This window comes from Lygodium microphyllum, chromosome 1, assembly GCF_053477565.2.
Source record: "Lygodium microphyllum isolate KBCC chromosome 1, Lygodium_microphyllum_v1.1.10, whole genome shotgun sequence".
Lineage (NCBI taxonomy): Eukaryota > Viridiplantae > Streptophyta > Polypodiopsida > Schizaeales > Lygodiaceae > Lygodium > Lygodium microphyllum.
Window position 1 is genome coordinate 154629678 of NC_141135.1, and position 72089 is coordinate 154701766.

General features: G+C 39.0%; 1 protein-coding gene across 2 annotated transcripts; it reads right to left on the minus strand.

Moving 5' to 3' along the window:
• Positions 1–9452: 9452 nt before the first annotated feature.
• Positions 9453–50058, minus strand: LOC148041856 (uncharacterized). 2 transcript variants are annotated; one of them, XM_087683348.1, is made up of 11 exons: positions 49403–50056; positions 46769–49264; positions 39600–39717; positions 39389–39477; positions 39049–39287; positions 38875–38961; positions 38672–38771; positions 38119–38585; positions 23944–24037; positions 10298–10978; positions 9453–10109 (listed from the first exon to the last, which is right to left on the minus strand). In XM_087683348.1, the coding sequence occupies exons 1-11, from the start codon at positions 49454–49456 to the stop codon at positions 10092–10094; spliced, it is 4443 nt and encodes a 1480-aa protein (XP_087539474.1). In that variant the 5' UTR covers positions 49457–50056; the 3' UTR covers positions 9453–10091. The 2 variants fall into 2 exon arrangements, 1 of the variants encoding a protein (XP_087539474.1); XR_015691658.1 differs by lacking the exon at positions 9453–10109 and adding an exon at positions 22559–23044 and having other exon boundaries at positions 10842–10978; positions 49403–50058.
• Positions 50059–72089: the final 22031 nt, after the last annotated feature.

Sequence of the window (72089 nt, forward strand, 5' to 3'; positions counted from 1 at the left end):
TCTTTTTCTCACAAAAAACAAAATAGTTCTAGTTTGGACAACAAACAATAAATTCCATAATTCATGTTTGATGCTTCGAGGATGCTATTTTGGTACCCGAATGGTATGGTTATGATTTTGGGATTGACTTGAGTTTGAAATAACTCAAATTTCACAGTCATTTTATGGTTGTAATAACAAGGCACCAAGCTTTTATCAATGAAAAGCTTATGCCTAATACTCATTGATGCTTTATGGAATACTTTAATGGACGTACCGCTACTTCAATTGTTATGTATACTTCTCGATATATTATAGCATGCTTTTGGTCTGATATTTGGGCTCCATTAAATTAATATTGGTTGTGGTTACATACCTTGGTTACTTCAATAGCTTACGCAATTACAAGCTTGAAGAATCTACTGGGTTTTATGCTCCCGGCTTATGCTTCATGTAACCTAGCACTTATGTCTATCAATATGTTGTTATTGATATTTATATGCTTATGGGCTACGTATTGAGCTTTACTCAGTGGGTTATGCATTTGGCAGTTATCTCCTCTTTACTATAAGATCTTGTATATGCATGACATCTATGCCTACCACATATATAGTATTGACACACTACAATTGCGACAGCTTTCAGTGTTGGTTGTTCTTGGTCTTTCTTTCTTGGTTGCTCACAGTTGGTTGTTGGCATACTATTGTAGTTTATTATTGTAGCCTTTCATTTTTGCTTTATACATTCTATCTAAGGGGAGTGATTTGGTTTTGAAAGTTACTATATTATAATTTGTGGCCACAACTCACAATTTTGGCAATTTCTCTTGCTTAGCATTTGATTTGGTTATGATTTTAGGATTGTTTTGCTATCATTTATAGTAGCTTGTTTATCTTGGATTGTGCTTTCATCTCTTACATTATGGCTGGTGGATCGAATGACAATGCTATCTTTAACATTGAGAAGTTGAATGGCACAAATTACAGCTATTGGAAGGCATAAATCTAGTAGGTTCTAGTGTGGAAATTGCAAAATTAAGCCATTGATACATGAGGGTGTAAATCCCAAATGCTTTGATGTAGAGGATTGAGCTTAATTGAGTGAGTTATGTAAATCTACAATCAATTTGTCACTCTCTAAGCAAGTCTACTATAATGTTGTCTCTCATGAAAAGACTCCGTGGAAGTTATGGAACAAGATTGGCAATGTCTATGATAAGCAAAGCCCTGCCTCTCAATTATATTGGTTGAAGCAACTCATGGACCTTCATATGATGAAGGGGACTTTTATGTCCATCTAGTTAAATGAGTCTCATTTTATTTTCAACCACTTGTCTTTGTAGGAAATTGAATTTAAGAACAATCTCCCTTCCTTCTTCTTGCTAGTTACATTACTTGAGTCATAGGACACATTCCGTATGGTTATGTGCGCAAATATGTCTACTAATGGGCTAAAATTGCAAGATATAGACAGTATACTCTTGAATCAAGAGGTTTATAGAAAGAATGACAATGCTTCTTGCACTTCTCATGCTTTGACAATAAGAGGTAATAATGATAGGATCAGTAATGACCATCGTGGGAGAGACTCTTAGAAGTCGTGTTCTTAGTCGCATGGACAACCTCGCAATAAGTCTTGTGGCCATAAGTCAGTATTGACTTGTCACTATTGTGGGAAGCATGGCCATATTAGGCCACAAAGCCATAAAATGCATGATGACAAGTGCAAAGAAAAGAAAAAGTATAAAGTGTAAAAAACTGATGATTGCAGTATTGTCCCTAGCCAGTCCAATGTCAAGATTGAAGAGATTAATGTCATGTAGACTAATTCTGATAAGGATTATATAGTTGTAGCTTCTTCTCTTCATAGTTGACTAATTCATTGTCTACCTATGCTCAATGTTGGTTGGTTGATTCGGGGCTTCATTTCATGTCACCGCTCATCAATATCGCAACATGATAGGATTTGTCACGTTGGCCTTAGATGTTGTTTGTATTGGAGATGTCAAGCTGCAACTTCCTTCAGGTAGTATGTTTACTTTGCATGATATATGCCATGTTTCAACTTTGGCCAAAATCCTAATTTCGACTAGACTATTAGATTATACAAGTTATGGTGTATCTTTTAGTGATTTCCCATGGAAGTTTACCCATGGAAATCGTCTTGGCATGAGTTGCCAAGTCCGATACTCTTTATCCCTTACTTGTATCTAGGTGTATTAACCATCTTTTGGAAATGGCTATTGTACTACACGTATCGTTATAGCATCGTCACCTTGGGCATGTGTCATTAAAGGGAGTAAAAATGTTTATCCATTTGTAGCATATTTCGCCCCTTTGCTATAAGTGTTTTGATTCTTGTGATCATTCTCTTTATGGCATGCAGACTCATAACTTGCATAAAAAGTCTAGCTTTACGCATATGTGTGAGCCTCTGGCTCTTGTTCATTCTAATGTTTGTGGACCTATTTCATCCAAGTGGTTAGGTGGTGCAAAGTATTTTCTTACTTTCATTGATGATTACTTACATAAAGTCTAGGCATACCTCATAAGACAAAAATCGAAGGTCTTGGCTACTTTTCAGTGTTGGCTTGCTTTTGTTGAGAGCCAATCTAGATACATGTTGAAATGCCTATCATGTAACAATGGTGAGTATGTATGTAAATCTTTTGAGCAGTTTTGTGATGAGAGGGGTATTAAGTATGAGTTGAATGCCTCGTACACCCCATCCCAGAATGGTATGGCTAAGTGCATAAATAGGACAATTTAGGAGTGAGTTCTTAGTATGCTTAGCCAAGCAAGCTTACCACAACACTTTTGGGCTGAGACAGTTACTACTTCCATACATTTCATTAATCGACATCCATACACTACTCTTGACTATCAAGTTGCAAAGGAGATACGGTCTAGAAAACCTCCATCGTATGCTCATTTGTATGTCCTTCCTTATGAGGCATTATGCCATATGCCCAAGAATAAGTGCAATAAGCTAGATCCTAAGTCTATAAAACGCATCTTTCTTGGTTATAGGGATACACATGAGATGGGCTATCACCTATGGTATCAATAGGCTCGAAAAGTCATTTACAGCCATGATATTGTTTTCCATGAGGAGAAAATGCATAAGCAACTAGAGCAAGTCGTTGAGGTACGCAAGGTGAAATTTTAGGAGGAGCCTCATGTTACTATACAGCTAACTAAACAACCTACAACAAGCGATGCTCAAGTGGCCCAGGACCATGATGTTACACAGGAGGTACATGCCCCATAGCCTATTTTGTAGCGGTCTACTATAGATAAACGTTTGCATTCTCTATGGTTTATGTTATGCTAACAGATAGTGATGATTTGCTTACCTATTATGAGACCATGCACAGAGGTGATAGTCACTCTTGGGAGAGGGCCATTCACTCAAAGTACGCCTCACTATTAAAAAATTATACGTGGAATTTGGTTCCTTTGCCTACTAAAAAATATGATTTGCCATGCAAGTGGATATATAACTTGAAAATTACACATGGATACTCCAAGCTAGTCTATAAGGCCAAATTGGTTGCTAAGAGTTTTAAGTAGAAGCATAATATTAACTTCAATGAAGTCTTCTCTCGTATCATCAAGATAACTACCCTACGCTTGGTTTTTGCATTGGTTACGCAGCTAGATCTAGACCTCTGTCATATGGATGTCAAGATGGCTTTCTCACATTATCATGAATTTAATACTTTAATATTATTTATATTAAATATCTAATCAAATGCACAAGGTAGGAAATCCATCTCTGGTTATATCTTCACCTTTGATAGAGGTGGTGTTTCTTGGATGTCTAGGATGTAAAAATGCCCTGCAGTATCCACTACAGAGACAAAGTATGTTGCAACCACTAAGGCTTACAAGGAGGCTCTATGGTTGGGTCATCTAGTAGTAGACCTTGGTACTAATGATACGGTCTCTACACTACACTTGGATTTTATGAGTGCTATTCAGTTGGCCAATAATTCGGTCTTCCATATGAAGACAAAGCATATTGAGGTGTGTTACCACTTTATCCAAGAGGCCGTTGTTTGAGAACAAGTCCATTGATCTTGTAAAGAACTCAATTGACCAAAATCCTACAGATATGCTCACTAAAAGTCTCTCAACGAAACATTTTTCTTTCCTTAGAAAGCTAATGGGTATTGGATGAGATGACATCTTTCCTCATCATATTGTTCTTTATATACAGTTGTCCTTTGTCACTTTTTACTTGTTCTATCCTCACTAGGGATACATTCTCCTTTAAGTGGGAGATTGTTGGGGATAAAGGCCACATGTGCCTAACTGATATGTATTCATTGACAATACCCACATACATGTACACTGCAGGTGGTGGGTGCCCATCACTGTTACTTTATTCTTCATTCTTTCAGTGACATTCGAATAAGGGAAGGCCGATCATACATTGTGATTATTGGAGTTCTCATATACAGTGTCTCTCTCTCGCTCTCTTGCTCTCTTACTCCATCCGCCATAGCTCTTGCTTTGTTCTTACTTCCGCTTGTGTGATTCCACTCAACCTCCACCTTTTACAAAGCTGTAAATTTTAATTTCAAATAAGAGAGAGAATAGAATTGTATTTTTACCATGTTATCTAATTTTGCATGTGATCTTGTTGGTTTCATAAAAATAACCAAAAAATATTCCTAAAAATAAACTATATTTTTTAAAAATAGCAAAGTATTAAATTTACGATAATATAAATAAAAAATATTTATGAAATACTTTAATATTATTTATATTAAAGAGCTAATCAAATGCAAACAGTAAAAAGTCCATCTCTGGCTATGTCTTCACCTTTAATGGAGATATTTCGTGGATGTCTAGGGTGCAAAAATGCATTGCCCTATCCACTATAGGGATAGAGTATGTTGCAGCCACTAAGGCTTGCAAGAAGACTCTCTAGTTAGGCCGTTTAGTAGCAAACCTTGGTATTACTAATGTAGTCTCTACACTGCACTCAGATTCTATAAGTGCTACGCAATGATATTCCATATAAAGATAGCATATTGAGATGTATTACCACATTATCTGAGAGGTCATTGAGAACAAGTCCATTGAGCTTGGTCAAGATCTCAACTGATCAAAATCTTAGATATCTGCTCACTAAAAGTCTCTTAGCGGAGCGTTTTCCTTTCCTTAGAAAGCTAATGGGTATTGAATGAGATGACATATTTCCTCATCCTATTATACTTTATATACAATTATCCTTTGTCACTTTTTGCTTGTTCTATCCTCATTAGAGACGCATTCACCTTTAAGTTTGAGGTTGTTGGAGATAAACACGTATATGCCTAACCATTGTGTATTCAAACAATATTCGCATACATGTACACTACAAGTGGCGCAGGTAGCGAATGCCCATCACTGTCACTTACTTCTTTATTATTTCAATGTGACATCCAAATAAGGAAAGACTAATTACACATTGTGATTGTTGGAGTTCTCACATACGATCTCTCTCTCTCTGTCTTGCTTTCTTGCTCCATCCGCCATAGCTCTTACTTTAGTCTTGCTTTCCTTATGTACTTCCACTCAACCTCTACCTTTCACAAAGCTCTTAATTCTAATTTCAAATAAGAGAGAGAGAAATTATATGTTTGCCATATATCTCTAGTTTTGCATGTGATCTTGTTGGTTTCATAAGAATAACTAAAAACACTTTCTAAAATGAACTACATTTTTAAAAAATAACAAAGCATTTCATAAACCTTTTTTATTTTAAAAAATTATCATAAATTTAATACTTTAATATTATTTATATTGAAGAGCTAATCAAATGCATACAATAGAAAGTTCATCTTTGGCTATGTCTTCACCTTTGATGAAGGTGGTATTTCTCGGATGTCTAGGATGCAAAAATGGATTGCTATATCTACTACAAGGAGAGTATGTTACAACCACTGAGGCTTGCAAGGAGGCTCTCTAGTTAGACCGTTTGGTGGCAAACCTTGGTATTATTGATATGATCCCTACATTGTACTCGGATTCTACGAGTGCTACTCAATAATCTTTCATGTGAAGACAGTATATTAGGATGCATTACCACTTTATTTGAGAGGTTGTTGAGGTTAAGTTCATTGAGCTTGTTAAGATCTCAACTGACCAAAATCCTACAAATTTTCACACTAAAAATCTCTTAACAAAGCATTTTTTCTTTCTTAGGAAGCCAATGGGTGTTGAATGAGATTATGTCTCTTCTCATCCTATTGTGGTTTATGTAGAGTTGTCATTTGCTACTTTTTGCTTATTCTATCCTCACTAAGAACACATTCGCCTTTAAGTGGAAGGTGGTTGGAAGTAAAGGCGTATATGCCTAACCGCCCATGTAATCATTACACTAACAATACCCACATACTTGTACACTGCAAGTAACAGATGCCCATCACTATCACTTCATTCTTTATTCTTTCAATGACAGTTGAATAAGGAAAGATCGATCACACATTGTGATTGTTGGAGTTCCCACATACGATCTCTCTCTTGCTCCATCCACCATAGTTTTTGCTTCCGCTTATGTTCTTCCACTCAAGCTCCATCTTTCATAGAGCTCTACATTCTAATTTCAAATAAGAGAGGAAATAGAAATATATTTCTACCATGTTCTCTAGTTTTGCATGTAATCTTGTTGGTTTCATCAAAATAACTAAGAAAGCTTTCCAAAAACAAACTACATTTTAGAAAAATAATAGACCATTTCGTAAACCTTTTTTATTTAAAAAATATTCTCATAAATTTAATACTTTAGTATTATTTATATTAAAAATCTAATTTAATCAATTAATAAGATCAATTATATAATAACTCTAAATAAGATTAAACTTATAATACACAATAAGCTAACAGTTCTTAATAGTACTCATCTATGATAATATCGTTTATATGCATAGTATTGTAACACATCACTTTACAATCACCTAGAGATTATTTGTGCTCTTAAGATTCTTTAACTCAAAATACTAAAAATAGATGCCTAGGGATATGCAAGAGAATTTTCCAACTAGACGTATCTCTGATCACATTAGTTGCTTAAGCTAACAGTTCTTAATAGTACTCATCTATGATAATATCGTTTATATGCATAGTATTGTAACACATCACTTTACAATCACCTAGAGATTATTTGTGCTCTTAAGATTCTTTAACTCAAAATACTAAAAATAGATGCCTAGGGATATGCAAGAGAATTTTCCAACTAGACGTATCTCTGATCACATTAGTTGCTTAGCCACCAGTTCCTTTTATCCATATACTTGATCAATACTCACTATGGAACTTAAGCTAAGGATTTTGTTCATTTTTCTAGAGTCGTGCAAATGGCAGCTTGAAGAGATTATAAGTCATGAAAGTGACACATCAAGTGGGAATCGAGTGGGAAAATAGACAACAGAAGCCGAGAACGTCATGTCAAAAAAGTAAAGCCATATGAAAGAGCACAAAAACCCAAGGAAGACTCATGCCAATGGAAAATCAAGGATTATGGAGTCCATGATCTTGACGTAAAAATGAGTAGGAAAATGCATTATGGCAGCAAAAAAGGTCAACGGTTATGAATATTTCAGGGTCATGAATGTGAAAAGCCAAAGTAGGAAAATGAGACTAGTTCAAGAGGCCATTACAAGAAGGTAAAGAATCACGAGACAGCACAAGCAGCCCTATAAAAGGACTCTAAACAGATGAACATCAAAATAGAAAACATTAGATCTAAACCAGGAGATTCTGTATTCCTTTGTGCACAAAAAGTTACATGAAACTCATTGTGAGCCAATTCATAAATCATTGTTTTATTTTCTTGTTTAAAGAACGTGGAAGGCTGCATCAAAATATAACAAATAGTGGAAAGACATCATGTTTACATATGATAAGTATTGTTCTGTAAAATGCCCAGCAATGCAGAACAATGTGTCAGATGTAATTATTAGAGCTGAGAGACTAACTTCTACTTTGCATCTAATATATTATTATGGCCACGACTCCACCATATAAACATCTAGTTTACAAGACATTTACGAAAATTCTGATATCACGATTTTTTATTTGTATTTTTTTGCTTTATTGGAAAAGAGCTTACAATCATACCATTCAGATCTAACCACTATCCTCATTACTGCACAACAAAAAATGTATATCATAGCTCTCTTAGCACCTAAGCCATCTAATCAAATTCTAGTTACACCCTAATCAGCATTATAACTATGACTCCACAGTCATCAGGATGATGACTAATTTGATATCCTTTTTTTGGTCAAGAGTCCATAATAATGCTCTTCTATATATATCCCCTTCTCTCTTCAGAGTCGTCCCTTTGTAATGCAATACACTAATGGAGTAACGGTGGGTAAAGATGATAAAAGAGCAGAAACAACCCAGGCTCCAAATAACATATTTAAAAAAGAGACCAATGCAGAAGTTTTACTCATACTACCAACACATAAGAGAGAATTCATAGATCCTTAACCTTAGGTATTATATGATGCATACCATTGACACCAATTAGCAAAAACAACAGTTCACGACTCCTATACTACCTAAAAGTTAATAACTTGACTAACTTCCATGTATAAATTCAACTAAGGGATGTGGACAATAAGGCTCACAAAGCAAGGAATGGACAAAGCTGTCTGAGACTTAAAAGGACAACTCTCCAACAAGCCCAAATGGAAACCACCAAAAAAGGACTACTTAAAACTGAAGACTCGGACAATGAGATTCTTGCACAACCTAAGGATTTAAAAATGCATATCCACTTACGAATTTTCATTCAGAAATACATTCAAGCATTCTCAGATAGGCCTCCAGAACAAACCATTCGGGGATTCTCAGACAGGCCTCCAGAACCAAACATTCAAGATCTGAAAATCAGTAGGCGAAGTATCATACTGGTACATGCATGCTATAACGCAATTGAGTATCTCCTGCCCAAATTGGCATTAACAGTTGATGGTTTGATAAAAAATATATATCAACATATTGCAACCTCTAAAAGCCTCCCAACTGAATCTGTTAAACTTTTAGTTTGATCTTTCCTTTAAAAGCCTCAATCTTTTATCACCAATTCTCCATATTTGAGTAATTCATCAAAACTTAAACCCAGTTGTTGTCGCCAATTCAGTTCATCTGGGGTAGAAAAATATAGCTATAGCAAGGGATGTCTTCCAGTAGGGATACATTACAAAGGAAACCAATTACAACTTTAGGGTATGAATATTGGAATCAGCATATAAATACGCCATGGAACATTAGATTCATCTTACAAAATATACACTTATCACCAAAATTTCAAGCAATGATGGCAAATGAACCATCTGTTGCAGGCAGATTGAAAGCTGAACTGCTAAGAATACAACAATATCCTGTAGAGACTCGAAATGAGTAGAAAAGCTGCCTGCCTGTCATGAAGTGCAAGACTTTGACAGCTCCCCATTTTCAATAGTAGAACATTGTAAACTTCTTTTGCTCTTCGCAAGGTTTGACAAATGCCGATGTAACAGTCCATAGTAGAGAATAGAAAACCAAACACTTGAAAATCATGTGTTGTGTACATGAGAGAAAGAACATGATGGGCAGTAAAAAATCAAGGGGACATAGAATTTGTATCAGGCTCCCAAAATCTAAATGATGATTTTCATAAGAGCTCCTTCAAGAGCTTTGTGTCAATCTACAGATCTGGAAATATTTGTCCTCACTGGAATACTCTTGCTGTCCTGCCCCCCAAAACTTGTCCATCCATTATTTCGTAGGAGGCATCCTTCAGATCAAAATAAAGAATGCCTTGAAACTTTGGTTCTTGATGCTGAGGAAAAGGTCTTATAATACCAATCTCTGAAAGCTCTTCAGTGAAGAGCTATTTTTACCAATGGCACATCCTGCCAACTGAAAAGGTGGTTTATGTGGGCACAGACCTTGCAAGCTAACTTTGATGCCATTGCACAAACCGGAAACACCTTAGCAACCCATGAAAGTTCACATGAAGATCCAAGAAGGATGCGCCATTTGGCATATCACCTGCATTGGAATGTTTAAAACAATTTACCCCTTATAACTGGGGCTACAGAGAAATATGCACTCATCAATGGATTCCTATGTCAAGCATTGCCCCTGTAGAAAAAACCAATAAAGAATTTACTCCAAGCCTAAGTTTGTCAGAAGCTGTTGCTAAAACCAACAAAAAACTTTTAAAGAATATATCATGACAAAATGCACTAGATATTAACACATGAAAAATGCACAAATTACCCATGTAAGTTAATTAGTTTGATCGCCCAGCACGAGGAAAGAAGGAATACCTCATCATCGATCTCAGGCATCAAGCTCGGAGCAACAGGGTAGGATCCATAGTTATTTCCACACTCATCTGTTCTTGATCCAAAAGTCTGTTCAGCTAACAGACTGGACTCAGGTAAAGCCTGTACTGCTTTTTCAAGCGTTGAAACTCGCCACTTTCTTCTACTGTAGAATATGGTACCACCCATTGGCTCAGGCTTCATAGACGCAACCATCAAATCACCATCCCCCTTTGTTTCAGAGGTACCGCCTTTACTTGTGTTAAAAGGCCAATAATCTAAAACAGAACTGTCACTAACATGACTTGAAGATGCACCATTCTCAATACTACTTTTAATTGTGGTGAACCTGCTTTTGTCAGTAAGCAATGTGTTTTCTACTTCTTGATTGGGATGGGACACATCTGATGTTGAAGTATGTTCACTTGTCCAAAGCTCATGCAATAATTTTGTAGTATTGTTGTTAGCAGCCACTATTGCATCAACTTTCCGTCGGGTTCTGACATAAACATTTTTAATAACTTGGCTACTCCCATGGCCACCATTGGTTTGTTTAAACCTTCCTGGTGTGTCAAGTTGATCCGTCTTATCTAGACACTCTTCTGCACCAGGGACACGCCGTGAATGGCTAGCATCCTTCATGAGTTCTTTAAGACCATCGGCAACCCATCTAGATGACCTCACCTGCATATAGAGAGAGATATGGAAATGCCACTAATGGTGCAAAACTAAAGTAGGACACAATCAGCATCAGAAAACCATTCAAACTTTATCCAGGATACAACCAACATCAGAATGCCATCCAAAATCTTAATTCCATCACAAGAATCCTAAACTGAACAGGTTAATCTCTTTTTCCTGCTAACAAACAGCCTACACAGGCCACAATTTGTACACACAAAACCTGTTGAAATGATTCCCTTATAGTAGCCCGCTTTTAGAAAGCAGAAAGATAGTGCCTTTCCATCGACAAACTTTTAAGATAGAGTGATTCATATGAAAAACCTGATTAGGATTGAAATCATGTCTCACACATCATTTTACATTTCAGGGGAAAAAGCAGCAAAAGTTTGTGTATTTGACTATGGAAGTCCAGAAAGGCTTTGAGTTTGACACACGTAAGGTAGCTGATCAGAAAATACATCAGCTGCACCAACACCAGGGCTTGCATCGTATCTTGTCCTTATTTATAGGCATAAGATATTATCATCATCCATATCTATAAGCAGGAAGATAATAATGTACAAACCAGCTGACTATTAACTATGACCTTGAAGATTCAAATTCTTGGGAAGAAAGTAAAATGAATAGTCTTGTGTCACAGCAAAGAAGGATCAATGATCGTTTGAATTCTGGACTACAATGAAGGAAATAAATTACAGGGTGGGGTGGGGTGTGGTTGTGCTTGTTGTGTAAGTTATATGAAAATATACAGAAGGCCAAAATGGCCTATGAGACATGAACGTAGTACAATGGAAGATGATGTCTCAACATAGGTACAATCAAAATATGAGTAAAAAGTCAATAGTGTATGGCATATGCTCATCACAATATCCCTCATGGGGGTGTTGCAGCAAGTTATAGCCAGTAATACATGCTTATCCCAATATCGGGTGTTGCAGCAAGTTATAGTGAGGCTAAGGTATCTCGACAAGCATCTCTTGCGGCAAGTGCTGGTAGCTCTGACCTGTCAACAACAAGAAGTAGTGGTTGTGGTTGTCTCACCCGACACCATGCTACAACTCTATCCAAGGAAACTCCTCCAAATGATGACCTATTATGTGATGGACCTACTACGAGATGAGTCCGTACAAAGAGGGTGCTGCAAAGATTGGAGGGTCCATCAAACTGCCAAAAGAAGTGGATCTCTACCTAGGTGGGTCTAGCTATGCTACTCTCTCAGCTTCTCAGCAGTGTCTCCATGTATCACCTAAGCTCAGGTAAGACGAGACCCAAATACTTCTGATCCTCAAACTCCATGAGACAGGATAGAGGTCCAGAGCCTTATTTGGAAAAGGCAATCGTATCTCCTACAGATCTCATATATACCATGCAACTGCCAACGGCATATTCAATTCTCCTTTGGCTCAACCTCCTAAGAGCAAAACATACACACGTGATCCTCTAGGGCTATCCCCTCATATCTGCTCCTCTTCTTACAGCATCACTATCAAGAACATTCAAACCCTGGATTTGACTCTAAATCCATAAAGGGATGTTTTTCACAATAAGCAGGACTTTGCTCCTAGTTGGATCTCACAGTGGGAGGAAACACTAGCAAGATAGTTGGAGGCTGTGAATCTGTGACGATACACTAAGGTTTCCAAAGAAAACATTAAGAGTGAAGGTCTTGAGAGTCCCGAAGGAACACGTGTAAAATAGGGGTCAAGCCCCCCAGAGGGTAGACAAAATTAAGTCCAATGGGAGATGAAGTCCCATATGTCTGATGAACATCTACTCAAGGGAATGCTAGCACAAGGGGCTAAAGGTGGGGCATTGTATACACACTAACTAAACTCACTAACCATCCATGAGACTAGCAGTGCGCAAGTACAAGAATCAAAAGTCCATGACTTCAAGTGCCTGCAGCCATGTACTAACTCTGATTATAAAAAATCCGCATCACAAGACTCCCAAAACCACTTGACAATAGCTAAGGCCTAGAGGCTAGCACAATGGTGGAAATCCTACAATTGGAACACCCGGTAGTGGACCATAAGTCACATCCACAGAGGCTGAGGGTCCACCTGATGAAACCCTAGAAACCTAGCTCCCAATCATGCCCAAGAAACCAAATGACCACAAGAGGCAAAGTTGGGGACATGGCTAGGGGCAACGTGTTCACAAAATCGAAGTCCCTCTGTATGAGACCAATAGTCTCAATAGGGTATTCCAAGATAACGGGATGGAACTGACGGGTAGAAAGATTCATGTATATGTGCACACAAGCATTTGTGGATACTAGATAGGATACATTATTCAGCAAAGAATCACTGGAAGTAGTAGTTTGTAAATCAAGATAAATATATGTTCTATGACAAGCACCTGCCCCTGGAAGTAGTAGCTTGTAAATCAAGATAAATATATGTTCTATGACAAGCACCTCCCCTGTCGTGGTTCACATAGTTTTGTGCCTCAAAATTTTCATGGTACCTTATATTCGCTTGCACATTAGTTGAATCAAGATGAAAGAGATTATCTATAAAAGAATCATGCAAGCTTGAATCGACTGAAGTGGTAATAGGGCCTCTCTCTCGATCCAAGATGGGGAGATTTTTGGATTATCAAACTGAGACTCAGAGTTAGTGAAGTTCGCTCTTGCAACCCTTGGTCTCCCAATAGCTCTAGTATCATGTGAGGAGAATACCTTGCAGTTTGCAAAGAAAACACCAAAGCACGTACAACCTCAACCTCAACTACAATAATTGAACTCAAATAGGGACTCCAGAAAACCAAAACACTTTTTGGATTATCAAATTGAGACACCAAAAGTTAGTGAAGTTCATTGTTGCAACCCTTAGTCTCACAATAGCTCTAATACCATGTGAGGAGAATACCTTAGGGTTTGCAAAAAACACCAAAGCTTGTACAAACTCAATTGAAATCGGAGAGGGACTCCAAAAACCCAAAATACAAAAGCATAGAGTGAAGGAATAACTCAATAAGCTAAATAAAGTAATATACCTCCAAAAAGTGAAGAAAACTCAAACCACTCTCTAGAAGTGGGCTGAGTGGAGGGAGTCAATAGAGATAGCCTCCAGATGGTCTCTAAACAACACACCACCAAAGCTCAGACTTTGAAGGATGCCACTGCAGCTTATGAAGAAGAAAATTCAGTTGTAGCACTCCCAAAGATGTGGGCAATAACAAACAAAACCTCTAGAGGAGAAAGTGCAGCCTTCCAGATGATCCAGAAAGCAAGCAGCAGCATGAACAAGTGAAAGCACAGCAAGCAAATTGTCCCAAGACAATGTCATCCAGGTCAGTTAGAACAGCAGCAAAACATGGTCATTTCAATGCTGGAAATGCTGGACAGCAACTCCAAAAAGGTCGCCAACAACCAATAGAAGTTGCAACAGCAGGTGGCATGCAAGAGACCAAGTGCAGGCTGCAGCTGATCTGGGGCCAGCAACAGATTTGGTAGCAGATGTAGTGGCCTGCCAGAAAGCATGCACAGCTGATCTAGGGGCGACAGCAGGTGGACAAAAAGGGTGAGGGTGCAACTAATGGATGGGGGAATATGCAGAGTGGCTGGAAATATCCTTATTTATATAGTCTAGTCACATGAGCCAACCAACTATCACAGGTGGCATGCAAGCACTCTCAAGTGGCGCCTGGACTCTTTTGGGACATTTAATGTGGACCCCTGAACACTCTTGGGACATTTAATACTTGAATTTTGGGGATGTTTTCATGAGCTGAAAAGGGGGGTTTAAGTTAGTTAACATTTTGTAGCTTCACATGGGGATCTTTTAAGGTCCTTTTGGATAGAGAGTGCATTGTTGTAGCTTTTGATGGCATTGATCTTGCATGATGTTGCAGAAGCATGGCTAAAGTGACATTTACACAAGGACATCCATGTAACATGTGTAGGAGAGAGAGAGAGAGAGAGAGAGAGAGTGTGTGTGTGTGTTGGGCGATAGTCGAATGATAAGAGGCCCACAGAAGTGTATTCATTGATGAGATGCCGTTTCTGTAGATATACATATGCTTGCAACTTGAACTAAAACCCTAATTTGCTGTGTAGTAACCAATAACCCCCATTCTCCCTAACGAAATGCAAAACCTCAAAACACATGAAACATTTCATTTCACAAAATGGGTTCATTGAATGTTTTTTTTTTCATAAAGAAAAAATTTTGTTGTAAGGGTTTCTTATAAAAGAAAACACGAGCATTGTTTCTCTTTTTCAGCTCAAGTTCTTTCCATACCCCTCCCTATGCATGTCATCACCTTCTCCTCCTTGTGCATCTCCTCCTCCTCTACCTTCACCTCTTCTTCTTCTTCTTCTTCTTCTTCTTCATCTTCTTCTCCATACATTCCACTGCCTCTCCCATACACCTCCTCCTCTTCTACATTGGGCCTCCCACCTTTTCGAGTCACGAATGCCTCCTTGCAAGGATTCCCACAAGGATTCCACTCATGACATTGTTATTTGTGAATTGTGAATGCTAATTTCTAAATGAGTAGGTGAAAGGGATGGTTTTGTTTTAAGCTTTAGGCTTTGGACTCTAGGATCTAGGTAGAATGAAAATTTTCATTTTTAATACTATAGTTATATAGTAAATGTGAGTTATCGTAAATAATATTAATGAATGCTTCTTGCTTGCATCATTACTTATTACTTTTAATTTGCATGTCCAGATGCATTTTCTCTAGTGTTAGCCATATTGGAGATTATTCACATATATTGAGACTAAGTTGGGTAGTTGGGCTTTCACTCTACTCCCAATCCCTTATTAAGAATGCAACCTAGGTTGGACACCACCAATATAGAATATAACAAATCTACCACTACACATTGATACAAGAGTGGTTATACATTTGAGACCTTGAGCTCCCTCCCACATAGGAGGGGCATGTAACTTAGTCCTATAAGTATTAACATTTTCCATTCTCTTTGGAGTATCGGTACCCTACAGCTAGCATATTGGACTACAAAAGCACTCAGTACACATTACAATAAGCAAACATAAACATTGCTTAAAGAAGTTATTATTGACTCTATTTTTCAATATGCACCCATCAAGGCAAGTAGCAGGTTCCTTTTCATCCTGTAATGTGTTCCTTCATTATTGATCGAAATCGGCATGCATGGTAATTTAGAATGCATGCTTAAACAACTTTTGTTCATTATCAATACCATCATAAATAGAATGCTGAGATTTTGATACTATTCAATATCCTTAATAAGCAAATAGTGCATATCATTGAGGGTCAAGTACTCCCTTAATATGCACCAGTCAATAACATAAGTAGGAATTCCCATGTTGAATTCGTTAAATTTGCATTCCTAGATAGAATTAAGGGGATGATGCAAGAGCGAAGTCCATTACCCATATATGGATCTCTATCAAGTATCTTGCCAGCATTTTGTATTAGATGGATAGGCTGCTACACTCGGCAAGTACATGGCCCTAAAAATGACAACTAGCATTTGAGCCCAATTCCATGGAGCATTTGCTTTGATAGTTATTTTGGATAGTCTCCATGCAATTCAATATTGTTGCTCTCACAAAGAGAGAAATTCATTGCAAGAAAATCATTTTCTTCAAGACAAAGTTGTCCAAAAAGTGCACTAGGCTCGAAACGTTAAGAGGAAAAGAGAAGATCTTGGCCCATTGTGTTGTAATAACTTGTTTTGATGAAATTGTAATTTAAAAATTATATCTTTTAATAATGAAGTCATGGAGCTATCTAATTGGTTTCCCAAGAAAATAGGACAAGAAATATTGATGCTCTCCAAACTCCACATATGATGTACTTGTATTCTCCATAGCCGAGAGAGAAACAGGGAGAGAAAATGAGCTGCCAAGAACAAAAAAGCAAAGATAAAAGAGAAAACACATACCTTGTTAAATGCATTAATGCCCCACAAAGCCATGAGTTGCATTGATGACAAAGGAGCTGCTTGTTTAAATCACAAGGGACCTACTTGGCATTTGACACAACTTCAATCAAGTGCAAACTTTCAATCTAATGAAAGTTTCACATTGCATATTGTTCTTTTTGCCCTACCCTTGTACCACATATTCTTGTCCACTGCATTGCCCAATGTCCATCATTCATGGTCAATGCAATGCTCACCATACCGAGAGCTAAGGGTATCAAAATTAAAGTTCTTTCTAATGAAAAGTCCATGTGAATTTTGATTAAATCATTAAGCTCAATTCTCACTCTAGTAACAATGTCCATAGTACGTTTCTGCTGCTGCAGGTCTGTGATCACCACTTTCCGCTGTTGATATGTTCTTCCGCAATTGATGTGACCTATCTTCAGCCTGGGTGATCACCTGTCCTTAGACTTTCAGTCATTTTCTGCCCTGATCTGTGTATTTTTCAGTACAGCAGTCTGCATTTCAGGTTTTCTGCTTTATTTTAGGGTTCTTGTGTATCCATTTTTGTTGTTAGAAATGCCACACTTTGTTTACTTTTGATCCATTCTCTCTGAGTTTTCTTTACTGCTTGAATTTTGAACTTGTGTTTTGGGTCTAAAGTCTTGGCACGCACATATTCCTTAACATCCCTTGCGTTCTTTCATCTTCTCTATATCTACCTCAAAATGACTCCTTTGGGTTCCACTCCTGATGACAAGCATAAAGACACTTATTATGTTAGCAGATATGTCAAGTCATGTGTGATTCTATGCATGCCAGATTAAGCTGGGCGCCACTGATATTTTGGGCATTTTATTTGTGCATTATTTGTGGCATTGTTGGCTATTTGCTGGCCAACCAACAGCTGTTTATGGCATATTTATTACCTATATATTGTACTCCTCCTCAGTCATTGTAATCATCACCTAGAGGTCCTATTGGAGAGAGGAGCTAGTGCCAGTGCCCATGCAGCCAATGACTCACCATTGTGCATGACTATCTCATTGCCAATATATTGTGCTCCTCCTCCTCCTCAATCATTGTATTCATCACCTAGAGGTCTTCTTGGAGAGAGGAGCCAATGCTTATTTCAGCATATGTATACGTTTCCATTGCTGCATCCACTTCTGGCATGATATCAAATTGCATGATCTGTGTTCCTATTGTTTGCTTTTGTTGATTTCAAGACTTCCCCTACCTCCTGCTGATCTGGCAACTACTGCCTACTGCCATCACCTTGTCTAACACCCTCTAGAGGCCACATTTTTGCTCCAGCAGCCTACATTTCACTGTTTGCTGCATTTAATGTAGGTCGCCAACAGGTCACCTGCATTTAATGCTGTCTAACCTATGTCTTTTACTTGCAGCTGCTGCATATTTTTTCTGCAGCAATCTGCATTTTCAGCCTGTGTCATCATCCTTCCCTGTTTTCGTCAGTTTGCTGCATACATTGCTTAATTCAGCCTGCATTTTGGTTTTCTAACCTTGACTGCTGGCTGGACAACTCTGTATATAGGTCGTTTTTGCTATTTCTAGCATTCTTTGGCTGTATTATTAACTTCATACAAATGTCACCCTCATCTTCTAATCAGCTTTTGGTTTCCACAATGTGTGAACTCTCATTTTTTGTAGTCTCTGCTGTTAGTTTGGCTGTCTCCTCTCTCTGTCCACCTTCTATCCTCTATCTTCTCTTTCTATCCTATCCAGATGACAACTCCATGCACTTCTATTGATGATAAGTTACATGGCCCTGACTATCTACCCTGGAGTGCTGTTATGAAAGCCTGGTTTATGTAGAAGTGGTTATGGTACATTGTTTGTGAAGCTATTCCACGTCCTCAGCATCCTTTCCCCATTCTAGAAGATTTAGATGAGGACAAACATGAGGAAGCTGTACTTACATGGGATACAGACAATGCACGTGCTTATTTTTCTCTCTTCAATGTATTTCTAAAGAAGTTCTACCAGGGATTACCTCCTACAGGACATCTCCGGAATTGTAACAGAAGCTTCAAATACTATACAAGGCACCTTTCCCCATGCATGCAACGACACTTTATGGACAGTTCCAGCAGATGAAGTTTGAGCCTAAGGACACTATTCAGTCACTTTTTGCTCCGTGTTACAAAGGTATAGGAAAAGTACAATACCAACTTCCACACATGCAATATGCTCTTCCAGAGGCACATCTTGTAGGGACGATACTCTACAAGCTTTAAAGGAGTGGCCAATGCTTTAAGGGCATAAACATCCTCTAGATGATGTGGTCACCCCTCACAACTCTCCAGTGCTAGAGAGGGAGTGTGTGAGGGTGGTGAGATGGGATAGGTGAACCTCATCCATACAGGTATACACGTGCACAAGTTCCTGAGAGGGACATCTCTGATGCATCGACTAAAGACTGGCAGGTTCAAATCTTGGAGTTGGGATTGACATCCATGTTCATCATGGGCTGGCATTTGATAGAGAGCGGGATTGGCTCCTAGTCTGAGCTCACATGAGGGGACACTTTAGCAGTCTGGCCAAACACAAGGAATCCATGGTTACATATGTTTAGATGGATTTTCAACACGATGGTCTTACATGCTACTACGAGAATTCACGACAGACATTGAGAGCTGCCTTGATTCCTCTCTTTTTTTGAGAGCTAGTACGACCGACATCGACATCGACATCGACATCAGATTCTCTCTAAGGCACCTTGGTGGTGGCTTGCACAACCACCGCTTAGGTACCCAAGGTTCTGCTTTGGTGGATATTGTTGTATGTATTGTGACGGGACATTATCATTGTATATTGTATTATATCAGATCACCAATTATCTGAGAGAGGGCATTAGTAGATATATCAGCTCATGTGTGAGTTTGTGCATGCCAAATTCGATTGGGCACATGACCAATATTTTAGGAATTTTATTTGTGTATTATTTGTGGCATTTTAGGGCATTTTATGCCAATCGACCAGCATTTAATATTGGCCGACCAACTACTATTTGTAGCATATTTATTGCCTATATATTGTGCTCCTCCTCCTCACTCATTGTATTTATCACATGGAGGTCGTGTTTGAGAGAGGAGCCAATGTCAATGCCCACGTAGCCAACGACTTGCTGTTGTATGCAACTGTCTCATGTCTCGGTATATGGATTCCATTTCTCGAGCATTCTTCTGAATTCAGTTCTTTTGCAATATTTTTCTTTTCTCTCCATCTTGTGTTCAGCAATCTATTTCAGCATATGTATATGCTTCCATTGCTACATCCACTTCTAACAAATTATCATCTTTGAATGTTTGTTAAAGACTTCTTGTGTTCAAATTCAAGTTTTGGTGATGTCCAAGATGATGTCTCTGGGTGCTCTAGATGTTTGAGCTTCAAATAGGGGTGCCACACAGAAGAAGAAGGTTTAGTGCTATCATTGTGACAAGAAGAGATATCTCTGAAAGATCTGTAAAACATTAGCAACATTGCGGAAGAAGTAGGAGCAAATAAAGCAAAAGGATAACAACTCCATCAATGAGTCGTCGTCATCTTCACATCTAGGTTCAAGCTCCAACCATGCAGCCCCAACGATGGCTGCATGGTGCACGTGTCTTCCTTCCAAGCTGCTAGTACAAGTAATGCAAGTCATCCCTCACAATTCTCCAATGCCAAAGAGAAAGTTTGAGAGGGTTGTAGTTATGGGGCATCCATCCCAACAAGGGGCATCCTTATGCATCAATGAAGTTTGCTCATTCGAAATCCAAGACCTCGGATTGACATCCAAGTGCATGCAGACCTATTTCCCAAAGAGGAGTGTCTTTATGCATCGACGAAATCTGCCAATTTGAAATCTAGAGTTAGGACCGACATCTAGGTGCATATAGACCTGTTTCAGTACACACAGCAGGATCAGCTCTTAATTGAAGGACTCATGCAAGGACACTTCCACAATAAAGCTAAGGATGGGGAATCCATGGTCACATATGCTACTTTAAAAACACTGTTAACAGGTATGAGAGGTTGTTATGACAACTTTCTATTTTTATAGCTGGTATAATAAACATCCAAAACTCATGGTCTCTCTCAAGGAACCTTGGTGGCAGCTTACACACCGACTACTTGTAGTCATTGTTGTATGTGCTAAAGGTTCATTATTATTATATATTGTATTGTACTAGATCACCCATGATCTGAGAGAGGGTGTTAGCAATTGGTGCATCTCTCAGGCAAGTCTATGCATGTAGAGTGGACTTTTTTTAAAAACTAGACTAGCTACATTTATTGTGTCAACTTTTGTACTAATTGATTGACATTTTTGCCCTATTTTGGGCTGGCCGATCTGTACTATTGAGGCACATTATTGCTGGCCCACTCTTGCAGATTTGGAACCTACTGGAGGTTGTCACTCCCTCCTTACAACCAGAGCATTCATTCACAGCTTCACATCTACTGGAGAGAGGGAGTCGGTTCCCACTATTGGTCATTCTTGACCTGAATCTTGTATTGTCTTGTGTGTTGGACCTTGGTAATATGGATGATAGTGAAGATGGTTGTGACCTACTTTGGGGCTATCTTCAGCTATTGGCCATGAGTTTACAGCAAAATAATTTGATGTAGAATGAGAGGAACTGAGCCCTTTTTATAGAAGAAAGATAGACTTATATAAAGAGGGAAAGTCGAGTAGCACATACAAGTGCCCAGCCACATATCATGAAGTTAGTGAAGTGGTCAAAAACTTGGAAGCTTGAGTGGCAAGTTCTTCACACTTGTCTCTTCTTTATGGCCTTCCCTTTTAAACTGACAATAACCAAAGAAGTTTTAAATGATACCAGGGTTTGTGTATTTTTTATACACAAGGGAGAAACAATACAACTGCTATGTGATCATTCACATATATCAGTAGCAATACACAAACAAGCTGATGTTTTCACTTGCTCCTATCGCACAGGTCATTGACTACTCAATCTTAGAAGCACGCCTTTTTGAAAACACACCTTGAAAAGAGGCAAACAAGTGTTCTTAATTTGTAAGATTTATAATTGTGATGTGTTATAACTAAGCTCATGTTCTCCTTTGCTAGGAAAGGAACTAAAGAATAAGCAGAGAAGAGTGAGAAAGTGCTCCGATTAGGAACCACGACCATACCCATCAACTAGCAACTGATCCAAGCTGCCCCATGCCAAATCACAACCAGTCCAGGGTTCTATAAGCACTCACATCTGCTATAACTTGCCTCCAGGCTGTATTGCACAGCTTTGGGAAGGCTCAAATCCACCTTCCCAGAAGGTGTCCAAAGGTGTTCGAAAGAGCATCAGTCCTGCTAGGTTCAATTTGAAACTTGGACCAAATCGAATGTGTTTTTTCTTTTTTTCATGGAAAAAACTGGGTCAAGATAGGTCATAAGATTGTTTCTCTGATTAGGAGTTGTGTTTTCCATACTAACCCTGCGGCCTGCAATCTCCTGCTCCTATATAAAGAACTTAAGGCCTTGTGTGGCTAATGGGTCACCCAAGGACCACTAAGGGTTCAGTATACACTAGCGTGCACTGCAATATACAGTTGATCAATTGGTGAGATGGCACAAGTTGCATGACTACCTCACACACCATATTCCAAAAAATTTAGGTGACTTGCCACTATATGAAGAAGAAGACATTATGAAAAAGTATAACCTCCATAATCCAACTTACCAACAAGTGAGTGCCATTTGGATGGCATATTGTTTCATCTTCACTCTCCTTTGCTCCTTTTCTACACACAGCTTCCAGCTCCTCATTCTCCAGTTTTGATGAATGACTTGAATGTCATTTCTCCACTTAACTTGTCCAGCAGCTTCCATACTGCCTTCCCATCGTGTTATCAGTTACAAACTAGTCTGCTGTCATGGCTATCATTTAAAGGTTGGGATTTCAATGGCTTCATCTCAATTGCCTTTGGGCTGTTTGCAGCTTTAAAGCTTTCCTTCGCTGTCTAATACAGCATTTAATTGCAAAATATAGCCTCTTTTCCAAACAATAAACTTCAGCCAGCTTAACCTGCTATACAGCTGTGCTTTTCAGGAAGAATGATTTTTTTTTTTTAAACAATCAGAATACATGTGAACTGGATTCGCCTCATATCCCTCCTTTGAGGCCTAAACACAATCTGATGAAATAGGAAGATATTGGACTCTGCTGCTGCAGAGGAAAATGATTGATTTTGAGAGGCTGGTAGAGGAAATATGTATTCCAAGCAAGAGAAAAAGGGGCAACAGTTTTTGGCTGATCAAGATCAAAAACAAAATAGAAAGGAAATTCATCCACATCTCACCCACAGATTACTGTGGTTGAAACAATACATTCATAGAACATAGTTCAATAATACAGACAGCTATGAAAATAAAGTTGCTGTGATCTACTCCTTGCATGGGGAGCCCTGACATAGTCTGCATTAAGAGAGCACAACTGAAGCTTCATCATGCATTGCTGGCCAACTGCCAGAGACATTAGATACTATCCAACACCCCTGTCTGACAGTGCTGCAGACATTACCTCTGTGAACAAAATCTCCTTGCTACTGCTACAGAAGTTAGAGAACCCTACTGATCAGCCAGAGAAATATTAAGCTATCATCCTAAACTTGAAGAAACATTGGTCTGTCCATTCAAGTCCAACTGTTAACTTCTTAGCTGCTCCATTTCTTAAGCAGGAAGAGTGGAATATTTTCATAGCTGCCCCACAACAGTCACCCAACATCATGATGTTTCAGTAGTGCACCATGGCAAGCCAGCAGGAGTGGCTTTACTTCACTACTAGTTACACCACAACATCAATTTTCTAGATTGGAGTTACAAGAAGAGAGCAAATTTCTTTACTGAAGTATTCAACTTATGCCATCAGCCAGCTGGCATAAGTGACTGATGGTCAAGATTTGTGACCATCAATACCTGTGTGGTATCAATTACATACAAAAAGGATACATGTATAGTACCAATCACATCACAAACATGTAAGCAAAAATATAATCAACAAACACCTTGTGACCTTCTTGCATGAATTTGCATATAGAAGGTTAATCTTGCAAAGAATAAACTTACTAAACGCTTTGATCGGGTTGTAGTTATGACAACTTTTGCATTGTAGGCATCATCCTCTTTGCTTTCTTTTCGACCCATCAAAACACCACTTGGACTGCAGTTCAAACCCAAAGAACAGAATTAATACAATAGAATCGAAACATTAACAAAATTTTGGTTGAAATAGAGAGATATCTAAAAGAGCATCAAAATCCAATGGAAACTTAGTTCTACCGTGATCAATGATAAATTACTTTGACTGTTCAAATTAGTGGTAGTTGCCTGAAGTTGAGAAAGCAGTTCTCATAAACGAAAAGAAGAAAATAATTCAGTGATTATTTCAGAAGAAAGGCTCCTAAAGTTTGGCAGCTAATGTGTATATTTTTACCATTGCCCTTTCAAGACTAAAAATCTCTGAATCTGACTTCACACCAATGAAGGGAAGGCTTCCAGGCCACAATCAGGAATGGCTCTCAAAGAGTTCTGGAGCAGCTGGGATGAGGGTGTTTTATGTGAAGCATTTGGGGGAGAGGGGCAAGGTTTCCCACTTCAGAATGAACCAATTAATCATACGTTTCATAAACTGTTGGTAAGGCATGGACACATAAAAGCTTGTTTCTTGGACTTTCCATCTTGAACATAGAATCATTTGCCAACTCTGTAACTTTCTAGTAAAATCAAGGCCAACATTTTCAAAAGTACGAGTTATGTGTCTTGTTCATTGCATCTTGCTCACTTTGAGCCATCTCCTTGAACAAATGTGGCAGACTCATTTCTTTTTCTTCCCCCTCCTCCCTCATCTTTAGATTCAAAACTGTACAACGTTTGAAATTTTCAAGAATGCTAAACTAGCCTGATAAACAATGTATCATTCCCTCCAACAATGACAACAGACCCCTTTCTCTTTCTTTCTTCATGTTCTCCTCTTTACTGCTCTTCACATTCCCTTTCTTAAAAATGGAAGCTGGTTCTGACTCAGGAATCTCCACATTGCTCAAACTTGAGAAAGCCCATTTTCACATCATGACGCTCTGGAATCAGGGTACTTTTGTATTCTCGAAAATTGAGGAATTCATATAGCTTTTGAACCCAAAGGGCGAAGGGAAAGAAAAGACACAAGAATACATAGGAGAAAAGAGGAGAAAACTAAAAATTACAAAGCATGGTGACTATTGAAAAAGAAACTGCAAGAATTTATTAGCAGCTAAATGATGCAGTCTCTGTCTGACTGGATGGGAAGAGGTACACCAATACATGGGTTTTCTTGAGCAGAACGATGGCTACAAAATGAGCACAATTATCCCTGGACAACTTTCTGTGGAGGGATTGTGGCTGGACTTGTTTTACTTTCCACTTTTTGTGTCTCAGCTTTCAGCTTTTCAGGCAATATTTGGCTTCTTTTTGAAAAGTTTCAGCTTTTAATCTACACAGCAACACATAATGCCATCCTTTCTTTTTGCGAGAAGAATAGGTGCACCTCACAAAGACTTTCTAGGTTCAGTAAAGTCCTATGCTAGGAAATCATGAAGTTGCCTAGCTGTCTTGTCTTCTTCTTTCAAGCTAAACCAATAGGATTGCCAAGAGGTGGGATGGCTGTCGAGCAACATCTCAATCCTACGGTCTAATGCACACTGAGACAACAAAAATCTGTCAAGTAATTTGGATAGAAAGACATCAACATGTTTATGTAGAAATATTTTCTCACATCAAAATTAGTATGAACATTATTATTGAAAGAAAGAGAATTATATTGTACCAATGGTGATAGCATTTCTTCAACAAAACAAACATAGGTAACAACATTCAAATCACAAAAACATCTATTAAATCCCAAAGTTGATATCATATCACCTCTGTACATCAGAGTTGGCAGTCTTGGAGGGTGGACAGCCATTGATCACATGAAACCAACCATCAAGCTCAAAAGAAAGTATATGAGTTTTACAGTCAAAAGAAAGTATATAAGTTTTACAGTCAATATATAATGAGGATGATCTATCATAGAACCATGGTATACCAAGGATGGCATCAACATGGTCCAAACTCATCAATTGGAAGCCCAAAGACTCATGCTATTGTTGGATCGAAAGCTCCAAGCTCAAACCATCCCATCCCAACGACCCACAGTTAGGCCCTCTACATATCAAACTTGAAATTCTTGATCAATGAATGCCATGTGCAGTTGAAGTCTCTACACCGATCGAGTAGAAAGAAATTTGTGAGTAGAGCTATTGTCAAATAAAATTGTAACCCTTTGGCAATTAACATTACCAACAACGACCCTCAAAAGGTCACATAGGCTAAACACAGTTACACAACCACCCTTACAACTACTTGCATTAACAAAATAATCCTTTGCTGAAAATTCAAAAGATATCCCTAGAGTTTCCATAGTGTTTATTGAAGCTTTTGAAGTTGATTTCGCCTTCCACAATGTTTACTGAAACTTTTGAAGTTGATTTCACCTTCTTATTTTGTGGATTACTCTATCTCCACGAGAGTGCCAAGTTTGATGGCACTCATAACAGCGACCCTTAGAGTAATTCTCATTGCAAATCGCTTTGTGTTTACCATCCTTTTTCCTATGCAACTCTAAAGGCAATCGATGAGATATTACTAGTGTAGGACATTTCTTCAACTTGACAGTAGAGGCAACTCGATGGGACCCACCGATGGCTGTCCCTACTCACAGCCAAAGAATTATCAAAATTCTTGTCATGATTGTAAATGTCCTTCAAAGAATGTAGAGGGTTGATAGGAACCCAAAGAGAAAACACATATAGTGCAACGCTTGCAAGTCCTCCAAGACTTGTTTCCTGGATAAGGTCCTCAAATTCTTATGAATATAGGCCAAGGTCTTCTTTCCCATATCCAATTCAAACATCTTGCAAAAGTTTTGATTCCGGTCACAAGTCACAAAACACTTCTCAAAAATGGATTGAAAGTCCACCTATGTCTCCAATTTAGGGTGTAGCCCCTCCCACCAAGCATTACATCTTCCCTTGCAAATTTATATGTATTTGTTCAATACATTGAACGTCATGAAACTAATACAGATCAAAATAAGTCATCCATTTGGCCAACCATGAATCTGTTCGTCTCATCACCTTCCTTATTTTACCCTTTGAAGGGATCAAATTGGAATTGAAGAGGCAATGTTCTCATGGCTATGGGCGCAAACGAAAAATAGAGAGTGCACAACTCAACTAGTAGCTGCTACATTTCTTTCAATTAAGCTTGCAAAGCCACCATAAGGTATGAGTTTGTGTTTGACATCATGAAAGAAGATCCTTTAGGTTGATGCATGTACATGTGTTCAAGTTTGGGAGAAGCCATGGTATTGATAGAAGGTAGCAATGTGGAGAGCGAAGAAGATTAGAGAGGATAGAGAGATGTAAGAAATGGCCTTATGATCAAATGTGCGGGCAAAAAGTGCTTGAGAGAGAAGATGTGAGAGATTATGGACCACTAGAATAACAAAGTGCTGATAAAACAAACTGCATTTAATGTAAAACTGGGGTCTTTTTTTTTGTGGCAAGGGGGTAGCTTAAGGGGCCTCCTAAGTTAGTCTAGACAACAATAAAGATTCTTGGGCATACAACGAATCAATTATGTGAGACGAATACATCTAAACCATCTAAAGGGTCATGTGATTATCAATTGGCTGTCCAATCCAAGGATTGCATCGCAAATAAATCCCTTCACAATTGAAGGGTCAAGAAGCCACGTGGACATCTATCCACAGTTGCCACTAGTCAAGCTTCTAAAGAGCCTTTTAGTTAGAAGTATTAGCACATCAATCTAACTTCCAAACTGCAGCCCTTGAAGCCCAAATACAACAATCACTCACAAAACCCCGTTTAAGGCTTTCTTGGGTCAAAAGCTTTTGCTTGTGAGAATGCACATATGTTCAGAAGTGTAAACAAGAAAGCATAAATGCTGATAGAAAAAAAAAACACAAGAAACTCAGAATGAACAAGCAATGGAATCCATAAGATAAAGCACGAGATATGAAATACAAAATACTAACACGGTATTGACATTGATGAATAGTAGCAATGTCTCCTCTCCCCCTCTCTCCAAGGATGTAAAGTGATGCAATACAACAATTGAGAGTGGAGTGAAGCGTATATCGAAGCCTCTGGATAACATACAAGATAACTGAACAAACCCTAAATCCTCAAGAGGACACACCAGACAATGAAGAAACCCCAAAATGCACCACTCAATAGCCTCTGTCATGCACCCAACTAAAGGTAAAATAGAGTGTATAAAGCCATGATATGCACTAAAGTAACACCCTCTCTTGGATCACGGGTGATCAATACAATGAAATATACAATATAGGGAGCATACAAACCCCTAGGGACCACCACCATGTTGCATACCATGGATATCAAAGTGATGGGTGATCAAGCCACCACCAAGGTGCTTAAAAAAGACATTGATATTGATATCAATCATACTCTATCCTAAGCACAAAGAGTAGAAATAGTCGAATCTCAATGGCTATCACTGATGCTCCACAGAAGCCGATTATGACCTTGGATTCCCTTCACCCACCCACACTACTGAAGTGTCAAGCAAACACCACTTGCTGTCCACACCTCCCCATCAATGAGACATCAATAGTGTTGCGCAATCCTTTCAGATATGCCCCTTCTTGCCACAAAAGAAGCATTTCATGTTCCTCTTCTTGTCACCTCTCCTTCCAACTGCAAAAGCTTGAGCATGTGGAGTGTCAACTTGAGACGGCATCCTCCCCTATAGCTGCACAAACCAAGCCTCCAAAATAGCACTCCAAGGTGAGTAGTCAATGCCTTTGAGCTTGTCATCAATAGAAGAGTACATGTGTCATGAGAGTACATGAAAATAGGAGCTAGAGAGATACTTGGGGGACTTTGTGGTCAAGAGAGCCCAACCAAACAAGAGTTCAACTATTCAACACTTCATACACACAAGCACGTAGTAGAAGACAAAGAGTGGAGCAATAGTGAAGTGAAGATAGTGAAGAATCACAACCAAATGACACATCCAGATCCTCCCTAAAACTGAAAACATAATACCTCAAAAGTGCAGGATGCAAATCAACAAATAAGTCAAGTTTTACCAACCACATCAGCCCATGAGTCTTCAACACAATAGGCAACAGCAAAGGCACCCCAAAACAAAGCAGTCCCAACCTCCACAACCAATTGACATCCCAAACCACAAGGTTTCACAACTTTGCACGCAAAGGAATGAATCCCCTAGCACTCAAATCAAGTCGCCCAACAACAGATCACATTGCCAAGGAGAGAGGAGGAGGTAGGAAGCTGAAACACAAGGTTAGAAAGCTCCAACACCAAAAAACAAAAAGGCTTAGATCTAGAATGTTGGGATAAAGGCCCGGTTTAGCCTCCATGTATAGTACACGCACATTGTACATGTGAATGCACCCTTACGTGCCCTAAGTAAAAATACATTTTATTCTTTGTGTACCAACACATTGTTGGTACACTCTTATCGAATCGTACTTGACTCTGCTCTCTCTCTCTCTCTCTCTCTCTCTCTCTCTCTCTCTCTCTCTCTCTCTCTCTCTCTCTCCAGCCGACACACTCACGCTCACTCCTCAAATTCTACCACTCTCAGCTGATAACCCCAACAACTAGTATCAGAGCTTACAGTACAAGATCGTCAGATGTGCACAGAGTCCACTAGAGTTTGTGACAGCAGACTAAAGTCGGGCAACCACGCTCTTGACCAGCCTGACCAATCCCCACCACGAGACGGCATCCAACAGGCAGAAGACCACGCGTGCAGGGAGCGACCAGGCGTGTTGGTCAACAGTAGCTAACAACGGGCAAGCGACGACTAGCGAACGGCGTGCGATAGGCGCGGACAGTCAAGCAGACGCCTCGTGAGGCTGCAGCACGCGTGACGAGACGGGAAACGGAAGACGGCGGGTCCAAGGCATGGCGAGGAGACCCAACTGCATGGTCGCAACCCAGGCCGAAGGGTCAACAAACCCCCCTCCCTGTCATATTTTTTCTAAAAAATCAAGTTTTTCTTTTAAAAATCCCTTTTATCCCCTTTCCTCTAACAAGGTTTCACGCGTCGAAGCACAGTTTCCAGATCTGTGCAAATCTCGCTCGGAAAAATTGGGGCTTCTCCAAGATTTGACATTGCTTATGCTTGTCAGTGATTTTGAAGTCAAGAATTGCAAACATTGCATGTGATGACCTCAATTAATTTGGGGATTTTCCCAAATTAGTCAACGTTTTGCTCCTTTGAGCAAAATTTCTTGACATTGGATCCCAAAAATTTGAGGCTTTTCATGCATTGGCAAAATTTTGCTCAGCTAGGTTAACTTGGCTGACATTTATGCAATTTTGGACTTGAAATTTTGGGGATTTGCGCAGAATTTGGTAAATTTCTGCATTTTTACCCGTGTGGTGACTGGTTCATGTACAAACAGCTGAGATTTATTTCTGGTTGAGAAAGAATAGCAGTGTATTTTGCTGGTTCAGCTTGTGCTTCTACAGTTTAGTGCATTTACTCGTGTTCGTGATAAAATGGCTGCAACTTCTTCCAACTCAAACATCAAGAGTTTGATGGAAATCAAACAGTTTGATGGTCATGGCTTTGACCTTTGGAAAGACCATATGCAGGGCATTTTGTTTCTAAAGGATTGTGAGGATGCTTTGCAGGAAGATAAACCCACACTAATGTCTAATGCAAATTGGGCTAGAGTAAATAAAAGGTTGTGGCTTACATAAAGATGGGTGTCACTGATGACATTTTGATAGACATTAAGGGTTTAGATACAGGTTATGCAATATGGGAGAAGCTGAAAACTACCTATGAGATCACCACACCTATTAATCACATGCATTTAATGTGCAAGTTGGTGAATATGCGACTGGATGAGTCGAAGCCTGAGCTCAAAGATGTAAATTTGGACTTTGATGATAAGTTGAGGGTAATCTTTTTTATCATGACACTGTCTGACTCTTGGGAGACCTTGGTGGTTTCTCTTATATGATGGGGTGAGGGGTTCTATCTTGAGTGAAGAAATTAGACGTATGTCTAGTGGTGGAAAAGGCAACAACTAAATGTAAGAGGCAGGGCTAAAAAGAAAAATGCAAATGCAGGGTAAAAAAACAGGAGCAAGAGCAAAGGAAAGGAAAAGAGTGACATATGATGGGGTGAGGGGTTTTATCTTGAATGAAGAAATTAGGCGTATGTCTAGTGGTGGAAAAGGCAACAACTCACCTTAATGGGGTGAGGGGTTCTATCTTGAATGAAGAAATTAGGCGTATATCTAGTGGTGGAGAAGGCAATAACTCACCTTATAAATGTAAGAGGCAGGGCTGAAAAGAAAAATGCAAATGCAAGGCAAAGAAACAGGAGCAAGACCAAAGGAAAGGAAAAGAGTGGCATTACTTACTATCACCATGGTCGAAAGGGCCACAAGAAACCTGATTGTAGATATTACAAGAAGGAACAAGAGAGAAAGAAGAATGCAAGAGATAAAAAGAAGAAGGAAGATAAGACAGATACATCTGAGGCAACCAAAGGCAAAGAAAAGGCCAATGTGGCCTCTAGTGTGATCATAGAGGAGCTTTCAGATACAGAGGCTGATGTATTATGTGCATTTGATTACGATGCCCTTATATGTCACATACAAGATATGCAGATTACCAAGGCTGATGTGATTGATACACTCTTGTCAGTTGATGATGGTGTCACTCAGACTTGGATTGTAGACTTTGGTGCCTCTTTTCATATAACTCCTTACTTCGAGTGTTTTGCTATGTTCAACGCAGGCAGTTAATGAAAAGGTGTATCTTGGAAATAACCATGCTTGCATTATTGATGGGATTGGCACTGTACACTTGTCTTTAGACAATGGTCAAGAGCTTGTGTTGAAAGATGTCAAATATGTGCCTAGCATTAAAAAGAGTTTACTATCTGTTGGTCAACTTGACTTGCATGGCTACACCAGACTGTTTGGTGGTGGTTTGTGGAAAGTGAAAAAGGGTTCCATCCTGATTGCAAAAGGAAACAAGAAGGGCACTTTGTATTGTTTGCACTGTAAAGCCTTGAATGGCAAGTTTCTTGCAGTAGGTGAAATTTGCAGCCACTTGAATTTATGGCATAAGAGATTAGGTCATATGAGCCAAAAAAAACTTGATGTCCTTACCTCTCTGAAGAGGGTTGATGAAAAAGGCTCTAAACTTGACTTTTGTAATGAGTGTCAGTTTGGAAAGCAAACAAAAAATTCATTTTACTTTGGTGTCTCTCGTAAGTTCAATGTCTTGGACTTAGTGCATTCTGATGTATATAGTATGCCCATGAAATCGTCGGGCGGTGCTGCATATTATGTCTCCTTTATTGATGACTGTACCAAGAAGATTTGGATATACTTGCTAAAAAGAAAAGTGAAGTGTTTGCTGTTTTTAAAACTTTTCATGCATTTGTGACCACTCAGATAGGTAGAAAGCTGAAATGCTTGAGAACTGATAATGGGAGTGAGTTCACATCGACTGAATTCAAAGTCCTTTTGTGACTAGCATGGTATTAAGAGGCAGCTTACAGCCCCTTACAGCCCTTCTTCAAATGGGGTGGCTGAAAGATATAATAGGACTTTATGTGAAAGAGTACGGTGCATGCTGTCCACTGCTAATCTCTCTCATGAATTTTGGGGAGAGCCACTCAAAACCGCGGTTCACATTTGCAACCTCTCTCCAAGCAGGCCCTAAAGTAATGGCATCCCTGAGGAGGTTTGGTCTGGCAAATCGGCCTCATATGACCATTTATGCATATTTGGCTATGATAATTTTGTGCATGTTAGGGATGAGCTAAGAAACAAACTTGACCCAAAATCCACCAAAGGCATTTTCATGGGCTATGGTGATAAGGGTGATTTTGGCTACAGAGTGTGGTTATCTCAATCCAAGAAAATTATTCACAGCCGTAATGTTGTGTTTAATGAGGTAAAATTGCTGAAAGGCACTTTAGCCTCTAATGAAGATCTGAAAAAGGTGAAGTTTCAGAGTTTGCAGCCACCTATTACTTCAAAAAATGAGCCTCATGGTGCTGTACCACAGGCTGAAACTGATGATCAGCCGGTTATTTTTAAGCCAGATGATGACGGACAGCAAATAGGAGCACAAGGAGGTCACGGACAGCAAGATAGGCTTGTTGATTATGAAAATGCAAGTGCTGGAAATGAAAATGAAGGTGCTGTACAGTATGAACAGCCTGCTGAAAATGGCTTACAGCTGCCAATAAATGCTGAAAATAATCTACCTTCAGATGTAGACCCAATTCCTGAAAATGTTGATCACTGGTACGCAGGTCTACATGAGTAAGAAGGCAACCACATAGGTTTGACCCCTCCTTGCATTATGTGATGCTTACGGATGAGGGTGAGCCTCTTACATACAAAGAGGCCAAGTCATGTAAATTTAACAGTAAGTGGGAGCTAGCTATGCAAGAAGAGATTAAATCTGTATATGCAAATGATACTTGGGATCTTGTGTCTCTTCCAAAGGGAAGGAAGCCACTTCCAAATAAATGGGTGTACAAAGTAAAGACAATTGATAGGAAACCCAAGTACAAAGCAAGGTTGGTTGCCAAAGGGTATGCACAAAAGGAAGGCATTGACTTCCAAGAGGTCTTTTCACCTGTTGTGAAGATGACCACTCTACATGTGCTTTTTGCTCTCATTGCTATTTTAGATTTAGAGCTGTATCAAATGAATGTAAAAACAACTTTCTTGCATGGTGACATTGATGAGGAAATCTACATGAAACAGCCCAAGGGCTTTGTAGTTCTTGGAAAAGAGCAGATGGTGTGTAAGCTAAAACGCAGCCTGTATGGGCTGAAGCAAGCACCACGGCAGTGGTACACAAAATTTGACACTTTTATGCTATCTCATGAGTTTACATGCAGCCATGCAGATCATTGCTTGTACATGAAAAAGGATACATATGGCAGCCCCATCATACTTGTTTTGTATATGGATGATATGTTGCTAGCTGGGAAAAGAAAGACCAGCTTGGATGCTCTCAAAAATCAGCTAAAATCAGCCTTCTCCATGAAAGATTTGGGGAATGTAGAGCATATTTTGGGCATGAAGATTCGTAGAGATAGAATGCAGAAATTGTTGTTTTTATCTCAAGAAAAGTACATTGAAAGAGTACTAGACAGATTTAACATGGCTGAAGCTAAGACTTTTGGGGTACCCTTACCTCCTTACCTTAAGCTTAGCAAAGCCAACAGCCCAAAAGATGATGTGGAAGCAAATGCTATGAAAGGAGTCCCTTATGCATCAGCTTGTGGCTCTCTTATGTATGCTATGGTTGCTACTCGTTTAGACGTTGCTCATGCAATGGGAGTTGTTAATAGGTTTATGTCAAATCCTGGCAAAACATATTGGGAGGTTGTCAAGTGTATTCTTTGATACCTTAAGGGTACACAAAGAAAGTGTATTTGCTATGGGCAAGGTGCACTTAGTTACATGGTAGGTGACTTGGACACTCGTAGATCCACCAACAGGTATGTCTTCACAGTTGTTGATGGAGTTGTTTCTTGGTGTTCCAGGTTGCAAAACATCGTTGCACTGAGTACCACTGAAGCTGAATACATATCAGCTACTGAAGCTTCTAAGGAAGCTATATGGTTGAGCAAACTTGCAGAAGATCTCGGCATGTGTATGGATACTGCAATTTTGGGATGTGATAGCCAAAGTGCTGTGTATCTGGCTAAGAATGCCATGTATCATTCACACACAAAGCATATAGATGTGCAATATCACTTCATCAAACAGATTCTGGAAGATGGTCAAATCATTGACCAAGATCGAAACACAAGACAACCTTGCAGATGTTCTCACTAAAAGTCTAAGCAAAGCTCAGCATGAGCATTACATACGAATAGTGGGAGTTGGTTAGAGGTTCACATTGGACCTTTAAGTGGGAGGTTGTTGGGATAAAGGCCGGGTTTAACCTCCGTGTATAGTACACGCACATTGTATATGTGAATGCACCCTTACGTGCCCCAAGTATAAATACATTTTATTCTTTATATACCAACACATTGTTGGTACACTCTTATCAAATCATACTTGACTCTGCTCTCCCTCTCTCTAGCCGACACACTCTCACGCTCACTCCTCGAATTCTATCACTCTCAGCTGATAACCCCAACATAAAAGTCGTAGGTTGCAAAACACAAAACCAGCAAACCAGTGACACTAGCCATCTACTACCATGTGAGAATGAGTAGATGATCTGAAGCACAAAAGAAAAAGGATTAACAAAAAGAAAGAAGTTAGGACACATAAACATAAGAAACTTAGAATGATCAGACAATCCAATCCATACAATGAAGCCTGAGATGTGTAGAACAATACCAACAATGTACCCTAAATGGCCTGCCCAACTACCTTTGTCCAACATCCACTAAAGGCAGAACACAATGCCTAAAGCCCATGATATGCACTAAACAAGATTGCTCTCCCACATACACATCTTTATGAACACACCAGATGATAAGCGGCAAAGTTCTCGCCCAAATTGAAGCATTTAATTTTTGTTGGCTGCTATAGGGATGCTGCAAAACAGGTCACAATCTGCAATGATGAGGCTGAGTGTCCCCTCCACGTAATTGCCAACTAATGGAGACGGAGAGATGGAGTGTAGAAGGAGAACGCACGTTTTTGAAGAGTCAAAATTTGAGTGGACGATGATCGGAATGAGTGCAGAAGTCAAATGCCCACAACATGCCCTTTTATATCTGTTTATTTAATGATATGTGAGGAAAGACGGTGAAATGCAAAAAATGATAGGAACAAGACAACCATGTAAAGTAAAAGTCAATAGAAACAAATAAAGCCTTTTTGGGGATGTCAATGAAGGGAAAAATTAGGCATCAATGCACTATAATCTATTGGTAATGCATGCCATGATTTTGGTTGCTCAACACCCCCTCTCAGCCCCAAACAAGTGCCCTAAGAGAGGAGAGTTGCTCCACCGACACACAACTTTTACATGTCAAGCAAATATAAATACAATAGAATCCCCCAATCAAAGAGAATTATGTGTCAAGGGAGTCCGTGAAGCTGTTAGCACTCTAAATATATTGGGTTGTAGAGCTCACAGCCAGAGAGCATTTCTCATCTGATTTGGGTGCATTTAATGCAAGCCGACTGCATTTCAGGCCACATTTAATGCTGTCTAACCTGCTCATTATTATGTATTTTCCCAGCCTATTTATTGGCTACATCTCCTCCATTGTCTAACACACATTCATACAAGCACACATTGCATCCTACTAGAGAGAGAGACTACAGCATTCTACTAGTTTTCCACAACCCATGCCTTTGTACACTATCTTGAGCCTTGGTATATGGATTCCATTTTCGAGTTCATTCTCTTTAACCTCGTGTGTTCCTGATCTTCTTTTCAATTCGTTGTGTTTACAATAGTTCTATCAGCTCTGTCTCTTTGCACCATTTTGACAAGAGAGGAAGACCAAAAGATAACACATGTACCACAAGGTGATAGCTCAAGGTGTCTGAAACTCAACCTCAAAAGTGAAGCCACTATGCTAAGAATGTGAAGGCATGCCTCATCTTGGGCTTCAAGAGAGGAACTATCCCCATCTCCACATTGGATAAGATGCAAAGGTGCAGCCACCAGGTCATGGCTGAAACAGCCAAGGCTCCAGGGTAGGTAAATCCTATAGATTTCTAGGTGTTAGTGTCAAAAATAGTAGACACAAAGGCCAAGGCTCATCACAAAGGCATGCAAATGTCTACCTGATGGATTGGGAGCCTCTCTAGAACTTAAGGAAGAAGATTCCCCCCTTTGAAAGCCCCTCTAAATCCCCCTCTGAAGGAGAGAGGTGATTTGAAAACTCAAGAATCACAAACTCCAGTGTGACTAAGAAAGAAGGAATAACTGTCCTGTGTGTCAAAGAAGATATTTGAGGCTCCAAGGATATAGAGGCCCAACAGCTCCAGGAGGAGCCCTCTCGAATCTGAGTGGAAGAGGGGTAGGGGGGGAGAGGTGTATCACAAATGATCTCCTCAATGCCCTCATCAAAGTCAATGTCCATGGAGTCATATGAGGGAGGGGTAGAAATAGGCAGCTCCTATGGAGCCACAGGTATTAGGACAATAGGGTGGTGATGCTCAACCAATCCAATGATGTCCACTATCCGGCAATTGACGACAGCAGGCAGAACCTCCAAACAGGCTAACAGCCAAGTAGCAATAGGCGGCAAGCTGGCAGCAGATGTGGCACCTTAAGGACAGTGGGGGGCAGCAGCAAGAGCAGGCTGGTGGCTTGCAGTGGTGGTAACAACAGTACAGCCAGTGATGAGGGTGGTGATGATGATGATGAAGTGATGGCACAAAATGTGGGAAGAGGGATGAAAGTGGTGTGCACAGAGTCCATTTCATAAAACATGTTAGAGCCAAAAAAGTCTCATGTGTGTCCTACAAACACAAAAATGCCGTCTTGGAGGCTGTTTAATAAACCAGAAAGATATGATAATCTAGGAGGCAAGTTTTGGTAGCTCAACGTTGGAGGATGCATCTACTTTCTCAAATTCATTGACAACTACACTCGACACACATCGGTAATTGGTCAATGGCAATGTATGCTCAAAGAAACTTTGCCTAACAAATACTAATTATCTACAGTTTCTTTAATTTTTGCAAATGCCTGCCCAGCACCAGCCATCCCAGATGCCCATTAAAAAAATTGGGCAGCCTTTTACCGTCACCTCGACCCACAAACATGTCCAGATGGCCGTTCTACGCAATTATGCATGGCCTTTTAAGCATGGAGACAAACCCAGTTGTCCAGTTATCCTCTCTTTGCTGCTAATAAGACTGAAGTAACCTCATCTTTTTATACCTGCAGAATCTAGCATTGCCAAAGCCAAGGACAGCCAGCAGACAAAAAAGGATGGTCTGTAATGACTCAGTCATCAATAAGGTACTGAATACCAATTTTTTAATTGATCGCAAATGGTCAATGTCCTTTTTTCCATCCACAAAAACCTTACCTGAATAGAAAAACTCTACTTTAAATTTAGAAACTGCATCGTTTCTAACATAGCATCACTATTTACAACTTCCACCAGCAAACAATTTCAAATGACAGGCAAACAATACACAGAAAGCGCATGAAAAGGCACCTTTCTGTTGCAAGCTCTGATGCAAGCACTTTGGGAAGTTGGCTGACTGCTGAAGACAATCCTTCCACCTGATTAACAGCTCTGAGATTCAGGTGAATGTAGCGTATGTGAGCAGCCTTCTCAATTGTAGGAACACAGTTCTTTTCTGTTTGCACCAAAGGTTGATCAGTGACATGTTTGAGTGCAGCTCCTTCTGGCCATGGTCTTTCAACAGCCTCAAAAGATTCTGAAGGTACATTGCAAAGTTGGTCTTTTTCAGTAAGTTCGACAAGTTCACCATTACGAGTGTCTGACAGTAAAGGCTTGTGAAGGAGTGTAGTCCCTGGGAATGTCATCAGATTCAATTTACTAAGCTTGCCCATCTCTGACAGGCTCATTTCCTTAAACTTAAAGGCACCTATCCAAGTCTCTAGCAGCTCTGGGACTGCAGGAAGAATAAGTTTCTCTACTCCCAAGGTCTCTAGCATCTGCATCATAACCAGTTCTTAAGAGCAGAATATCAAGAAGCAGCAACTCCTGGCACAACTTAATCAGATAAACTTACAGCACGAACCTTTTCAAGTGCATGCACCAAACGCCTGCACATTCCCTGGCGCCGATATTGATAGCGTGTGCCAACAAGAGGCATCTCTGCAAGCCTAGGCCCATGCACTCTGGCAGAGACGTTAAATTTGATCCAATGTTACTTTTTGAAGATATCTTAACGAAAAAAAAAACATCCAACACAAAGATAGCAACATTGATGAATTCACATACCTTACAGTAGCAACTGAGATTATCTCATCCCCTTTTGCTAAAAGCATTGTGTAAAATCCACTATAATTGAGCCGAGCCACCTTGGATCTGCATCAATAAGTGATTGATTGTTCATAACATTATCAGTGCGTAAACAAGGTTTTAGCCACAATAAGACTTAAAAGGTGACTTCACCTTCTATTGTACAAAGCTTGAGAGATAAGGTCAATTTTCGTGCGGGGGTCAATCATGGGAACAAAGCATTCTTGCATCACACCATGTGCAACAGAGAGTTTGATATTGTGCTCAGCCATAACCTCCAGACTTGATTGCAAAATACCATGATCTTTTTTCATGGATCTTAATAACATCCAAGAAAAACCATCTTCAAGACGATTTTCTACACCAACTAAACCTCGAAGGCCCCTGAATATCTGCAACAAATAGGCAAGTATATGAGTTGACTCAAGGACCTCAGGTCTATTGTCAAAAAGGTGCAGACCACTTAAAGGACTAGTTTCTTATCAGAAGTTACCGCTTCACACCGCCAACTGCAGAACCAGCTCCTCCTGGAAGGCTGGTCAGAATTATTATAAACCTGTGCAGGGACACAGGCCTGATGGTCTGCAGCACAAGTTAAACAAGCATTACGCCAAAACTACAGCACAAATAAACAAGTATCTACGCCAAAACTATATACAATAAATCAAGCATTTCATAAAGAAACTCAATGAAAAATGACTCACACTCAAGTTCACACTGGTCGCACCGCAGCATTGTTCCATCCATGGTATCCAAAAGGTGGCTTTGACCACAAATCCCACATGAGCATCTAGGACAATACCAATCTCCTTCAGGAATAACCTGGCATTCAGTTTAAAGTGCTTTTAATAAAAAGGGAGTTTCAAAAAACTGTTTGAAGCACAAGGGCCCCTCACATAGATTTCACAAGATAGTAGAAAAATCAATGGCGCAAACAAGAAGGAAAACTAAAAGCCACCATTGAAAAAGTTTGCTATCAATGTTAAATGTTTTTACCATAATCATTTTTTCCCAATAAAAGGCCTAATAAAACTTGACTGTGGAAACAGAGATCCCTTGTAAAAATCTTGCTATGGAAACAGAGATCCTACTAATCCCACATCAATAAGCAAAAACTGTCGGTTCAAGTGCTAGACATTTGGTACTTTCTAACTCTAGTAAAATTCAAACATAATTGGTGTTGCATAAACATGTGTCTTTTACAAGTTAAAAAGGAAGAACACCCTTTGAACTATTTCCATATTAGAAACTATGTTTCATCAAAAAGAGCCACCAAAAGGTTAGACTAGACTATTGTGGCTAGCTTAATTGTCTTCATGGTTCAAACTAACTAATGGCTGGTGAATTGGTAGAATCTGAAGACATAAACAAGATTCCATAGAAAAGGACCCAAGGAGATTGTATCTACTATCTGCTATTGGGATTGCTTGGAAGAAGCCTAACAAGTAGACCTCGTTGCCTCTAGTTTATTCCTTAATTGATAATATTTTAATTTAGTTGAGCCAATAATAAAGAGGTCATCCACATACAAAAGAATACAGCAAACTCCCTCTGATTCATGATAGATATATAGATTTTGGTTATAAGAAAAGGCCTAGAATGGTTAATCTTGAACCTATCTACGAGCTTTGCTTCAGTCCATAAAGAGTTTTTCACAAGCAAAACACTTGTCCTAATGACCAGAAGTAGAAAATGTCTCTTTATTGTCAATGACTTAATTTTATCAAAAACCTTGCACTACTAGCCCAATCTTATATTTGAGAGTGAAAGAGCTCTTTTTGTAGGTAAAAATAGTCTCAATTGCTCTTGCATTGGAAATTATCAATGATTGAAACAACCAGGCCTAGTAAAACCAGCAATATAAATAAACTCACCTTTGGTAAACTTAAAAGGTCAATAGACAAACTTGCAAAACACAATTAACTTAACATAGTGGAGTAAACTAATCACAAACAATGGAGCTAGAATGCTCCTACTCAAGGGCAATGACACTAATTGACACCAAAACCTAGCACCTCTTATGGTATTTCTTTACTAGCTTCACAATTCAGGATACAAAAGATAAACGCTCAATTGATCAAGTGCACATGGAGATAATGTCTGATAACCAAGTATGTCTAATATTTCAGAGAAAACTCTATAATTCCTAGTCAATTTTGTCATGAGGACGTGAAATTTTGATACTTGCTTAGCATTTGATTAAAAGTTAATCAAATATGCAAATGTGACTTGCACATGTGAGGTGAAGTTAATTATTTCGCAATGTGAAACCCGTGCCCTGAGATATCAGTTGGTACCAAAGGCAAAAGTTGTAATAAGTTATGCTTAACAGATACTAGGTGGTACCCAATGTTAGATTTGGACTTGGACCAATTTATTAACATTAGAGACTAGGTACTAATTAATAAATTAATACAAGTCTAAGGGTCAATAATTGAGAGAGAGGGCTGCCATTGCTACTACAACAATTCACATCCCCAAGCAAACCGAGGGCAAATTGGTTTGAAAACTTGCCGGTCATTATGACAACAAGAGGCACTTGGATTAGTAGAGTACATTAGAGAATCTCAATTCTACTCCATCCATTTATAGTTGAAGATAAAGAAATACTGCAACGCGCGTCAATTTTGGGGCCAATAAGCTGTCCATTCTCCAAGATTAAAGTGGTAAAGCCTACATTTTAGTTTATGTGATTTATTTACTTGCTCTATTGTCAAATCAAGTTATTACCACTCTTTCCGAGAAGGAAGGCTCGTTTCATAATACAATAACAAAACTATGTTGAAAGACCTTGATTTACAGCATTAACCAAGTTCTCATTTCTAGTCCAAATCCTCTATACATCCTCTTCCAATTTTCAATCAGTTCCTCTATGTCTTCATACATTTGCCAACTCTTACTTCTGCATCAAAATTAATCCATCTTTGCTATAATCAATCCCACTTTGTCGGCCATGGCCTTTAGCTGAAAAAGCTAATTTGAATCCTCATGCATGGAGTCTTTTCCTTCCACGAACAACAATGTATCATGCAATAAAACTGACCTGGCTTTGCTTTAATCAGTCCCACTTTGTCTTTGATACACTATCACTTGCTCTTGCCTACCATGGCATTTTACACAACAAACTAATTTGAATCCTCATGCATGGAGCCTTATACATGCCAATTGCCCAAGTGATAAGAGGTACAAAGTGGACTTTGCTGACGATCAACCACCTCCTAATACACCAAACAATGGCCCACTGCAAACCCTAATAATAGCCATTGCTAATCGATCCCAAAATCGCCACAAATTCTAGAATGCATGCTCTCCAAACTCCATCTAGCTTTGCCCTAGTGCATCTGCCCATGGTTGCTCTCACCAGCAATTGCATTTCACGCAATAGACCTATCCCAAATGTACTCTAACAAGATTAGGGTTTTTGGCTGAAAACCCTACTTTCTACAACAAAAAATCAGAGTCCCCAATTCGCCCCCAAATCCACATTGCATGCTCTTCAAACTCAGTCCAACTTTGCTGCTGCTAGTACTTGTACTGCTTATTTTGGACAACACAATGATATATCATGCTCTCCCAATGCCAAGAAATGATTCATCAGCTTCAGAGTGAAAGACCTCAGCTTTCTTTCAGCCAGCAATGGCTGCCACAACTTGCATGCAGCCTCAATGAGAGAGAAAACAATGACAATGGCAATTTTGACTTGCCCAAATAGCATGCAAAAATCCCACTCTAATTTAATGATATTAAAACATCCTTGGGCCGCCAAAACTTTCAAATGGCCTGCCCAAACATTAAAGTTCAAATGGCTGCAGAAACTTATAATTTAATGTTTATTTAATGAAATTTAACAAGGAAATTTGATGAATTGGCACCTACTTCCCCACACTGTCTACAACCCTCCTTGGCAGATACCTCAGTGACCGTGACTAGCTTGTATGAATATTTGGCGATCGGTCCACAGACTTCTAGGCCTTGCGTTTCCAATTGGCAGCATTGTTCGGTCTGTTATCTCCTTCAGCCATTCAAATGCTTGCATTTGCTGGAGCCAAGCATCCACATCCTATATTTGCGCTTCTGCTGTTGTTGCCAACCTATTGGGAGATTTTCCACAGCTGCCTTTTCAGTTTCAGCAGTCATTTTCTTTCTGCAGACAGTATTCAGCCTGCTGCCCACTCTTCCAAGCTGCTCCTAACATGTAGGACCCAATCCAGCCTCTCCCAATTTGCACTTGCAGTTGCTGAACACATCCGGAGCTGTTTGCTGCATTTTAGTATCCCTACAGATTACAACACACTCTCCAGCTCATACTCTCAACCTCGATCCTTTAGAGACATGGGAGTTTGAGGTTCTTTCTTCATTCTACATAGCGTGTTTACTGCATTCAGCATTGTATTTGGTCATTGTTCTTTCATCTTTTGTGTTCGTTGTCTCTAAGTTACCCTAATCCTACCAAGTTCTATTATCAATCTATTATGCTTTGTCATACGATTGTGTTTGTATTCTGCATTCAAGTATTTATTTACAAATGGCACCCAATACAAAGAGCCTAACACCCATGAAATGTACACCACTAACATCTATTGTATTCAAAGTTTTTGCAAGGGAACTTTTACCAAGAAGGTTCGACTATTATGCAAAGTTAGCACAACCCAAATAGCAAGAGTTTGAATCAAGAGAATGTTTCACTAGAAACGGGTTATTCAAACTTCGACCTAGATCCTGCCCCTCTTGTTCACTTGAGGTTTTGACTCAAAAACAAGATCTTTCCTGGTGGATATGCATATATTACAGCACATGCAAATGCATGTTCGAACTTCACAATCTTGCCAAACATAGTGCCATAGTATGTAAGAGCAAATGTGGGGAAACGCACGAGGGTAAAGCTGGACAAATTTTAAAGAGCATGCATAAGGATCCAAATCAATTTTGTCACATGAAAGGCTCATTGGTGAGAGTAAATGTCACGATGACATGTATATTTAATGCTTAGCTTTGGCATTATTAAGTTGTGCACATGTGAGGTATGCATATGAAAAGCAAGTCAATTAAATGACAATGAGATCTTAGTAAACCTGCTGATCAATGGGTGACATTGGCAAAAGTTGTAATAAGTTATGCCTAACAAGTAATAGGTGGTATCCACTGTCAAAACTTGACCTAGAACATTTAAATAGCCATTAGTGTTAGTGGTGACACTAGGAAATTGGCATTATTATTAAATAATGCCAATTTCATACTAATGAGTGCTTAGGACCACTTGTGTGATAAATTGGCTGAGCCAATTTAATTGTTGGCCGATCAAATTATTTTTTTGAGCAATAATTATGAAATTAATTTTCAAAATTAATAATATTTTAATAATGCTAGAAATTGTTTTGAAAGGTTGGTAAAACTTGCCCATGCAAGTGCAAAACGCACTTTTGAGGTTGGGGGAAGAGAGAGAGAGAGAGAGAGAGGGCCACCAGTGCTACTACAACAATTGACACACCATTCCCAGTCAACAAGAGACCCTCCAAGAGCTGGTAATATACCCAGGAGAAACTACAACAATAGGTAACAACAGTTTGAGGACTATTTTAGCCAACCAACATCATATTCAATGTATTCCATCAGTGGAGACAGCTTTAATGGCTATCTAGATGGCTTTAATGGCTGTCTAGATAGGGTAGCAATAGATTTTTTCCATTTTCACTCAATGGAAGTCTAAATTTTCTCTCTCTTCAATATTCTCTTTCATCCTCCAACCTATTCTTATCCTTCCTCAACGATTTCCAGCAAAATCAGCCATTGAATGTGGAGATTTTGTAATCTCTGTTGTAAACCCTAATTTACAACAAAAATTAGGGTTTGACAGCCTTCTTAGGAAGCGTGCTCAAAAATTGAAAATCTAGAGACTTGAATTTTAGTCACTAAAATTGGGACAATTTTAGGAGATTCAAGGGGCCATTCAACCAGCTGACATTTAGGGGCTAAATTTGTCACCCAAGGAGCACAATTGAAGGTCAATCCCCAAGCAAATTGTGGGGCAAATTGGTTTGAAGGCTTGCTAGTCATTTACCTCCAACCTATTCTTATCCTTCCTCAACAATTTCCAGCAAAATCAGCCATTGAATGTGGAGATTTTGTAATCTCTGTTGTAAACCCTAATTTACAACAAAAATTAGGGTTTGACAGCCATCTTAGAAGCGTGCTCAAAAATTGAAAATCTAGAGACTTGAATTTTAGTCACTAAAATTGGGACAATTTTAGGAGATTCAAGTGGCCATTCAACCAGCTGACATTTAGGGGCTAAATTTGTCACCCAAGGAGCACAATTGAAGTCCCCAAGCAAATTGTGGGGCAATTTGGTTTGAAGGCTTGCTAGTCATTTATAATATCAAGAGGCAATTGCAAAGCAAAGAAGATTTAGGGAATCTCATTGTATTCCATCCATTTTGTAATTCAATATTAAAAAATACCGCAAGGGGCACCAATATTGGGACCAACAAATTGTCCATTGTCTAAGATTAAGTGGTAACATTTGCACCTTCAATTTTTGTGAATTTTATGCTTGTTGAAAGAAGTGCTTAATCAAATTATTATCACCCAATCCAAGAAGGAAGGTTGGTTTCCACAATCATTGTCAAATGCATTGAATACAAAATGGGACTAAGAGTTTGATGAGGTGAAGAGTCATGTTTGTGTGGAAACATCGTTGATAAAGGCATGGAAAACAAATTGGGATTGATTAGGGGGAATATCGATCAATTTTATTGTATAAAAGGCCGTTACTCTTGGAAGAGAAGTAAATTGGGACTAATTTGGAAAAGGATCCCTAGAGAATCCAAAGCAAATGTGAGGATTCATTTACTATTGTGAATTAAAACTTTCTGCATTGCTTTGTTGATGCACAATTAGGACTCACCAAAATTTATGTTGTTGGAACAATTGTGCATTTAGTGTTTACAAGGAATTGTGTGATAGCATGTGTATCTTGACTTGTGAGCCTCTTTAATAAAATTTAACAAATACTAAAAGGTGCACCAAAGTTTGAGGCCAGCAACTATCATCGTGCAAATGTGGGACAAACTTTCCTGTATGGATGGGTATTATTTGGCTCACTATGATTGAACCAAGATCTCATTTCCTACACAATTGATGGACATCACTTGGCCTATCAAAGGAGACTGCTACAAAAATTACAATGGAAATCACATGAGTGGATATGGGGAGATTCCTTCCTACACAGACCTTAAGAAGTTTCCTTTTCAAAAATCCTACTAGGCTGAAGAGGAGGATCCAAATAAGCAAGATCAAAGCAGTGTCAACTGCCAAAGGAGACTTCTCTGTCTTATGATTTATCTTTGATGAGTTATTTATTGAAGCCCTATATATGGCTTATTTTTGTAACTTTATTTTAGATAGATCTTTTTGAAGTGTTCATTGACAGATTTTTCTCCTCTCCAAAAAAACAAAGAGGAGAAGAAAAGCAACCATCAAAAAGACTAAGAGAATGGATTTTCTGCTTCCGTTTTCCTTAGAAATTCTGTATTGGGAAATGGAGATAATTTGCAAAGGAAGAACACACTTTTGAAAAATAGTTTAAGGGGAAAAAAAACATGGATTCATATTACAGTTTCTATCGTTCCTATTATGTGCTGGTCCCAGTAACAAATGTCAAATCGATTAAGAAAATAACTAACACAGTCAAATCATTCACACACATGTAAAGCCAAAGCTGTCTTATCATCAATATGCATCATGACATTTTACATTGTGTTTGGACCCAACATAGAGCTCTAACTGCATTTTCCCCAATAGAAATTGCAACACGAAACCTTTCCTCTACAATGACAACAGGTTTTCAATCAGCTTGATATCGAGGCAAACTTACCTGCAAATCAATGCAGCCAGGATGGAAAGTCGATGGGCAGTGGTCACATAAAATCAGCTCCCCACCATCCCCACAAACTCCGCATGTATCATCACTGATATCCATAAATGTTTCCTTCTTTTCTTTGGCATCTTGGAGGGCACAAGCTTGCAGCTGACAGTCTGCAATAGATCTTCCATCATCCAAAAATATGTTAGCACTAGGCCGATGAAGTTTACTCCCCGCATGAGCTTCAAAGTTTGACAAAGTAAAAGTGTCTTTACAGCAGTTGCAGATAACCCCCTCGCGAGTCACATGCCCTTTTTTCATGACATGCCCATCCTTCCTGCTTACATAGCACACAGGTTCGTTTTCTTTTATTATACCCTTGTCTATAAGCCATGAAAGCACAGTTGACCTCTTGAAATTACATGATCCCCCGCTGTCCTGGCCTGAACTTGAACCCATTTCTGCTTCAGGAGAAGACAGCAGGACCTGCATCCGACAACCTCCTTGACCAGAACGGTTCTTGCTCTCTTGTAAAAGGTTTGCCTTCCTGATGGAAGGCCTACCTCGTTTCGATCGTTCTTCTTCAGAGTGACAATCACTCTTTCTCTTCTTTGACCTTTCTGCACAAGACTTGCTATCCCTTAATCCTGGTTCAGATCTTTCTGCCTGTATAGGAGCAAAGCTTTTGAACTCTGCAAAACCACCTAAACTGTGCCTGTCCTTTGAAACATCTGTGGCAAACTGAGAGCTCTCCACATCTCTGCCTTCTACCACTGGCAAACCAGCTGCTCTATGCTTCCTTGAAGGGACAGAAAGCACCAGACGTTGTTTCTTTATTTGCTGTCTGTAAGCTTTATACAAAGTCTTAAAGCCCTCATGCATATTGTAGGCACTCAAAAGCTTTGATTCTTCATCAATCCCTTTCGCCAAACGACTCCTGTCATTTTTGCCTGTTTTCAGTGCCCTACAAGCTGCTGCTAGAGAACCATACCTGCGCCCAGTAGGTGACACATATATTACATCTTGCATTAACTTTTCGGTTTCCCTGTTCCGAAAGCGAACTCGAGATTCCACAGTCCAGCCAGTATCTAGAAGAAACTTTTTGGCTGATAAACGGGCCTGCTTGATCAAATTTTTGAATGGTTCAGAATGTTTGAGAAGAAATGCTTCAGTGACTGAAGGAACTCCATCCTTGTTGCATCCAGGAACAAGGTCACTATCTAAGTTATGAGATGCAGACCCAGACAGCAGAGTGGTATCAGCTCCAGGTGAACAGACATAACCATTACACCCTTGACCCTGCCAGCTGTCAGCACCTGCCAAATCAGTGGTTGTGGTCTGCAAGTCTAGATTTGATGTTTCAGTTGGCCTACAGTTACCATTGACCTCTTGGTAGGCATTCGGGGTGTTGTTAGTTCTTGTGACTCTGTCAGCAATCTTATTTATTGAGTGAGAAACCTTCCTATGGTTTTGTTTTGACTCTGAAGACTCTTTGCAAGGAGCTTCAGGAACCTTTTCCACAGTCTGCCTCAGAAATATGGAAGCAGAGTTTTGTCTTGGCCCTTTTGTCGCTGTCTTGGACAAGCATTCAACACTTGCAGTACCTAGCTGTTCCTCTGTGTTCTCCAAGTCGTGACTAAATGCAGTAGCAAGCTGCATTTCGCCAAATAATGTCGCAGACTTCGACAGACTAGGCTCAACTGGAAATCCATTCTTTGAACCAACAACTTCAGATCCAACAAATAATTTTGGATCAGGTACTGTTCTTACCTTGTCTTGGGATACAGGTTCCAGGCCTTGATGGTCACCATGATTCTCTTGTCCAGCATCCTGCCCCTTCATATGCAGCAATCCAGATGCTGACTCTGGATTACTTTGTGATGTCTTGTACTGTTCCAACACTTCACTGAAGTTTCTCTGCCGCCATAGCCACTTAACCAAACCTCTTCCTTTTGAACACACTTGTCTGAGAGGACTAAAATCAATCTGGCCATTTTTCTCCATTCCATATGACCAAGAGCCACGCAACGTCCAGCATCCAGACGCCTCATTCCATTCCTGAGATACTCGGATATTTTTCAGCATAATTGGCAATTCATCACCCTCATCGGGAAACAAAATCCACACTGTGTCTTCCTTGTTGTCTGACAAAACATCCTCCAAAAGAACACCCTCCCACCAAGCGTCATCATAAAAGGCATCCACTAAAAGACCTTTCTTCCAACTCGCAGGAGAAGGCAGAGTGCAGGGAGGTGGGGGAGGTCTAATAAAGCCTCGTTCATTACTACAATGCACAGTTTTGGTGATTTCCTTGTCGACTGCACTTTCAGCCCTATCCCGCAGGAATTTGACCTGCAGAACTTCAGGGAGCGGGATTGTCTCTATTAGTTTCTTGCACTGATCAATTGTGAATAATTCATCATATTCCACAACTCTGCGCCGACTCTTGACCTGTACTACCACTCCAGAGTGCCAAGAGCCACGGAGGCCCAACTCTTTCTGCCGGACCTGGAGACCAATTTCCCAAACGGCATCATCCAAAACCATACACTCTTCAGAAAATCATCCAAATTATCAAAAAACCTCAGAGGCCTATCAGAGAATTTGAAACAAAAATCAAGGCTCGCAAAACACGAAAACGCATACCTCTACTCTTTCCCCTTTCAGAAGCTTCCTCTGGTTGTCCATCGAGCCTTCCATGGCTCATTGACGGTTGTGAATTCACGGCCTGGCTCCAAATCCAAAGATTCCACAATGGTTTTTCATCCTTACGAGGCAAATTCGGAGTTTTCTTGAAGAAGAAGAACGAAAAACTCCCATAAGAAGAACCTAAAACCTGGATATGTGCAAGAACAGTGTCTTGCAGGGACACTGCGGAAAGGCAAACAGGCTCCTATAGGAAGAACAAGATAGAACTGTAAAACAATGTAGGATTGAAGGTTGCTTTCGACGCTTGCGATATTTTGTATGACCGAGAAGGTTCGGGAGACGCAAGCAATAAAGGACAGAAACAACTAGAGTAATAAGCCTGTCCGTCGCTGCTGCTGCTGCTGCTGCTGCCTGTCTCTGATTGACTGACGGCTGCAAGCAGGGCTAGGGTTTATGCGCCAGAGGGAGAGAAGGGGATTTCTGCCGCGAAAAGAAGGCTTTTTCGCGCGAGGGTAGGAAGATTATTATCGTCGTCCTTATTAATTTATCACGATTGTTGTTGCTTTTGTGCCACTGGGTTACCAAAATGCCACCCAAGGACGAAAGCAGCAGAACTGCTGTTGTTGTTGCGTCGTTCGCAAGGAGAGACAATAAACGGAGAGGACAGAAACACGCTAATAGAAATTACCAAAATACCTACTCATATAATAACAATAATAAATACCTACATAAACATAAACAATAAATATAATGTAAGCTCCCATCGTTACCGCTTTCCCGTTTTTTGCCTTGCTTTTTTCCGAGTCAACGGTTCTCTCTAGGTCTTTAACGCTCGCGATAAACATTTAACAATTAAGCCTGAATTTTTAACCGTAATCTCTAAATGTTTCTTGCGAGTGTTTTCGCCTGATTCTCTGCACCTGCAGATGCTGTAAATGTTTACTCATTTTCTACTATAACACAATTACCCGTCTTATGAAAACATTTAACAATTGTGAATGTGCCATTAAGGACTTTTTTTTTTAATAACTTGGTAAGTTATATTGATGAAAAAACAAAAGTTACAGCTTCCTCATCCACCCAAGTGGTTGATTGTAATGTTTTTTAAATGCGGGTACATAAATATGTATTAATTGAAGTAAAATTTTGATAGTTACAGCATCGAGATGGATCAATCATGAAGATATGCATCTGAGATTCCTTCGCAATTGCAATCGACCACTTAGGCCATGTGACATGAAGTGGTTGATTGCAATTGCGAAGGAAAATTAGATGCATATCTTCAATATGATGGACTTATTGGATATAAAGAGGACTTGGATTAGACCACTTTCCTCACATGGCACAAGGATGGCATACTATCGAAGTTATTTTCTTAAGCCCTCAGAGGATGGTTTCGTCACCTGACCAAGCTATATGGATCCTCAACTACCACATGGGTTACATACATCTATTGGGTTGATCCGCACCGAGACACATCACTTAAGGATTGAGATAGATAGATGGGAGGGTATGGGGATTGAGGACCACATATGCCAACTTTGTGAGTCGTGACATAGAGCCAGAGACTAAGGAGCATTACATTTGTTGATGTATAGTAGTATATTATGATATTCGAGGCAAATACTAGTGTCTATTTTGAGAGGGTTTTGGCTCTCTATGCTATAAGTGATGCAATTTGAGGATCAAAGATGTTTGGAATTTTTTCTTTTGGAGTTTCAAAGGCACAAAGGTGCTATTCTACGAAATAGAAGCCCCCCATAGCCAGCAAGCATGATTAGATAGAGGGCTATCATCACTGACTTTTTCACTAAACCAAACAATCAAGCATGGGATTGGCCAGCATCACTAACAAATAGCCAGTAGGGCCATGTCATAAAGGAGTTTCACCTTCAAGGGGTATTTCCTTGGATAGAGCACTAGCACACAATCAAGCAAGATGCCCACATCCACTTAGAAGGGGGCCCAAACACCTTTATCATAGATATATTAGAGCTTTCATTGAGTGCCACATAAGACAAGTGTTGTGATATATTAGAGCTTTCATTGAGCACCACATAAGGCAAGTGTTGTGATACCTCAACCACGAAGAGCTACATTTCCACTCAAAGGAGCCGATAGGTCACATTGGCCTTTTAGAGATGTTAATACACACATGCACGGGCACGAGAATTGAGAGTGTATTTTAGACGGAATGCTTTGTGTCTCTTGTTTGAAGCTAAAATTGAAATGCATATCAATTTGGAAGAATTTGTGTGCTCAGTCATCCTCTACTTATTCATTAGTCATCCTCTACTTATTCATTAGCTGTGTTATGGGAAGGATGGTTGCGAAAGGTGTACAATCACCATTTTGGAGCCAACTCTTGCTCTCAAATTAGCAAGTCAATGTTGGTCATTTTCCTTCTTCTTATGAATCAAAAGTCAAATTTGATCGGTGTTGTTCGTGAGGTCTTCTTATTGATTTGGTGGTGTGTGATGTGGTTTCTCTATTTCATAGTTTATTGAATTGTCATGCTAATCTGCACTTCTACTTTGCACAAGAAGAAGAACAAGATTGAGAAGAACAATAACATTTTGGTATATTAAATTGTTCCTCCGTCGTCTAAACCAAAGAGTTGTTTTCTTGTGTTGTTGTTCTCATGTTGTTCCAATTCTATAGTTCTAAGCATATGAAATGTATTGTATATTTAGATTCTATAGTTGTTCTCATGTTGTTCCAATTCTATAGTTCTAAGCATATGAAATGTATTGTATATTTAGATTGTATTATTATGTGACTACATGAAAGTTAGTCATTTACTATTTTCTTTCGTCTCATGAATCAAAAGTCAATTTCAATTATTGTTGTTTCTAAGGCTTTCTTGTTGATTTGGTTTTGCATATTGTGGTTTCTCTCTTTCTTAGTTTTTTTGAATTGTCATGTTGGTTTCCACTTCTAGTTTGCAGAAGAAGAATATAAAGAGGAGAATAACGTTTTTGCATGTTTATGTTCCTCTAGATAGTTATTTTATTGTGTTGATGTTCTCATGTTATTCCAATTCTACGGTTCTAAACATATGAAATGTATTGTATATTAATTGCGATTCCATGAAGTGCTTATATGGAATGCGTACATGCTTAGTGATACTATTATTCAAAAATAATATTTTTCCTTGCTAGTTTGTTGCTTCTGTGTTGCATATACTAGTCCCAAATTGTTCATTTTGGTCCTTGTGTCAAAAAATAGCAAGTCTTGCCATTTTTGTCGCACATGTGAAGTTGAATCCATATTATTGAGGTTGTGGCACGATGAGGTTGTGTGTATTTTGTGAGTTATATAATGATGTGACCATGTGTATTGCTTACATGTTGTGCACACATATCTCTCAAAAAATTGTTTACTATTTTTAAATTATCTACATTTAGATAAATATGGAGCCATGCACTTGGATCCATATTAGCGATGTGGTTGTGCCATGAGATGAGATTGAGGATTGTGTTTTGTGAGTTATAGAATGATGAGAGAATGATGTGGCTAGATGAAGTGCCTACATGTTATGCGCATGTACTTTCGACAAAACAGTGTAATGTTCTAACATAATGTAGATTTGGATGAATATGGAGGGGCACACTACTTTGCAATGAAGGTTTTTAGAGCTGATACAAATGTTTGAAATAATCTCAATGCAAGTCATGTAGAGTTACATGTAAAATCATCTGGATGTTTGTCTTCAAAGATATTAGAGCTTATGGTTGAATGTCTGGCAAGTAATACTATTGTTTTTTGGTTAGCATTGCCCTTTAGGGCATATATGCTACTACAATGGTAGGGTGACAAGGTGATGCTTGCCCCTAAATTTTACCCCTATTTAACTTTAGTTAAGTGCCTCGAAGTGGGATCATCCAATTTCAAGATCAATATCCAGTAACTAAAATCGTTTTACCATGTGGATTTGCATGACCAATATTCTTTTTAGGTTTTTATTTGTGATGAGCTCTCCATTGATCTCTAGAATAATGTTCGTCTAGTGCTTCAATAACTAGTTCAGTGACGAGGTCCTCCAGCATGCCAAAATTAAGGGGTATCTCATAAACACACAAGGCACAAAGCCAAGCATGGCATTCTTCATCTCATTCTATGAAAGTTTGGATGTGGCGAGGTACCTCTTCATGCCCTCATCGATTAATCTGAGATTGGATGAGCTCACCCATGACTTGGTGCAATGGCTAAAGATGTAGAAGCATGTAAATAGAGATGCAGGCATCCCCTTTTGGCCATGGGGCTCTTCTTGGACTATATCTTCTACTTCACATGTGGAGACAATGTTACATGGGCACATGCTGTATCCCAATATTCTATTGGCACCACAATGTGTATTTATAATATGGATGGGACCTTCCTTCCAAGGAAAACAACTACTTTGTGCTCATCAATACGAAGGAGGCCAAATGCTCCATTTGGTTGCATGTCTACTTTTAACAACCTCTAAGCGTAGGAGTATTTGTCCACTAGAAACCCCACTTTAGTAAAGATTGCTAGTGCTATGTTCTAAACTCTTGCTATTGCTAGTCATGGCGTAAATACAACCAAGTAGAATATGCAACCACATGCATAAATACATAAACAAACAAATAAGCTCTCAAATTTATACTTCTTGCTTCCAGCTTGTATCTAAACACTCCTCATGCATTGTTAGGCCACATTTGCTTGCTACTAGAAAGCCTTACAATATCATGTATGCAAGAGTGACAATAAATACAACAAAGCCATATTCTCACTTGTGCCGACAAAAAAGATCTAATTGAATGACACTAAATAGTTAGTCATAGGTCTAGTAGAATTTCTAGAAGACCCTCCTTTTTTCTTGCCCCCCCCCCCCCCCCAAAAAAAAAAACAAACAAACAAACAAACAAATTTTGTGCTTCTTTGGGAGAGAAACACAATTTTTATGTAGCTATGGTTAATGAAGAATCAACACAACAACTATTCTAGGTGATCTTCCACTGTCATAAAAAGACAAAGGCATTTCAATATTCAATGCGGTAAAGTATGACTCTTCGCAATTGGATATTTCTAGGAGATCTTTAAGAGGAGATCATGTTTGTATGCAATGATGATCGCAGATCTAGGAAAGGAATTACGGAGAAGTTACAAAGTCTCTCGGATGATGCCTTGAGTATGCTACAACCAAGTAGAATATTTGTGCTTGATAATCTCATGGCAACATTTTGAATTGTCTCTAGCTTACCAACATGCAAATGTAGCTCATAGCTATATTTTGAATTGAGCATACATGTGCCACATTACTTTCAAATGTTTATTGTTATGAATGAGGTTGATGTATTAAAGCATTTACATCTCTCAAAAAATGTCAAATCAATCTTGAAGAGCACTCTCAACATTTCTCAAGATAGTGTTTCCACTCTCTCTCGTTTTGAGATGGGTGACGAGCTTGATAATCCATTCTGAAACATTTGACAAAGTTAGTAAAAGGACCTAGATACAATGGATCTCCTTCAATTAAGACACGATGGATCTCCTTTAGCTATCTATGAGAATGATCTTTTAATAGACATTTGTGACTCCAAAATATTCCAAAAAATGTGTATTCCATAAATCACTCCAATATCATATGCCTTCTTTTTTGTAATCTCAAATACATATTTGCATTAAAAAGAGAAATAATATCTAGCAAAATGTAACTAAATGATAATTGTAGAAAGGAGTCACCATCATTTCTTAACTACTTAAAGAAGAATTACTATGAGCATTATTGATCATACTTGCAATTTTAGACCAATTGTACTTGCTTGATCTTAGTCTTACCCATCACTTGAGTGTCTATCTGGTTTTGTTCCAATAGCATGTACATATCTATAAAACGTTTTGGTAGCATTGCCAAGGCTTTACATCTCAAACTAACTTGAATTGCTAGTGCATAGATGAAACAATTCCTACTATACTAGAATGATTAAAGAGCCACAATTTCTTGCAAGCTATTGATTGCCGTTATTGCTGGTCCAACGAGTATCTTATAGCATTCTTTTTTTTTAATAGTGCACACATAATATCAATATTATGAATAATAGGTATTTACATAGCCTACTAAGAGGCTTCTTCAAGACATAATTGTCTTAGGCCTTTGCTAAGGCATTACAAAAAACCTTAAAATTTCTATCAACTAGTTTATAGCCCTTAAGGGCCACCAGAATTTCACTTTTGACCCTAGGCCATCGATCCTTTGGGACCAAGGGAACTTTAACCCTACAAAAAAGCATGTCATTTCTTAGCCTCCAGATCTCCTGCATTAAAACCGCTCTAATCACATTCCACAACTTCAGAGATTGTTCATCCATCTTGTCTTCCTCACCAAAAAGTACCAATTTACTATCAATCCTATCAAAGAAGCCAGCGCTTCACACCCATGGCTAGAGTTGCTTCCAGAAGCCCCGGACTTCTCTGCAATCCCAGAACAAATGTCTTGTAGACTCCTTCTCTATCTTGCAGAATATATGCCATGGGGGAACCGGCATCAACTTACTTAATCTTTCCCTAGTAGGCAATTTGTTCATGACAACACGCCATAGCATAAAATTAAGTTTCCTTGAAGGGGTAGCCCTCCAAACATTGCAGCACCTCCTTACCCAGGTTCTATTTCTTGACCTTGGGTGCCATCTACGCCAGTAGTTTGCAGCACGATGTATGTGAGACAGATCTTTCCTTGAATAATCCTTTGACTTCCTACATTTCTAGAGTGGTTTCCCTATTGGGATGGTCATCAACCTAGTCAATTTCACCTCGCAAACCACCTTTGAGGTTGGCCATGTAGGTTTCACCTTCCTCAAGACTTCCTGGACAAGGGCTTCTTCGACAGGAGTTAAGAGGAAGTGCTCCCTGATTTTGTCCAGCTTCATAAACTCCATTGAAGAGGCTTCCCATAGGTCTTCCCACCTGCAGAGACCTTTTCCAACTAGCTTCTTAACCAACCTAGGCTTCTCCTTCGTGGGCCTATATGGGGGGTCATAAGCCTCTTTGAAAGTCCATATTAGCTGCTTCAATGACGTGTCTCCCCTCCTATCTTGGGCCCCCAACCATTTGGAGTCTTCAAGTATCTTTTGCCACTTGTGTCAGCCTAGAGCTAGCTATGATTGTGGGATTTTAACTCCAGGGCCAGCAAGCAATGGATCAGTCCAATTCAGATTAAGGAGCCCCAATTTCTTCACACCATTGGAAGCTAGCCAGTGCTTAACTAACAAGGACCAAGGCTGAGGAATCTCCATTCTCTTGAACAATTTGAAAAGGAGCGCCTGGACCTTCTGTGCAAGTTGATAGATGCCCAAACCACCTTCCTCTTCCCGTGCAGTAATGAGAGACCATGAGATTGATCTCCACCCACCTTGCCCACTTTCTTTGGCCCATAACATGCAAGCAAACATCCTCTCCAATTTAGCCCGTGCACTATTGCTAAAGTTGAAAACCATTGCTAAAAAGGTAACAATGGAGGCCAACATGGTCTTAATGACCAACAGCTTACCCAAAAAGGAGATTTGCTTTCCTCTCCAATTCTCCACTTTAGACCTGATCTTCATCTCCATCCATTTAGCTTGTTGCTTCATGGATAGTCCAACACCCACTGGGCACCCAAGATATCGGAACACCTGACCATGCTTGATAAGCCTGAACCCCAAGTCCATGAGCCACGTGGGAGGGTCATCAATCCACAAATATACTAGCTCAGTCACTCACTACTGAACCAGAGAGCTCAATCTTATAGCATTCTTGAAAGAACTTTTGTAGGGAGACCATTTCTTGTAGTAAAAATATGTATAGGATGTTCCAAAAGCAAGGCTTTCTCTTGAATTACAAAGGTAGGTATATCTTCTACAAAAGCATCAACTCTTTCCTAATAGCTTTCACATGCAAGTGGGATTTTGTCTAACAATATTAGAAAGAAAATCGCCACTTTGTACTATGTACTTCACCTAGATCTTTTGCCATGCACTGTCCCTAAATGTTGCTGCTCTATAATAATTATAACAAAACCGTATGCAAAGTTAACTTTGGAAAAAATAATATTATATTAAACCATTTCATCTTAGACTTGATTTTATCTCCATGTAATATGTGGTCCTTGTTTTTCCACTCACTTCAACATCGTGCAAGAGACACACGTATTCTCATTATTTAAATCCCATGGTAATATATGACTAGCATAGGCTCATAGCACATCATTATCAAAAAGTAATTGCCTTCATTTTGTAGTGTTGTCTACACATTCCATCCTAATTTTCTATTGCATTGGTATTACTTACACTAGCTTCTCAAATCTCCTAAATTTTTACTTTTCTTATTTGAAAAAATTTATGAGGAAGAAAGGTCGCACTAAGATTGAAAGGAGAGGAAGCCCTTAATACTTACATTAGCTTATCAAATCTCCTGAATTTTTTATTTGAACTTTTTATGAGCAAGAATGGTTGCACTAAGCTTGAAAGGAGAGGGAACCTTGTTAAATTACAAGGTTGAATTGAGCAAAGAAAAACCAATGCACACTAGAGAGATGCAACAACCTATCATTATGCCCACTTTTGTAGCTGTTTTTAGCACTTTATAGTTCAATTGACCCACCATACACCATTAGATTGAATTTGATGGAGTCTTGTTGTGTTCCTACTTTGTTATATGTTTGAGGCTTGAAAAGAACCTGGGTTTAGTGTAATTTCACCTTTATATTAAAAAATTCCTAAAAGTAGAATTAAGAGATGGGAAACCTTCAAATTTTAAAGATAGCAAAAAAAACCTTCAAATTTAGAAATTTTCATTGAAAGGTTTTTCACCTTTTGAGAAAAAAGTTGTTTTCAAGCACTAAAATATGTCATTATTCCTTCTTTTTTCCTCGTAGACACTATAAATCATGAGATAATCATTTTTGTCCAACACAATCCCCCCAAATCAATCTCATAATCATGAGTGCACTTCTCTCTAGAAAGAGATTCACATTCATCTAATTGATCCTTCTGTGTGTGTGTGTGTGTGTGTGTGTGTGTGTGTGTGTGTGTGTGTGTGTGTGTGTGTGTGTGTGTGTGTGTGTGTGTGTGTGTGTGTGTGTGTGTGTGTGTGTGTGTGTGTGTGTGTGTGTGTGTGTGTGTGTGTGTGTGTGTGTGTGTGTGTGTGTGTGTGTGTGTGTGTGTGTGGGAGAGAGAGAGAGAGGGATCAAACCCTCTTATGTTGACTAGCTTGTGCTCATATTTGATCTTACCATAAGAGTATAATTTTCCATCAAGAGGTCATATTACTCTTTCTAATGCAAAAGAGTACAATTTGTATTATGTTTGGTGAAGTTGTTCATGTTTACCTAGTTGGTAGTAATAGGGCATTTCTTCATTGGAATATAACTTGAGTGTCTTGATTGTTTTTGGTATCTTGGTTTTGGTAATCTCTATGCTAACATTTGTTTTTCAAAACATGACTCATTGAATGCATTGATCTTTTTCCTCCTAGTAGCGATTATCTCTATGTTATTCCCTATAGGGATCCTTATGTACATTCATGTTTCAAACATTTCAAACATGGCCATAGGTCTTATTGATAGGTGAAGCCACTGTACACCAACACCTTGAATGGTCTACATGTCCAAGTTTATGACTTTAGATATAACTATTTGTAAGAAGCATCAAGCCAAGAAAACCCTACAATGACAATGCTCACATGCACTTGTGCATAAGTGCACCTTTGTTTTAATCAATTATTTATTTGTAGATGTTATTAATAGCTCATGACTATACTATGGTTTTTGTCTCAAAAAATAGAAAGTGTGTGATTTTTGATGCATCTATGACATCGGATCCATACTACGATGCCTTGTGTGATGAGACATGATTATGAATTACATATTTTCCAAGGTGTGTGGATGTATATTTTATTGATTTGCTAAAACAATTTGTTATTGGTGTGTATGGTTATGCAATTAAATGTTTGATGGTTTTTAGTAATGTTATTATGAGCTATTTAATACTATTATGAACTATTGAATAATATGTTAAAGATGTTGTTGCAATTTGTCTACCTTGTTTTGCATGCGCAAAATTAATTTATTATGAATGAAGTGATCTTAATGAGAGAATTAAACTAAAGAGCACATAACATTGTACTTAGAGACCTCTCTAGCTAAGCAAGTTAATTATTATGTGGAATCTAGTTCTATACATAATTTTGTTAATTGGAGTATGTTTATTTTCATTATGAAGTTTTGCAATTCAATTTCAAATGACTCATAAGCATTCTAACATGAATTCTTGGAGAACATGTACCAAACTTGCTAGGAGCTATTGTAAATTTTTTTTCATCAGAGTGAAGTTCTATATTCTAATGCTATTAATAAGATTGTTGTATTATGAGATCACATTGTCAACTTGATTTTTCAAATAAACCAAGACACGATGGTCAATTTGGGTATTTATATAGTGCTATCTTTACTAGAATTATTATTTTTACTTTGTTGTTTTAAATTCTTTGATAGCACACAGTAGATGTGGCACAAAAATTTGTGTTTTTTTATCACAAGTTTGAAGTTATTGTCTTATTAATGAAGTTTTTGTGTGGTGAGATCAAATTATAACTCATTTGTAGCATTACATTTACTAGGGCATAACATTGCACTTCCAAAGGCATAGCATTATCCAGGTACACTTGTATGGCACAATGTTCTTGGGAAACACATTGTGCATTTACATGGTACAATGTATTTTGTGCTTGCGTTGTTGGAAGTTCTACCATGATCTTGGTTATGGTGGATTTTGTGCTACTTTTGTTGGAAGTTTTGTTATGGTTTTGGTTTATGGCAAACTTTATACTTCTCATTGTTGTACACTCATGGACATGTATACTAAGTAGTATTCATGATACAAACAATGGTCTATGATTGGATGTATGTAAATTTATCGGTTATCTTAATATTAGGATGTGATATTTTGTTTATTATATGGTTGTCATATGATTTAAAAATTTTGTCATACGTCTTGTCATTTGTTGCAACATGTATCATGTGATCACAATATATAAGTTCACACAAGAATTTTACAAAACTGGTCATAAGCCTTGTTGTTTATTGCAACCCATGTCGTGTAATCACAACACATTAGTTGCTTACTTGCTTACAGGTGTAGAGAAACTTGGATTGAAACTTACCCTAAATAGGAGAATATTGTCTCTTAAGCCTACGAGAGATGGTCAACACTAGTTTTCCATGACTAGGATCATAGAGGTCCCAAAATTAGGTGGGGTGTGGCATGCTTGTAGGGTCTCTCCCCAAAATGTAGAAATCAACACCTACATTGATGTGTGCCTGCACATGCATTGCACCTCAATCAAACCTATATGATGCATATGCGATGAAAATATCACAATCATAATGCTCTTAGGAGTGAGGACCCCTTCTTCCAATACTTGCATTTTCATCACAAGGATATGCATCATCAAGATAATCATGCTCTTTCCATTTATATAGAAGGCTACCATCTACAATATCCATGCCATCCTAGGTTGTCACTTGGATAGGCTAAGGTAGTTGGAAAATACTATGTCAATAGTAGATGTCGTGGCTCATGCTTAGTGTTACTTGGGCCAATGTGAAGAGGCCCTGCACAGTCTATGCACTTGCGCAACACTTATTCTTCAAAACTATATGTAGACACAGTGATTGTGCACATTGTCCATATTAATATGCATCTTCATGTTTGTGCAATGTATCCACAATTGAGAGTGCCCTTCTGCTTGAGCAATTGGAGCACCTATGAGTGAAGCAACCCAAGAATGGCTCATCCCATCACTATAGTAGTATTGTTTTTTGTTGGCTTGTTCATAGTTGAGGGTGTTGTGGGTAATCTCTTGTCCATACATTATCATTTTGGACATCAATTCCATGTGACTGAAGTAATCACCAAGTCATTCATTACTTATTCTCCTCCATTGGTGCAAGTGTGATTGCCCAAACATTTCATGATCCAAACTCCTATCTCTTGCAATCATTGTTGTACGTATTCAAGCTAGGCACTAATGGTGCCATACATCAACTATGAACTATTTCTATTGTCACACTTCAGGATTGCTATCTCTTTGATTAAGTTCCCATGTCTCCCAAAATCCTCGTTAGCCAAACTACTTCACAAGTAGCAAAGAATGCTACCTTCTTGTATTTAGCTTCGTTGTAGATAATGCCATTATAGTTTGCTTCTTGCTTATCCAAGAGAAATTCCTAACCTAATTGAGAAGAATTAGGGCCAATTTAAAAGCGAAATGGGCCTTTTAAAAATTTTCATTGATCCCTATTTATATCCTAACTAGATAAACACACGAGAGGAAGGACATCTTATTAATTGCTTATTTTCTCTAAATTTTGGGTGATTCCAAGGATTTTGAGTAAGATCTCAAAAATGGCATCCATTTTCCAACAAATTTGATTACAACCTCTAGACGCCCATTTTTCAAGTGTTATTTTGGCTTAAACTTTTCCATATTTTCACTTTTCTTCATTTGGCATTTTTTTTTGGTTATTTTGTTTACTCTCTACTCTTTTTTGTTATATTTCTCCTCTTAACATTTCTTTCTTAATGTTCATCTACACCATTAAAAGAATCTTGAGGTATTATATATGTGCCATTAAAAAAAGCTTGAGGTATCATGTTTATGCCATTGAAAAAAGCTTCAGGTATCATTTCCATTTAAGTATTATTAAGGGCTTTAAAAGTCTTCCACTTTTATGTATTTATATGCTTTATTGGAAGAAGCTTGCCATGCCGATTGGATTTGAGGAAGCAAGAAAGCTGACAAGGTAATTGAAATGTTAAGATTGTAAGGGTATTAGAGGTCATTTTAATTTCTACAAGCATTTCCCTTGTGCTTTTTATGTATTTATATACCCCATTGAAAGACAAGAAAGTTGTGAAGGTAATTGGATTGCTAACATGCAAGTGTTTTGGATATCCTTTATTACTACATGCCTTTATTTTCTTTCTTTATTATTACTAATCATATAATCTTTATGTATTTCTATGCTCTACTATTAGAAAAATCTTGGCAAATCAATTGGATTGGAGGAAGTAATAAACTTGCTAAGTTAATTTCTATTTATGTTTTTAGTTGCATAAGTTTAAGAAGTTACTCATAACCATATCTTTGAATGCCATAGGTCTCTCACTCTCTTTTGCTTTCAAGGAACATGGGTGAAGCTCCAATAAAAAAAGAAGAGTCATATGCATATAGCCATGGAAGAACCATATTCCACATGGAAAAAACCAAAAGGTTGAGTGATAAAGGCAAGAGCACATTGATTTATGTGTAAATAGAGGGTTATATCCAATATATCCATTAACAAGTCAACTACTCGAACTCAAATGCTTCATGGGATAATCGAGTTTATTAGAGAGGGAAAGGATGGAATGTTAGGGTATTGTAATTCTTTGTCGTCATGTAAACAAGGTTCCAAATATGAGGCAATTGCTTAATCACAACCATTCTAGTAATGTAAGGAAGGTTCTCAATATGAGGCAACTGCTTTTTCACCATCATTGTGCTTGGGAGACAAAATATGGACACAACACAAGTATATTGGTTGAGGTAAATACATAATTAAAATCAACAGAGGAGGAATTATAAAAGCTTAAGAAGGAGAACCAATCACAAAAAGATCAAGCGGCTAAATTGAAAGACTCATTAATTTTTGTTGGTTTTAGGTTTAGACAAAGGCAACTTAAAAGGTTTGACAACATAGCACTAAAGGGCGAGGACTTCAATAGAAGAATGAAAAAGAATATAATAGGTATTGACTTCAAAATATTATATTTCAGGAGGGAAGTAGCATGCTAAAATAGAGATGACATTATCAATTTGTTGAAGAAACTAGCTTCAAGATCTCTATGCAAAGATATGTGGAACAAGTTAAGCAAGGATTTTCAAAATATAGTTGAACCACGATAAGCTTTGGAAGCATGTGACCATGCTTCAATCAGTATAGAATCTTACAAATTAATTAACAAAGTGATGGTGAAGAATCTTCCTCAACATTATCAATGTGCTTTTGTTCTTCCTAGACCATACGTGCTTGTAGAAGAGAGGCAAGGGAAAATCTTGGCAATCACAAAGCTTCTAGGTGACTATAAGCACACTAAAGATTCAATATGTTGTATAAAGGGAACGAAAAAGAACATGTTACTTTTTTAGCATAGTGAATTCAAAAATGTCCAAGTAGATCTTAGGAGGGTGCATATTGTAATGGTACAAGCTTATAACATGATTGTAGAGAATCTGGAGGAGAGACTCATCTTTGATTGAAACTTGATGAGGCACATCTATTAAAATACAAAAAAATGGAATATGTGAGCATTGTACTCATGAACAAGGCTCTACAACATGCAAGGCATTTATCTTCATAGGGTAAGGCTACAAGCATTTAGTCCGAGAATGATTTATGGTGGATAGCTACAATACAAGTGCCTAATGAGAGCCACGAGATGCTAAGATGGATTTTCAACATTATAAAATCACACAAGAAAGGAGATCTACTTGAGGTAGAAGGCATTGGGTTGTGCAAAGTAGAATGACATTTAAGTGCTAAGTTGAAAACCCTAAAATACACGTTTGGGATCTCAGATGGAGAAACCATGGCACATCCATGCTTGTATTCTATGGATAGAATGAAGTCCTTGTATTGGTGTGATACAAGAAGCCTAGGAGTTGCCCCATCAAGGGATAAACTGAATAGTTGAGTGATGACCTTGAACAATGAAAGAAGGCAAACACAAAGAAGGCTAGGAGTTGCCCCATCGAGGGACAAACTGAATAGTTGAGAAAATCTTGAACAATGAAAGAAGGCAAGCACAAAGAGGTGTAATCCAAGGATTAGAGGATCCAAATTGGGGGGGCATCCTTCAAATTCCATTGGAAAGAGTGCATATTTGCACAATGCAATTAAAGATCTACATTCTTTGATAAGCAAAATTCTCATAGCTAAACAAGAACATTCTACTTTAAAATCAAAGATGTTGTGGTGGGCAAACAAAAGCAAAATCACTTTGCAAAATGTTTAGTAGTTTGTATATAAAAGAACTTTGATGTATAAAATCAATTGACACTACACAATAAACTAAAGAAACCACACAATGCCCAAATCTTGCACAATATGGAGCTTCCCATTAGTATAATGACTTTACATAAGACATGTGATTCTAATCACATTCTTTTGTAGAGATGTCACTCAAGTAACCTTTTCTATTAACAATCAAGATTATATAATACATATGATTTTATTATTTTCATTGCTTAGAGTTCAATCAAAAGGTTATATTTTTTTGCTACTTTTCTTTCTCTTTGTCTTCAAGCAAGAATGCACTCCTCTTATATTACAGGAGAGGCATCTTTGCTTCCTATAGTCTTGAAATAGGGGGTTCTTTTAAGGATTAGCCATTATGGCATAAGAGCTATGCATAAGAAATATATGTTTCTTGAACCTTTGTGACCTAGAGCATAGGAAGAAAACTTAATTCTAGCATACATTTCAGCATTATGACTTTGTCTCTATTTGTAGGTATATATTGATACCCTAGACATCTTGACAAAGTCTTGAGAATTAACATTGATCGCGTTGGCTCATCAGAATACTTTATGCGGTACATCTTCATAATACTTGGATCAAGCTTGGGAAGTAATATGCAATGATAGAATCCTAACCAAATGTGGTCCTTGTGCCACTAGAGTAAGCTAGGAAGCCATCATCATCATAAAATAATAAATGTTTAAAAAGTGACCAATGAGTAATTGGAAATGGTCTATTCAAGCAGTTACAAAAATGATAGGAGAAAAACAAAAGTAGAGCTTACATTTTCATGATTTTCTTTCTATGCAATCTTTTCTTTTACCCATAGTTTTGATCAAAGTTAGCTAAGGTTCCTTCGTATCGATACTAACTCTCACTACAAGGATATAGGGGAATAGCAACGGGCATTTCTGATGCAAGTTAGCGGCATTGCTATTTATGTCGCAAATGCGACTCAAATAGCAACATTACTCAGAAGAAAAAAAGTGGGCCGAAACTCGAGTGTGGCATTTTGCGCAAAAGAGCAAAAGAGGGAGCAAACTACATCATGCATTTGGGAGGGAGAGGGAGAGAAAGAGAGAAAGGGGGAGAAGGAGAGTTTCTCACTGCTGTTGCCACCGTTCGTGAAGAAGAGGAGGAAGTGCATGAAGGGCGAAGAGGAGTTGCCGAATCCATCCTTGGACCTTTGCGGTGAGTGCATTGCTCCCTCTTGGTTTGTTTTTGTTTTTTCTCCTTTTCTTTTGTTTGTTTTTGTTAAAAATGATGTGTACTGAGGGAGAAAAAGAGGAATGAGAGAGGGAGAGGAAGAGAGAAAAAGAAAGAAAGAACGAGAGAGAGAGAGAGAGAGAGAGAGAGAGAGAGAGAGAGAGAGAGAGAGAGAGAGAGAGAGAGAGAGAGAGAGAGAGAGGGGGAATAAACATTAAACATAATAAAGAAAGAGAGAAAGAGAGAGAGAGGGAGGGAGAGAGGAGATGGAACGGATAAAAAAACAAAGAGAGGGTAAGATCTTATTCTTTAATTTCTTCTTTTCTTATTTGTAGCAGTAGCAGTAGCAGTAGTAGTAGCAGCAGTAGTAGCAGCAGCAACAGCAATAGTAGTAGAGAGAGAGAAAGAGATGTTTTGCTAAAGGTGCACCTTGGGTGTGTTCGACACTTTAGGAAGGTGAGTAGTAGTAGTGGCAGTGGTGGTGATGATGGTGGTAGAGAGAGAGAGAGAGAGAGAGAGAGAGAGAGAGAGAGAGAGAGAGAGAGAGAGAGAGAGAGAGAGAGAGAGAGAGAGAGAGAGAGAGAGAGAGAGAGAGAGAGATCATCATTCGACATGCCTGCAGGCCGCTACCCGCTCAATCTCACTGGCTTTACATGATTCATCTACACAAGTACCTACCAAATCTGGCTCTTCCAATAGCCATAATTAGTACCATCAAGTTTTGTGATGTTAAAGATAGCATTGTCTGTGGAAGAAGATGCCATAATGCAGGTTGTAACACTGTAGAAAGTTCAAAACTACTTGTTGTTTTCTGTAGAAAATGCCCAAAAACCACCAAAAATCAAGGCAAAATAATAGGGAACTATTATGTAATGATGTTGCCCACCAAGTACTATCTGTAATATATCAAATCAGGATGATTCAGCATGAAAATTCCATGTTGATCCATACATAAATGCTTGTTGTAATAAATTTCAGAACTGTGAAAATGAGAGCCGACAGTGCCAAAAGCGGATTCCAAGTCAATCAAATACTACCAAGTCCAATGCTAGCATCATGCGGGCATAGCATAGGCATATGACAGTCGATAATCATGAACCAGCAAGAGAGGGTAATATCTTATTCTTTAATTTCTTATTTTCTTGTTTGTAGTAGTAGTAGTAGTAGCAGCAACAACAGCAGCAGTAGTAGAGAGAGAAATAGATGTTTTGCTAAAGGTGCACCTTGGGTGTGTTCGACACTTTGGGAAGGCGAGTAGTCATAGTGGTGGTGGCGGTGGTGGGGAGAGAGAGAGAGAGAGAGAGAGAGAGAGAGAGAGAGAGAGAGAGAGAGAGAGAGAGAGAGAGAGAGAGAGAGAGAGAGAGAGAGAGAGAGAGAGAGAGAGAATGAGAGAGAGAGAGAGAGAGAGAGAGAGAGAGAGAGAGAGAGAGAGAGAGAGAGAGAGAGAGAGAGATCATCATTCGACATGCTTGCAGGCTGCTACCCGCTCAATCTCAGTGGCTTTACATGATTCATCTGCACAAGTACCTGCCAAATTTGGCTCTTCCAATAGGCATAATTAGTACCATCAAGTTTTGTGATATTAAAGATAGCATTGCCTATGGAAGAAGATGCCATAATGTAGGCTGTAACACTACAGACAGTTCAAAAATACTTGTTGTTTTATGTAGAATATGCCCAAAAACCACCAAAAATCAAGGCAAAACGATAGGGAACTATTATGTAATGATGTTGTCCACCAAGTACTATCAATAATACATCAAATCAGGATGATTTAGCATGAAAATTCCATGTTGGTCCATACATAAATGCTTGTTGTAATAAATTTTAGAATTGTGAAAATGAGAGCTGACAGTGCCAAAAGCGGATCCCAAGTCAATCAAATATTGCCAAGTCCAAAGCCGGCATCATGTGGGCATAGCATAGGCATATGACAGTCGATAATTGTGAACCAACACCCAAGCATGTCATACAAACATCTGCTAGTGAGCCAGTACACCCCCAATCAACAGAGTAAAATGTACCTACCACTGCCAAGACTTGACACAAGTACATGTCAACTCACAAAAAACGGACCCAAGTCAGCTCATAAGCAAGTACAAGTGGACCAAGCCAAAGTATGCTCTGGGCAATCAAATGTCAAGCTCAAGTATGTTGCAATAGCAATCACCTTCAAGACAATGTAACTAGCATGTATAGAGATGGCATAAGCCAAAAAGCATGTCAAGATCGGTTAGACATAAGCAAAGTACATGCCATAAGTACATCAAAGATGGAGATCCAAATGCTATGCGAAGAGAGCTCAAGCTCAACCAATGATCCGAGAGCAAATCCAAGCTCTATGTCAATCCCCGAGAGTCACTACATCAATGTGTATGTCCAAGACATAGCCTGAATCCGTGAAGTGATGGGAGCTCGAGAAGGTTGACTATGGCTGCCAGGAAGGAGACCCAATGAGTGTAGTCACGAACCAAGCTCGAGTAGTCATGAATCCAAGCTTTGATACTAGTTGAAAGGTGAGAAGGATCAAAGCTTGCTTGGAAGGGCTATGGCAGGAGAGCAAGAGCAAGAAAGAGAGAGACACAAAATGGGAACTCCAATAGTCACAATGTGTAACCAAGCCTTCCTTTATTCAAACTATCACTAAAAGAATAAAGAATAAAGTGATGGTGATGGGGCGCTCGCCACTGCAGTGTGCAGTGGCGAGTACTGTCAGTGTAGTAATACATGGACGGCTAGGCGAAGGTGCCTTTACCCCCAACATAGCCAGCCTGAAGCAGGCATTGTCATGAGCCATAACAGCGAGCAACAAACTGGAAATGCAATAGTTGCATTATCATCATCGAGCAACAATTTGGAAATGGAGTTGTAGGCAACCATCATTTAGGCCATAACACAGAAGGAGAAGAAAAAGACAAAAGAAGACATATAAGTCCCACAATAGATCCATCAATTGATTTTGCAGGGCAAGTAATGTCTCGCAATAGCAACCAGAAAAGGCATAGAGGTAGGGGCGGTAGGCAATCTCCATCTTCCTACAATGGTAGCACTGGCGGTGGTGGAGGAAGAAGGGACACCCATGCCCAGGGAATAGGGGGGAGAGAGAGAGAGAGAGAGAGAGAGAGAGAGAGAGAGAGAGAGAGAGAGAGAGAGAGAGAGAGAGAGAGAGAGAGAGAGAGAGAGAGAGAGAGAGAGAGAGAGAGAGGTTTATGAGGGGGACTACTGGTACTAGATTTTTGCATCTCTCAAAAGCAGGATGTGCCCATTGATGGATCAGTTGTCCTTTAGTTTCATCCTCGCAGTAGTAGGGATCAATTCATCAAGCTTGAAGCTCCCTTTAAGACATTCAATTCATCAGTTGTCCTTTAGTTTCATCCCTCGCAATAGCAGGGATCAATTCATCAAGCTTGAAGCTCCCTTTAAGACATTCAATTACCGTAATGAGGAAGACGAAGAGGAGAATACCAAGGAGGATGGATGCTTTAAAGGATAAGAAGAGAGGAGGTAGACAAGGGTGCTACCACAACCCCAATGGCATATTGTCAAGGCAGCCTCTTTTGCCTCGTTGACAGCCCTCCCTCTTCATCCTTCATCAACAATGGCCTTATTCTCCTCATCTTCAAGCTCACCTTCTTCTTCTCTTCAACTTCGTCTCCTCCTTGGTCTTCCTCTCCCCTTTTGTCATCCATCCTTACCTTACCTTTCAATGCCACCTCCCTTCCTCTTCCAATCTCGGTTTTCATTATCCCTTTACATCCCCTTGATATCTCTTGTTCTCCACAAAACAACATACATGATTAAACCCTTAAAATAGTCTAGGTTAAGCATAGTCAGTAAACAAAGTAACTATATTATGAAATTAAAAAGCTTGTCCCTTGCCCTCCTATGTATGCCTACCTAACTCCTTACCTCCTCCTCAATTGGACATACTCATAGTCCTCCAAGAACCACAACAAACACAAAAATAGAATATAGGTGAGCCTTTAGAGAAAGACACATAATACTGAAAATTTATCCATTAAAAGACATCATTTTCACCACTACACATTCCCATAATCTTCCTTATCTTGTTATTGGTTTCCCTTAGCCTCTACAGTTAGAGATGATATAATCGCGCATACAAAGCTATATATCCAAACATATATATTCATCTAAAGTAAAAAATTTAAAGATATAAAATTTCACTTTATAAACATTAACACCATAGCACTAATATAAAAAATGACAACCCTTTACAAAGACATACCCACCTATAGAGATACATGAAAATGTATGTACAATTAAGTCCTATTCCTTCAAGTGACTTGATGGTGGCTAGAGTTATCATATTTATTCCCCCATTGGGATGGAGCAGTTATTCTCATGGTTCCTTATTGAAGAGTGAACCCTATCCTTCAACAAGTATGCTAGTTTTTCAGTGTGGGAGTATGATGGAGGTAGGGATTCCCTTACTTTGGTGGTCATGGCTTTGGAGTCCCATACCCTACTACCATGGCTAGGCCTCATGATCAAAGTTGTTCTACTAATAATTTTGGAAGTTGTTCATGTTTGACAATGGTTCTTCTTTGACAAGATTTGTGATTGAGGACGCTTCATGTTTCAATGTGGGAGGAAATGATGACACTAAAAGAAGCACAAAAATAGTGCATAAATATATTTATGCATATATCACATTTCTAGTTTTTGTAAAGGAAATAATATTCATTTTGTTGTAAAAGCACTAAAATACACCCTTACATATGAGGGGGCCACATCCACATCCATCATTAATAAATGGTATGCACAAAAGTGTACATGCATGCATTTGCAAAAGAGTTAGAAAGAATTAAAATGTAAAGGCTAAAGCCTACAAATATATCAAAGAAATAATAAAAACTATGAAGGATTGTGTGTCTTTTGGGGAAAAGGTGGGGTGGAGTGCACAGCTGATTATGTGCGTCTTTCTCTCCTTCCTTCCAAGACACACATTCTCCTTTTGTATGGTGCCAATCTTTCTCTCTTCTTTCTCCTCTATCTTTTGTGCAGAAATTCTTCTTTTCCCTTTGGTCTTTCTTTTGTGCATAATGGTTGAAGATGACAATTTTTTTTGTTATTAAGAGAGAGATTTATGGTTTCTTTTTAGTTTTGAGAGCAATGACGTAGCCATACACATAGACTTTGTGTGCTTTGTCCTTGGTTTTGTGATTGGTTTTGTTTGTGGGGAGGGTTGCTTTCATAGGACTGCATGCATCTTTGTGCCCTCCTAGAAAGCATTTACATGCAAGGACTTCGGCACTGAATTCAGTGTTAGGCAATGTTGAGTCCCTAATGGTGTTAGGCAATGTTGAGTCCACTGAATTCAGAGTCCCTAATGGTGTTGTTCCTCTTTTTCTCCAAACGGTTTGGCTAGTAACTCCACTCTACACCGAGACGTGTTAGCTAGAGTCTTTGAAGAGGCAATAAGGGTGGACGATCAGCTTAGGGAGCGAAGCATGAGGAACACCAGTCAGGATAGTACAAGTTAGAGAGCTCCAGAGTGGTCAACAGTTTCAGGAGAGAGAGAGAACTCTAACATACAAGATAAGGGAAAGAGTGTTGACTAAGGCCAGGAGCTGGCTGAGGTGAGAGTGGAGCTTGCACGATTGCAAGACCAAATGAGGAAACCTGTGCAGTGTATACATTGTGGCGGTAACGACCTTCTAACTGAGTGCCAAGATCCTAGATCTAGGCCGTGCTCGAACTGCAGTAGGTTCGGTCATGACGCATTACATTGCAGACTGCCAAGGAGATTCCCATATGCGCAGTTAGGCAATAGGCACCTAACCTCTTTGGCAGGGGAGCCCAGTTGGCACTTCCAGCACCAAATGATGCAAGACCGGCCATTCCTAGGCTAGAGATGAACCCGATAGGCATACCCAGACCACCAGGGCCCTATGTAACCCATCCACCGAGTGACACTCCTGTTCACTATGTGGAAGAACCAAGTGAAGAGGAGACCTATGTGAACCCATACATATCCTATGATGAGGAAGGCAATCCAGTCCTGATGGACTACCGATCAGTACCGGTGATGGCGCTAGGTAGAGGAAGAGGCAGAGGCTTTTGGAGGAACAAGCCAAGATCCAATCTCATGTTGGACTTGCGGTCATCCAGGCCATATTTCATCACGCTGCTTGAAAAGGGAACATGCAAACAAGTACAAAGCTGACCTTCGATGCATCGAGTGTGGAATCACATACCTATTTTCTGACTGTCCTAGACGGAAGCCATCATTTAGTTCTGTCAACATGCCCTCAGTACCCTTGGGGTTGTTCAGTGTGGAGACCTTTGATAGTGAGGACACGCCCATTCCACTACATGTCATGATGCGAGCACAGACAAAATAGGCAGGCATCTCATTGCCTGGGCCAAGTAACCTGGATGCAGTCTCAT

Bases quoted from the DNA above. Each gene is read 5' to 3' on its own strand.
- LOC148041856 (XM_087683348.1), bottom strand. From the start codon at position 49,456: ATGGAAGGCTCGATGGACAACCAGAGGAAGCTTCTGAAAGGGGAAAGA. The intron at 38,586-38,671 runs GTTCGTGCTGTA...GTTATGATGCAG, and splicing joins TGGTGCATGCACTTGAAAAG to ATGCTAGAGACCTTGGGAGT. The intron at 24,038-38,118 runs GTGCCTTTTCAT...TTTGAACTGCAG, and splicing joins TCAGAGCTTGCAACAGAAAG to TCCAAGTGGTGTTTTGATGG.